The sequence below is a fragment of the Lathyrus oleraceus genome, chromosome 4 (assembly GCF_024323335.1).
Source record: "Lathyrus oleraceus cultivar Zhongwan6 chromosome 4, CAAS_Psat_ZW6_1.0, whole genome shotgun sequence".
In the NCBI taxonomy this organism is placed as follows: domain Eukaryota; kingdom Viridiplantae; phylum Streptophyta; class Magnoliopsida; order Fabales; family Fabaceae; genus Lathyrus; species Lathyrus oleraceus.
In genome coordinates this window covers 456,072,163-456,144,251 of record NC_066582.1, presented here as the reverse complement: position 1 = coordinate 456,144,251, position 72,089 = coordinate 456,072,163, and the positions used below count along the sequence as shown (strand labels likewise).

Genomic DNA, 72,089 nt, shown 5'->3' with positions numbered 1-72,089 from the left:
TTTGGGAAATACTTTACGTGAAACTGAGAAAAGTTGGAAATTGTCTACGAGCAACACTAAGGGAGAGCGTTAGGAAGAAAAAGTCAAAATTCACCAAAAGACTCTGCATTTTCAAGGTAAGGGGGAATTATCTATTATCTGTTTATGGGTGATTTAGGCATGCATGATAGTGAAGTTTTCTTACCCTTCTATCAGCGTCGTGGGGTTATATGATTTTTCTCTAATTTTTTATTTTCTTACCATCTATGTGAATTGACCAAATAAGGTTTGGGCAAAATCTTATTTGTGCGATTGAATGGAAATATTTTTGTATTTGATTGCTCTGAGATCCTAAAAAGGGATTTGGGATAGATCTTATATGGTCTCTCTAAGTGCTATTGTTTGTAGATTTATAACCTTGATGTTGATGAATATGATATTGTATGAATTGTTTTGTTAGTTTGGTTGATTGATGTTGTAGAATTGGGATTTTTCCTCAGAAATTTGATTAACTATATTTGTGTAGTTTGATTTTCCAAATGTGTGATGTTGAAAACTATGATCTGTTTCCCTATTGTTCTTTTTCTGAATCGATTAATTTTCTAAAAAAAATCTCAAAATATAGAAAAACCCTTAATTTTAATTTTTTTTATGAAAAATCAGGTTTTGGGCAGAAACTTAAAAAATTTGAAATCTCTTTTTGAAAAATCAAAAATAAAAAAATACAGAAAAATCGCAGGTACGCATAGAAGGAGAGTGATTGTCTTATTACATGCATAACTTGAGTTTCGTAAATCTTTTTGTAGCGCTGTTAGTTGTGTTGGAAAGCTAATGTGATCATCTTTCTTTTTAAGTAGATAAACCGGGTCTAGGTACGCTACATCAGTAGCAGTTCGCTAGTTTTTACACCAGATGTGTAGTCAATTTCAGTCATACGTTGGTCACCATGAGTTGAGATGTAGTTAAATGCATTTGAAAGAGGGTTTATAAAAATTTCAAACTAGAGAGTTTCATAATTTTATCATAAGTCTATAAAATTTGATGCTATGAACCTTTACCCTTAGACAAATTGGGTACTTTATAGTACTTTTAGGATACTCGAGAGTTATTTTTAAGAATTATGAGTTTTTAGTCATTTTGAGTTCCCTGGGTATTTTGATGAGTGGTGTTTTAGGGTGATAACATAACTTTACCCTTTTTGACGAAAAATGATTAAAATTATTTTTAAAATATATTTTGGATATAGTAATCTAAAGGGATTATAATGACGACCTTAATTGGCGATTTTGAGTATAGTAATACAGAGGGAGCCTTAATTGGAGATTTTGAGTATAGTAATCCAAAGGGTAGAGCTATCAAAACGGGTTACCTAAACTGACCTCAGGCTTTTTAGGGTCAGGACAAAAAAACATTGTTGTAATATGGGCTCAAAAATTGCTACCTGAGCCTGGTCCTATATGGGCTTCGGGCTACCCGACCATAAATGGGTTTTTTTAATTATTTTTTATACAAAAATTAAAATAAAAAACCCCATAATATTTACTATAAATACAATAAAAAATTATATTATTTTAAGCATAATACATTTTTAAGTACTATATTATTTTTCTATAAATATTATAATATAGTTTTAAATACAATAGAAATTTAAATTGTATATAATAATAATAATCAAATATTTAAAATAAGAGAAACTAATAGAATATAAGAAATTTGTGAATTAAACGCAAAGAATTGAATATTAATTTGGTTATATTAATGTATAATATCTAAAAGAGAAAGATTGAATAGAATAGAGATAAAATTTAGTTAGATGAGAAAAATCAATGTGCTATTTTAGAGTGAGACAACATAAATATTAACGTTTTTTTAATTTATAGTTATGCGGGTCTAATGGGCTACATGTGGCCCATACAGGATAGCCCTAATAGGTAACGGGCTTTTCAGGGCCAGACTAAAAAAAGCCCTGAAAATATGGGCTATAGTTTTTAAGGCTCAAGCCCTATGATTTTTCGGGATTGACGGATCGACCCATATGGGTTAGCCCATTTTGACAGCTCTACTAAATGGATTATATTTATGGAATGTAATTGGAAACATATAGGTTTAAGAGTGGAACCATTTTGGTGATGTTTGATGTTTGTGATTTTATGATGTTATGATATTGCATGTTTACATTATTCATGATCATACATGCATTTATTTCGGAGTTAGGTAGGACTTCGATCCAATGATGGTCTGGTTCAAAGAGGGACTATGGAGGTCTCACGTCTAGAGAGTAACATGGTTTAGAGAGGAAACAGATACACGTATGATTCCAGAGATTTGCTACCATATGTATTTTGATGAGGAGTTGGTGGCATTAACATTTGCATTTGCAATATTATTTATTTGATCGTGTTTTTGGGTGTGAATGATATATTTATGAACTCGTGATTACTATTATCTTGCTAAATTTCACTATTAACATTTGTAAGATGTATTCTCACCCCTTTTTTATTGTTGTGGCGTTTGTGATCCTCTAGAGTACTGACAGTTAGGTAGTCAGTAAGAGTAGTTGCTTCCGAGTTGGAAGATGGCCTTGGAGATTGTCTTCATTAACTTTTTATTTATTTATCACTTTTAGTTGGTATTTATCTGCTCTAATCTGTAACTCTAGGAACGGGCGCGTTATTTATTTTGGAGTTTTTGTTGAAGTTCTATTTTCATTATTTGGTGGTTTATTCGATTATTGATGCTTATGAGGATTAATTAATTTTCCGCTGTGAGTTTGAAACTATTTTTATGAAATGAATGGTTTGTGTGAAGTAACATTCCTAAACATATACTATTTTCTCTTTTATATTAAGTGTCGGGTTTAGGGTGTTGCACTAGTGATGAAGACTTATCTGATGTAGAGATAGTTGATTAGTTTAAACTTTTGATCACCATGTGGAAAGAAGCCTGCATTGAAATATGGAGTCAAAAGAAAACAATAAGTGTTATTCATCAAGATAAATAGAAACTTTGATACTACCATCATTGATCTGAAAGAGGAAATTTCAGTGTTAACATCCAATCATGAGGACACTACAAAAACTTGTGAGATATTGAATAAAGTATCTGACATGTTAAATGAAATTGTGGAAGATGGGAAGAATTTAAGGTTGAAGATTGGTGATAAATTTCTATAAGAGATCCATATAGAAGGAAAGAAGTCAAGAAATTCAGTAGCAATAGGGTTTCACTACAACCTTATGAAAAAGAAGGACCACATGTTCCAACATCGTGCTCGACATGTGCACCATCTTCATAAGAGTTACAAGAGCTCTAATAGAAGATATCATCATTGTGGTAAATATGGGAACATAAGGATAATTGTTACAAACTGTATGGATATCCTCAATCATATAGTCAACCAAGGCTCAAAAGGAAAGAAAAGAAAGTTAAAACAAATAAGGTGTGGAAAACCAAAATGGAAGTCACAAGTCTCATAACTCTTACCTTCCTTAGAGTGTCTTCCAGAGAGGATTGATACTTTGATAGTGGATGTTCCAAACATATGACAGGGGGAAAGTCTTACTTTGAAGAGCTAAAAATACTCAAATGGATATGTTACTTTTGGTGATGGTGTAAAAGATAGAATCAAGGGCATAGGCAAACTAGTGTATCATGGTATTCCTAGCCTTGAAAATATGTTGTTGGTATAAGGTTTGACTGCCAACTTGATCATTATAAGTCATCTATGTGATCAAGGTCTTAAAGTAAGCTATAACAAGTCAGAATATGTTGTCTCCGGACAAGGGCAATAAGTGGTTATGAAAGGCTTAAGGTATAAGGATAATTTATATTTGTGGATATCTCATAGCAAAGAAGATCCTTCAATATGTCTGATGACAAATGTTTATGAGACCAAACTATGACATCAAAAACTTGGTCACCACAATCTCAAGAGCATGAAGAAGATTGTTTCTGAAGAAGCTGTAAAAGGATTGCTTGAACTCAAGATTGAAGAAGGTAAATTTTGTGGAGAATGCCAAATAGACAAGCAAACTAAGATGCCCCCACAAGAAGCTCTAGCATCTTTCCACCACAAAGGTTCTTGAACTATTGCAAATGAACTTAATGGGCACTATTCAAGTATAAATTCTAGGAAGGAAAAGGGTATTTTTTTTGTATGTGTTTATGACAACTCAAGGTTCACTTGGGTAAAATTCAATAGAGAAAAATCTGAGACATTCAAGGTATTCAAAGAGATATGTCAACTTCTTCAAAGAGAAAAATGGATTGGGATAATGAAACTAAGAAGTGACCATGGGACAAAGTTTGAAAATTCTAACTTCTCTGTGTATTATGCTTCAGAAGGTATGGGTCATGAATTCTCGGCTCCTATCACTCCTCAGAAAAATGGGGTGGTGGAAAGGAAGAATATAACTCTTCAAGAGTCATCCAGAGTTATGTTACATACCAAGAAACTTTCTTACTATTTTTAGGGTGAAGTTGCGAACACAACCCGCCACAGTCATAATAGAGTGACCATTTGATCTGTGATAAAGAAAATCAATATGAGTTAAGAAAATGGAGAAAGCTAAATGTCAAGTACTTCCATGTCTTTGGGAGCAAGTGTTACATTATTGGCATATTGGGAACACAAAAGAAATATGGATCCTAAGAGTGATGAAGGAATCTTCATTGGATACTCTAAAACAAATTGAGCTTATAGATTGTGTAACAAGGGAACCAAGACTATGACGGAGTGAATAAATATGATCATTGATGACACTTCTGAACATAAGGAATAAGAATAAGATAAGGTTACTCCTCATCAAACTGATATCCCAAACAGTGTCCCACCCAAGGAGTCTGACATTGTGCCTGATATCAAAAATATTGATGATCTTCAAATCAATAAGGGACCGTCAATCAGAGTTCAGAAGGATCATCCTATAGAGAATATCAAAGGAAATATCAACAAAGAAGATATGAAAAGACTCGAGAAAGTATTTCGTACTCATGCTTTATCTCTATGATTGAGCCCAAAAATGTCGAGGAAGCATTGATGATGAATTCTGGATCAATGTTGCGTAAGAAGAACTTTGCCAATATGAGAGTTAGTTCCTAAACCTGAACATGTGAACGTCATTCGTACCAAGGGGATTTACAAGAACAAATCTTATGAAAGTGGTAATGTGACAAGGTATAAGGAAAGGTTAGTTGCTCAAGGGTATACTCAAATAAAAATATTGGACTTTGATGAAACATTTTCCCTAGTAGCCAGACTGGAATCCGTTAGACTATTGCTAGGAATTTCATGCATGCTGAAACTCAAACTATTTCAAATGCATGTTAAAAGTGCCTTTCTAAACATGTATCTTAATGAAGAGATCTATGTTGAGCAACCTAAGGGGTTCACTGATCCAAACTCTCCATATCATGTTTTCAAATTGAAGAAAGTTCTTTATGGCTTGAAACAAGTTCCAAGATATGAAAGATTAAATGAGTTCATGATCAATAACGGATAAAATAGAGGAGGAATAAAAAAATATATCTGTGAAGAATGATGGAGGGAAGCTTATGATAGTCCAAATCTATGTGGATGACATAGTTTTTGGTGGGATGTGTGACACGATGGTGCAACATATTATTCAACAAATGCAATCTGAGTTTGAGATGAGTCTTGTAGGAGAACTCGCTTACTTTCTTGGTCTTCAAGTGAAGCAAATGGAAGAGAATATTTGTGTGTCTCAAAGCAACTATGCTAAGAGCATAATGAAGAAGTTTTGTCTTGACAATGCAATCCATAAGAGAACTTCTACTATAAATCACTTGAAGCTTTCTGGAGATGAAAATGGAGTTGATGTTGATCAAAGTCTCTACAGAAGTATGATAGGAAGTTTTCTATATGTCACAACTAGCATACCTGATATCACATTTATTCTAGGTGTATGTAATCAAACTTATTTTCAGCCCTTGCACACCTTCAAAAATATATTCAAAACGAGTATGCTTTATCCTTATCCGACGTGAAACAAACAAAGACTTTTGTCTCCAAGAGTAAGCAACAAGTAAAGGTTTAGTCACTCGATATGTTTAACAGACCAATTCTTAAAAGAAATCAATCTAATAGTTCTTTTTTAGTAGAACCACGTAGCCTTGAGTTCTCCATAGCACCTGGAGATACGTAGGAACAGGATTGAGAAATCTTGTCAGACACCCCTTTAATAAAAAATGTCTTTCCTTTCTCTTTTCTAACTCAATAAGTAGAAGAAAATAATTAACATAGCTAACATTTCAATTGTAAATCTAACTAAGAGGTTTCCGTTGAGTACAACGGATATGAGGAGTGTTAATACATTCCCCTTGCATAATCGGCTCCCTAACCCAAATTTGGTTGCGACGACCATTTTATTTTTCTTTTAAAGGGTTTTATTGATATTTTCTCTTTCCTTCATTGAAACAAATAAAGCTTAGTGGCAACTCTGTTCGAATTTTTTTCCCGTGAGCGTGCGAACGCTTCGCGAAGGATCGCATTTTTTGAGATGCGACACTTTGGATGTTTGAAGCCATTAGCCTGACTGTTTATAAAAAAAAAATTGCTTTATATAGTATCCAATTAAGAAGGAATTAGTACTTTAAGTCTTAAATTACATACTTTGATATTTTGTTTGTTTTATTATCGAGTTTTTTTGTTAAGAATTTTGCTATGGAGTAAGAAATTTAAAATTTGATGTTAATTGGTGTTCTATTATATACATTTGTGTCATATATGACGCATTTACAATTTTATAAATATATGTGAGTGTCATATATGTGGTTAACTTATAAGTTTTTGAAAGTCATTTTTAATTTTTTATAAACTCGTACGAGTCTAAGAGTCGAGTCTACGGACCCTTTATAAGTCTGAGTAGACTTGTGAGATTGACAACCTTGGTCTACACTACATGTCGCACTCCTCTTGGACGATTTCAACGACTCCCACTATATAAGAGAGAAATGGGTTATTCTCAAAGATTAAAATCCTCACTCACCCACACATTACATATTATTCTCTTATTGTCTTAGACGCTTGAGTATTAACATTGTACGTCAGCCATCTCTTCACCACATCAAAAACTTAAGTTCACTGTAGCGAAGATCTATCGTCTCATCGATTATCTCTAGTTTTAAATAGAACAAATAAAAACACGATATTATATTGAATACTATGACGATATTTTATCCGTCTGATCGATTTTATTTAATAAGATAAAACATGATTGTTGTTGTTTTAGAATTCCAATACAACATATATTATTTTATTTATTAATATATTATCTTGTCATTAATTAAATACATAATTTTTAATATACATAGTGACAGCCAGCACGTGGAAAATAATTTGAGAATGGTGTTTTTAAGATAACAAAATCATTTAATTAAATACATAAATTTGAATTCAACTATATGGAAAGCAAAAGTGGTTGGTGGGTGATCAATTGAACTGACAAAAGGTTTGTTTGATTAGCACTTAGCGATGACCACCAGCCCATAAATTACAATCCTATCATCATATCATGTGTAAGACAAACTTTTTAGAACTATTTTAATTAAAAGAAAGAAAAAGAGCATATATCTTCTTTTTATTAAGAGCCATGGATAAGATATTCTAATTTTAGAAAAATAAACAAACTGATGCGTAGTGAAACAATACCGATCACGAGATAGCTTGGATTTTTGACTGGACGAAATATCTATATAGAATAAGACACTAAAAAATATCATAAATGTTATAATAACTTGTTTTATTAGAGAAGAAGTTGTTATGAAAAATCATATAATTCAAATTCTATAATCGATGAGTGCATTTTGGTAACTGAGTTACCAGTGCAGTGATAATTGTCTTTTAGAACAACTATAATCTTATATTATCTTTTGACAACCGATTGTTATTGTGTTGAGAATTAATTTTAAAATACTTGTAATCAACTTACAGGAAGCGGTAATCAGGTTTAAGAAAGACAATTTTAGTTTTTTTGATTTTTTTTTCTTCTGTTGTTTATATCTCAATCAATTATATTTGTGTATATATATACTTTTGAGGTATCAATGTAATGAAAATATTGAATACAAATATTTCTCTCTCACACACATTATTATGGAAAATTCTTCACACAACAGTTGGAAAATGGATACCATCACATCTGATCAACCTTTGTGAGGTAAAGGATGAATGTATGTATGATATTTTCCATCATGGGTGTCTGATTGTTGTGATAAATTAGGTAACGCGCTACCTATCACAACGTTATATTAAATAATTATTGTGTGATATATATAGGTCATGAATTCGAAACTCAGCAACAACAATTTGATTAAAGCGCGAATAAAATTAACATTTCACCACAGTATGTATATATATATATATATATATATATATATATATATATATATATATATATATATATATATATATATATATATATATATATATATATATATATATATATATATATATATATATATATATGAGTTTATCATAAAATATATTGATTTAAAAGATAATAATATGAAAAATTAAATTATTCTTGAAATGCAACTTAGACGCTCTACTGTTTTTCAAATTGCATGCACCTTGTAATTCATCTCCCGCTCTTTAACATATAGAATTTGGTTCAATGCCCAAATTTCTTCAAAGTAAAGTTCATTCGCTTATAGTTTATTTTACAAATCATCAATTTATTGACTAATTTCGAGTCATCGTCATAACTATCATCATCATTATTTTAATCGATGATTGTTATTATTATTATTATGACAATAATGAAGATGATTCAAAATTTCTCAACAAATTTGGGCAAGTGCCAGCTCCAAAAGAAGGAAGAAGGAATAGATTTAGAGAGAAAAAAAAGAATTTCTTATCATTCAACATAACCCAAAAAGGTTCACCAGTACAGCTTATATGACCTCATGCAATCTAACCAACTTCAGTAAACCTAGCAAAAGAAAATAACAGAATTAATAAACAATTAAATGATTAATCCATTCTCCTATGGGTCCCTTGGTAGCAAGCATAATCTTTCATCCACATAGGTGGATTGATTTTGCGTTTAGCTGGCGCTGTAGCTGGTATCTCACTTGGGCCTTCCATTTCCTTGTTGGGTTCAGTGAGTATTGGGCCTATGTCCATTTGTGTTGTATCATTCCCTCCCCCTTCGAACATCACCTTGTCCTCAAGGTGGAAATCCGGGTAGCAAGTAGTGAAAGTGGAAAGATCTTCCCATGATGCCTCTTCCACTGGAGTGTTACGCCACTGAACAAGAAGTTGGGTGTGGTTGGCGTCGTTCCTAAGTAACGTCTGACGGTCTAGGATAGCCTCTGGTTCATCCACGTGCTGGTTGTGGAAACTCTCCAAGGGTAAGTCTTGAGGTGGGGGGCATTCGGTAGCGCGAAATGGTTTAAGAACCGAAACATGGAAGACCGGATGGGTGCGGCTCTCAGGTGGTAGTTGAAGTTTATATGCCACAGAACCGATGCGTTCAATGACCGGAAAAGGACCATAAAATCGTTTGGAGAGTTTATGCTGACGGTGATTACGGACTGAAGTTTGACGGTATGGTCGCAGGCGAACAAGAACCATATCCCTAACAGCAAAAGAAAGGTCACGATGGTGCACATTTGCCTTATGTGTCATCCGGTGCTGAGCAGTCAATAAGTTGTCTTTAAGAACCCGCAAGAGCTCATCGCGGGCGGTGATAGCCTCATCCAGGACTTGAATGGATGTCGAACCCCTGTTTTAACCGAGAATAGTGGGAGTTTTGCGGCCATACAATGCTTCAAAGGGTGACATTTGGATGCTGCTACAAAAACTAGTGTTATAGTGGAACTCTGCCCAATAGTTCAGAAGGGTCCATAATGAAAGCACCAATGATACGCCGTAGTACGACGGAGTATCAGAATACACACTCTTCGAGCGAGTGTCATCTCCAAAAGAAGGAAGAAGGAATAAATTTAGAGAGAAAAAAAGAATTTCTTATCATTCAACATAACCCAAAAAGGTTCACCAGTACAACTTATATGACCTCATGCAATCTAACCAACTTCAGTAAACCTAGCAAAAGAAAATAACAGAATTAATAAACAATTAAATGATTAATCCATTCTCCTATGGGTCCCTTGGTAGCAAGCATAATCTTTCATCCACATAGGTGGGTTGATTTTGCGTTTAGCTGGCGCTGTAGCTGGTATCTCACTTGGGCCTTCCATTTCCTTGTTGGGTTCAGTGAGTATTGGGCCTATGTCCATTTGTGTTGGGCCTATGTCCATTTGTGTTGTATCATGCAATTCGAAAAACATTGATTCCTCTATGTTGGTTTTCAAATATAACCTAATTTTTAGATTATCATTTTCTAAATCAATTTTAAAGAATGAATGTTTAGTGTGTGATGAGTGAAACAAGCAATCTACATATGATATAATAAACTCAACTGGAATTAAAAAACAAGGCAAACATTTTAAACAACAACAACATATCAACTCATAAAATATTTTACAAACGGATCTTATATTGAAAAAATTGGTGGCGAATGAAGACGAAGAAATGATCTACTTGTCTCAGAATGAAATCCACAATGGAAGGATGATAAGCTAAAGTGAGAGCGAAAAACTTGTGCCCATGATTTAGGTCTTTCACACAAGTATGTCGCTTTCACATTAGTTTCGTCCTCCTTGTATTTTTTCTTCATTGCAACACAAATAATTTGTGAACCACACCTATAGGTCAAAATGTATATTATCATGTTAACCTGATTTGGAAACATAAACTAGCATGAGATTGTAATTCTACAAACAACATGATAACCTGATTTGGAAACATAAACAAGCATGACATTAATAACATGTTAACATAAACGGAAATCCAAGTAATGTCTAATACACTGATGTCTCTATTGAACAAAGATTTTTATATTTTTAAGAAGAACTAGTGTCATACATGAAATAGATATGGTAATTGAGATCCATTTCAATAACAGAGATTCAAGTAGAGATAACCTAAAAAATCAGAAAATCATGCCAAATGAAAACCTTAAACCCTAAAATCCTAAGTCTTATGCCAAATGAAAACACGAAAAATCATGTCAAATGAAAGAGTATGAAAAACAGAGAAAAATGGAAGAACCTATACAAAAAAATGGAAGAAAGCGTATGAATAACATGGAAGAAAGCTTATGAAGATGAAGAAGAATGATAAATCATATGAACTTGAGTACCTTTTAGTATGAAGAAGCTTATGAGGATGATTTTGTTGCATGTGGAAGAGATAGATGTTAGGGTTTTATTTTAAGAGAGAGAGATGTTAAGATTTTATTTTAAGAGTGACGACTATTTTGTGTGAAAGCTTGATAACTTTGCTTATATATATATATATATATATATATATATATATATATATATATATATATATATATATATATATATATATATGTGTGTGGTGTGTGGTGTGTGTGTGTGTGTGTGTGTGTGTGTGTGTGTGTGTGCGCGTGCGTGTGCGTGTGTGTATGTGTGTGTGTGTGTGTGCGTGTGTATGTGTGTGCGTGTGTGTGTGTGTGTGTGTAAAACTTATCACCATAGTTGTTAACAAAACCCGTAGTAAAATATAAGTACTATTCACAACGGTTTCTTGTAATAACCATGTTAATATGTATTTTAATATTAATATATTTCAATAAAATATAAAATAATAAAATGTCTTTCATAACAGTTGTTTTAAAGAACCGCGATGAAATTTATTTCAATAAAATAAAATAAAAAATTTAGGTGGTTGTTATCAAGCCCTTAGTATCTTAGCACATGCACAATCAAAACTACCATTAGATATGTTATTGTACATATGTTCAATGAGTCTATCGAGCCTTTATAAACATAAATAAAATATGCCCAAATACAAGGGTCATAAAATTGAAAGAAAAACTTAAATCATCAGGATCAGAAGCTCCTTTTATCAATGAAGCCTTCGGACTTTATGCCCAATTGAATCTAAGAAGTTATCCCAGTCTTCATCTGACTCGGAGTCACTTTATTTATTATTTTTTATCTTCTCAAGATTCAAATTGGTGATCATTATGTTATTAGTGCTAGGTGTCCCACTAGAAGGTTCAACAATGGTAATGTTATTCCTAACATCTCTGACTTCCTTGGCCTTATTTAACAAAGACTCAATCATATCACCAACATTCTTAGGAACCTAAATGAAGGTGTTGTTTGGCTACCAAGATGCTCTTGAAGTGATCAAGAGCAATGTAAATTCTCATGTTGAAGGTGCAACAGATGCACACCGAGCATCACATAAGGAAGAAAAGAAGAAAGATTTCAAGGCACTATTTTTTTATCCATCAACGTGTGGATATGGATAACTTTGAGAAAGTTGGTGATTGCAAATCATCGAAGCAAACATGGGAAATCTTAGATAAGGCATACTCAGGGGCTGACAAGGAGAAGGTTGTGAAGTTACAAACTTACAAAAAACAACTTGATTTGATTCAGATGGAGGAGAAGGAGACCATAAATGAATTATCGATGAGAATTACTCGGTTTGTAAATCAAGTAAAGACATGTGTAGAAACTGTTACGGAATAATATGTTGTTGCAAAAATCTTGTGTTCTTTAACGACAACATTCAATAACATTATTATAACAATTGAGAAATTGAAGGATCTTATGACACTGAGTGTAGAGGAGTTGGAAAGCTCTCTTGAGTCACACGAGCAGAGAATGGAGGAAAAGAATGTTGATAAGGCAAAGGTGGATAGCGCTTTGCAAGCTCGTTTCAACGAGAGAGACAAGAAGGCGAAGGGAAAGTGTCCTGTGAGCAAAGATAGAGGGAATTTTTAGAATTTTGGTGGAAGAGAGTCCCAAAACTCCAAGAATTCAACATTCCAAATGGGTGAAAACAGTGGTAGTAGGGCTTCTGGATCAAACAAATTTAGAGTAGGAAATCTAAGAGGTAGAGGTGGAATAATAATGGTTGGCAATAGCCGCATGCAGTGCTTTAATTGTCAAAAGTATGGCCATTTTGCAAGACAGAGAAATTCCAACAAGAAGTAACCTTAAGAAGACGAAGCTATAGTTGCAAGGCATGAGTTTGATAATGAGAACACACTCTTGGTGATGATCACAAAGGGGGGAGTGCAACAGCAACAGACTACAGGACAACAACATCAGCAGTTTGAAAAACACTGCGTAACCATGTTGTAACGATTATATAAATGGTGTAATCGGTTACATGTTGAAGAAAACATAATGATGACTTTGAAAGAAGCAGTGAAGTGCAGCGATTAATGGTATTTGGACTTCGGATGTTCAACACATATGACGAGGATGAAATATTGGTTTGTTACAATCAATCGTGCCATGAAGAACAAAGTGAAGTCCGCGGATGATACCACTCTAGCGACGGAAGGGATCGGTGATGTATCGATCGAGATAAGGGATGGTGGAAATTATTTGATAAAGGATGCATTGTATATTCCCATAATCATGTGTAACCTTCTAAGTATTGGCCAATTACTTGAGAAGGGTTACAAGATTCATATGGAGAATAAAGCGCTACGCGTTATGGATGCAAATGGGGTTTTGGTCCCAAAGGATCCTATGGCTCCCAATAGAACTTTCAAGTTTAAGTTGAAGGTTATGGAACATAGATGTCTTGCTACAACCATTGGCCGAGAATAATGGATATGGAACTATAGGCTTGGGCATCTCAATTTCCGAGATCACAATGTTTTGCAAAGGAATAGAATAATGACGAGAATGCCATTGATCAACATATCGATTGAAATTTGTGAAGAATAACTACTATGAAAAACACATATAATGACGGTTGCGAAACATATCTAATGATGGTTTCACATCCGCTATCAGGGAGGGTGTGATTGTATGTATGCTAGTTTCCACAACGGGAGATAGATTGTGGTTATAAGTTAGGTAGCACGCTACTTATAATAATGGTTTAGTCAAACAACTGTTGTGAAATAATTTATAAGTCCTTGGTTCGAATCAAAATCTTTCCATTCTCGACTTGTTTTTTTCCCACATTCCTTATTGATGTTCTTCATATGAAGTAGGCACTTGTGTTGCTTAAGAACAAGAATCTACATGCAGAAGATAAAAAAGAGATAAGAGTGAATATGAGTAAAAATAGAAATAAAATATTCACGAAATCTCAATGGCTGAAGAAAAAGGTAAGTGATTGTCCATAATATTTAAGATATTCAAAGTATTATGAAAGACAAAGCTTCCCAAGATTCATAGTCTTCAAGACATATTATACGTTATTCAAGATTTCTTCTTATAAAAGCAGACGTTTGTATAACCATCCAGATCACATTACTCTTCAGCTAAAATGGGTAAACCAAAGCAGTATAAGGCTCAAAAGAGGGATTTTGAGAAGGAGATTAGGAAGCTGATGAAGAAAAAAGCAAAGGAAGAGAAGCCGAAGTACGAGGAAGCTTCAATGGTTCAGAAGTCTGAGGAAGTCTCAAAAGGAGTATGCACAACTGTTGGGTCCCAAAGTGGGAAGAATAGAGACAACAATGATAAAGCCTAAGAGAAAGGGGGATCTAATGGAATAAGAGTGGGATGAAGAATAAAATTATCTAATATCTTTAGGATAAAAAATGTAACTCCTTCTTAATGAATAAAAGAGTTCCCTTCTCTTAGTGTTTGTTGCCATTTACTTCCTTTAACAACCCAAAACCATGACTACAATCAACAATCCAATAATTAGTTTGTAACATGAACAAAGTTATAGTCACAAAACATGAACAAAGTTATAGTTACAAAACATGAGCAGTGAAACATGAACAAAGTTATAGTCACAAAACATGAAGAGTGAAACATGAACAATACACATCACAATTTCATTATGTTAAAAAATATACCAAGAAACGAAATGTAACCCTAGCGAAGAACATAAACCTTTAGAGAGCAGTATCATTACCATAATATGTGTGTGTGTGTGTGTGTGTGAGAGAGAGAGAGAGAGAGAGAGAGCAACAAGCACATATTGGTAATGTACCATAGTCGAAGAGGATAAGGATTTCATTTCCATAAATGATATTCGTTTCTAGAAATGCCTTCGCTATCGATGTTGGCTCGTTAGCTAGGACACCCTTGTATGTTATGAACGAAATGAAGTACCTGTTATGTCTTAATTTTGTGGGAAATAATTTCACAACGGTTACAAGCTTCAACCATAGTGAAATATGGAATATATAACCACGGTTGAATCAAACAATTGTAGCTATTATACTTTTAATTTTAAAATAACAATAAATATGAAGGGGCCCGTGCTTATTTTTATTGAAAAAATGGAAAAATGTTGAAGATGGGATTCGAAGTTTCTCATCCAAGTTCTACGACCACGGTTATTTTCAGGAACCGTGGTAAAACGTTTCTTAATAAAATTTAAAAAAAACATGGGCGTAAAAAATGTAATATATCTACGGTGGAAAAATGACCATTGTAATATTGTGTCACCTTAGGTATATTTTCTAGTAGTGAATGTCTACAAGCAAAGCAACACAAGGGAAATACAACAAGGATGCGGGTTGTAGAATCAAGCATCATCTCGAGGTGGTGTATTCAGATGTGTGTTGATTGATGCAAGTTAATTTGATTGGTGGCAATAGATATTTTGTCACATTCATTGATCATCATAGTAGAAAGATATGGACATGCCTAATCAAGACAAAGGATGAGGTATTCGAAATGTTTAAGAAGTTCAAGTCCATGGTTGAAAGGCAAAACAATCATAAGCTTAAAGTTCTCAAAATGGATGATGGAGACAAATATGTCTCAAATGACTTTGGGAGATTTTGTGATCTAGAGGGAATAGTACATGATATAGTACCACCTTATACACCATAAAAAATGGTGTTGTCAAAAGGAATAATTGATCAATTATGAACATGGTGAGAAGGATGTTGAAAGGGAAGAACTTTTCGAAAGAGTTATGGGGAGAAACGGTGTCCACAATTGCATATTTGTTGAATAGGTGTCCAATAAAGAAACTTGAGAAGATAAAACTGGAGGAAGCATGGTCTGGATTTTTAAAAAAATTGAATCATTTAAGAGTTTTCAGTTCGGTAGCATATCGGCATGTGCTGGGATAGCTTAGAAAGAAGCTGAATGATTAGGGAAAATTGGAGATACTTGTAGGGCATCATTCTACTGTAGTTACAAGTTATATGATGCAACGAATAAAAGTATTGTGATCAACCGAGACATTGTTTTCGATTAAAACATGCAGTTGCACCTGCCTGTAACCGGTTACCAGAAAGTCGTAATCCAGTACAACAATGAGAAAATAGTTCTTGTAGTGTTTGATAGTGCATAAGCAACCCTCGTTGAAGCTCGAATTGAAGAGAATGTAACAAGATCAACAAGGAAAAGAGTTTTATCTCCAAGAATCCAAGATTGTGAGTAGTTCCAAGATAACTAACTCAATAATGATGGTTATTTCGTCCATTTTTCACTCATGGCCGAATTCGGACCCATTAAAATGGAAGAAGCCTTGAGTGATCCAAAATTGATTTGTGTTATGAAGGAGGAGATGGAATCGATTGAGAAGAATAAGACTTGGGAGTTAGTTGATCTACCATAAGGAAATAAGTCAATTGATGTAAGATGGATGTGCAAAGTGAAGGAAAATCCCAAGGGTGAAATAATTAAGCATAAGGCTCGATTAATTGCACATAAATTCTTGTAAAGAGAAGGCATAAACTTTAAAGAGGTATTTGCGTCGGTGACTAGAATTGAAACCATTAGACTAGTTGTTGGTATTTCAAATAACAAAAATTGGTCCATCTACCAAATGAAATTCAAATCTGCTCTTTTTGAAGAGGGGATATATGCGGAACAACCCCTTGATTTTGTTGTGAAAAAAATAAGAGTCAAAGTTCTACAAATCTAAGAAAGCGTTGTACGGTTTGAAACAAGATCCAAGAACTTTGAGTAAGAGGATAAAAGGTTTCTTAAAAGGAGATTGGCTTCAAGAAGTGTGTATCTGAACATGGTGTGTATGTGAACAAGGTTACAAATGAAGGGGTGATAATCCTTTGTCTATACATAAACAATTTGTTGATTACGGACAACGACGAATAGTGCATTTGTAAGTTCAAGAGTGAACTTATGAAGGATTTTGAGAAGACTGACCTTGGCCTCATGACATAATTCCTTGGCATTGAGTTCTACTAGTCCAAAAAGGGACTGCTCATGCACCAAAGTAGGTATGCACTTGAGATTTTGAAGAAGTTTGAAATGGAGCATTGTAATATTACTAGTACTCCGACTGAACTAAGGTTGTAGTTGTCGAATAATGGTGATGAGCAAGATGTTAATCCAACTCAATATATGATATTGATTAGATCCTTGTGTTATTTGTGCAATACATGGACGAATTTGGCGTTTAGTGTCGGTATTGTGAGTAGATTCATGGAGAGACCGAAGGTGTCTCACTTGATAGAAGTTGATGACAATTCGTCATTGCATGAATTTGGATGAAGAAACGGATCAAAACAAGTTAAAGAGGAGCAAATATGAAGAAGAAAGACCAAATAATGAGTACAAAATAGCTAAGTGTGAAGAAATTGGACTTAGTGAAAAATCAGGTGAAAATGGAGCAAAAGCGTGCAACCACTGAAATAATCACGTGCAGCATCGGGCACACGATAAAGACATAAAGGTTGAATTGCGCGATACAAGTCATCACGCGTATGATAGCTCATTTTTCTGGGATTTTCTGGCACATTCTGGTCCATTCTAAAGACTATTAGAGGGTATTTTATGTACTTTCTCAAGGGTTAAAATTTTTGGCATGAGACTACGATTTTGCAACTTCATAAGTGTTTTTTTAGAGCATTTGGAGTCATTAGAGGCCAATCATTCAACGGATCTTGTATGCAATTTTCGTCTATTGTTTTTGGTATTTTATTTTGAATTATGAGTAGCTAAACTCCTCTAGGTTAGGTTGTGTTTTGATGAACCTATTTCAATATTGTTGGGCAATATGTTGATTTGACTTTGCATGAATGCTTTGATCTATAATTTTATTCAATTATTTGTTGTTCGTAATGCTTTTTAAGTGAGATACTCTTTCAATTTGATTTTGGACACATAAGGAATACTAACCATTAGTCCATGTGTTGGACCTAGGGTAATTGTCATGCTTACGTTGGTTAACTAGAGATTAGAAACCTCGATTAGTGGCTAGGGAATTAACGCTCTGTTGCATCGTCTAATCCTACTTACGCTAGTGGACCAGGGATAGGAAGCCCCGAGTAGTGATTAGTGAGCTATATCGCAAGGGATTGGTTATAGAGGTTTTGTTAATTCGTCATGGAATTATAGTGATGAAACTATTCATGTATGGCATCAAACATCAACAATAGAGAAATAGGGGATTCTATACACAACCTGACCGCTTCCACGGTTCTATTTGAACTCTTTGTTTATTTTCGCTTTGAAATCTACCCCCCCTCCCCCCTCCATTTACTATTTTTTACGCATTACACACTTTTTATCTTGTTAAAAAGAAGTCATTGTGGACTCAATATTTTATTACTGTTACACTATCAGTACACTTGTAGAGAAGTCATCAGTAGTCAAGAGGATTCTAAGATATGTTAAATGATCTATTGGTTGTGGAATTCTTTTCCCCGTAATGGACACGGGCATAAAAACCAATTTGCTCGATTTTATCGATTCCTATTGGTGCAGAGATAAATATGATATAAAGTCTACAACTGGATACATCTTTATGTTCGGTGAAACACTAGTCTCATGATGTTTGAAGAAGGAACCGATAGTAACACTCTCTTCTTATAAGGAGGAGTAAATTTTTGTTTCGTTGTGTGCGTGCCAAGTCGTGTGGTTAATGAATTTGTTGAAGGAGTTGGGCAACGAATAGGGTGACGATGTAACGCTCATGGTTGATGACGTTTTCGTTATAAACCTTGCAAGCATATTGAGACGAGGTTTAACTACTTGAGAGAACTTGTTAATGAAGAAAGGTTTAGATTGGGATATTATAGAAGTGAAGACCAAGTGATCGATTTGCTGACAAAATGAGTATTGAGTGAAGTCTTCAAAAGGTCGAAGAAGCATATGGGCGTGAGAGACTTGGAGCACTTGAATTAAGGTGGTGTGTTGTGAAAATCACATACTTCAAGTGTTGTAACTGGTTACTGCGTTTTAGTAACCGAGTTACCACTGCATTGAAAATTATCTTTTAGAACAATTATAATTGGATATTATTATGTAACCGATTACCACTGGGTTAAGAATTAATTTTAGAATACCTGTAACCAGGTTACAGAAAACGGTAATCAAGTTACAGGCATACAATTTCAAATTATTTTTTTTTGTTAATTGATTGTATATCAATCAATTATAGTTGTGTATATATATCTTTAAGAGATCAATGTAGTGAGAATGCTAAATACAAATATTTTTAACCCTTAATTAATCTCTCTAATTCTCTTTGTGAACCTCTCCACACTCAATTACTCAATTTTTAAATTATAACAAAAATAATAATAACAAATATGCTAGTACATTGAAAAAAAAAGCTACATATACATAGTCCACATTAATTTGCGGTTAAACCTATGTAAGTAAGGATTTATGATTTACAGGTTCAATTGAGATTAGATTCAAGTTCAACCGGTAGCAAAAAAAACTTTTGGACGGAACCGGTAGTAATTTAATAATAATTTTATTATTTATTGTACACATAAAATATAAATTAAGTTAAATTTTAATAATTTTATAATATTAAAAACTTAAAAAGAACTCAATTAAAATTCAATAATTATTACATTAAGTTTAAATAACTCATCATTCGGTCAAAGAAAAAGCATCACCATTAGTACTACTAGTAATTATCAAAGCAAATATAAAAAATTCAAAATAAAAAATACACCATATTTGCTAGTATAGGTTAGGCATGATCATAGTGCTCTCACATTTTTCAAATAAATTATACACACAGCTCAACATTGAACTTTTTAATTAATAATCTTGACCACTGTCAATTAAAACACCAAATTTCCACTCACTAGATTTATTTTTTTATGCAAATTAGTAAACTCCTCAAAGAAATATACATATATATTATATATTATATATATATATATATATATATATATATATATATATATATATATATATATATATATATATATATATATTGATAATTTGTGTTTGAAAAAAAATTTGTCTAAGAGTGAACAGAAATTCTTGGTTTTTTCCAATTCTATTTTATATATTTTATCATGTTTTATGATTACTTTTTACATCAATAGAGTATAAGAAAAGTCATCTCGTACAATCACTCATTTTTAAACAAATCAAACGCAACCAGTAACCCCATAAATTCCAATCATATTCTCATATCATGCATAAGACAATCCTTTTAGAACTAATTAAATTAAAAAGAGAGAAAAAATCATATATCTTCTTTTTAATAATAATATTGTCATCGATAAATAATTCCAATTTTTGGAAAACAAACAAACTAATGCGTACCGGAATAATATCGATCACAAGATTGTTATTAATGGCTCAAGCGTAGCCAACTCCATGCTTAGGTTTAAAGCAAGGGTTATGGATGTGATTAGCCCTCCGATACAAATAGGACCTCCAGTCCGAACACAGATGGACTGGAAGTGTGCGAGTAGGAATGATGTCAGGTTAACTTTCGTTCCAAACAATGCACAATAAATAAGAAAAAGATCTTTAGAGTTCACGTTGTCGATATTCTCTTGACCAAAAATAGTACTGGCTAAAATACGGTGCAAATACCGAATGGTCGGGTTTTGGATAGCTGTAGCTTTTAGGCCTTCCCAGTTAGTGGTGGTTTCGCAAGTCAATTGCTGCCAAAAGTCGAGAGCACTGGATTCCCAATCGCTCTCTAGAGGGTGTTGGCATGCAAAATCGTCCCCATGAGGGAACGAAAGTAAGTCGGCCAGTTGGTCTTGGTTAATAGCGTATGTTTTGTAGAACATTCTAAAATGTGCAACGTCGGTTGTTCGTGAACCTCCGATAGGAGTGATGTACTGAAAGAAGCTCAAAAACTCGTAGGTAAGTCGGATAAATGTAGGACTGGTTAAAGTAAGAAAATGAGACAAACCTAAGTTGTTAAGCATCCAATGGACACTATCGGATAAGCCTAAGTCGCGAAGAGCAGCATTGTCGGGGTACTCTGTTGCTAAGACGTCCCTCTTAAAGAGCTTGTGGTATCTGCTCCTCTAATTCTCGCCCATCAATTCTCTCGGCAAAAACGATCCCCATGTAATCCACATCTCCTCTTGGTCGAACAGCTCTTGGAGGCATTTTGAATGAATGAAAAAGGAATGGGAAGAGAAGATTATGGTTTTGAGAAGAAAAGAGTGAATGGAAGGGATAGTGAAGTAAGAAAGTGAGTGATTGTGAATTTATAATGAATGGGAGGAAGTGGAGTGGTTGGAAGTTGGAAAGTTTGAGTTAATAGTGTATAGAATAGGAAGTTGGAGGGTTTTAATTGAAAGGGGTTTGAAAAACGCATAGGAGGGAGAAGAAAAAGGGGGAAAACATTTTGTTTTCCTGATATGGCGATTGCCATTAGGCATATGGCGAACGCCATCTTCCTAAAATACTAGGATTTTCAAATTCGAAATGAATGGCAAATGCTATTAGCTTAATGGCGAACACCATTAACCTAAAATTCACTATTTCGGCAATATCTAAGGATTTAAAGATGGTACATTCTATTAAGGCTATAAAGCAGTAAATTAAAATTAATAGCTATAATTTAGAAAGCATGAAATTTATAATAATGAACATAACAAGCGATTAGATAAGATAGTTGACTGAATTGCGAAGTACATCAATTAAACGTAGGAGTAACACATGTTCGAGTCGACATGTCGACTTTAAATTCAACACAAACTTAACATTAAGAACAAAGGAAAAAAACAACAATGACAATTAAAATACTAGAATAGGGAATACGCAAACTCTAGTACTAATAATATTAATAGTAATAATAATAATAGAAAAGAGAAAGAAATTAAAAACAAACATAGAGTGAAAATAATAAAAATGAAAACCACTAAAAAAAAAGAAAAAGATTAAAGATCGTGGATTGTCTTCCACTTAGCGCTTCGTTTAATGTTGGGAGCTCGACTACCGAACTTGTAAATTAGTTTTCCAAGGCCACTTATCGAGCCATCTTTCATATCCCTCACTTTTCCTTTTCTTTTTCATTATAGAGAGGTTCATACCTTAGGTAAGGTGAGGGTTATTTCGGCTTTTTTTAGGAATTGGTTGTTCTAACTTATCATTGGTTTTTCTCTTCGACCCAGGATCCTCAAACACAGGCACATTGGTGTGGATATTTTCCAATAGCTCCTCATACCCTTCGGATTTGGACTCTACCTTAACTTCCACAGACCTTCACGGGAAAAGAATCAGTGATTTATAAGGAGGAGGAACAACACATATTGCTTCCTTCTCTACCTCGTCGACAACCTCCCTTTCGGGTGGTGTCGATGGATCTTTCTCAATCGCTACTCTTTTCTCACTTGAACCCTCCTCACTATCACTCTCCTTAAGATTTTTGATAGACTTTTCGCTGGTGGTTATTATAACATCCGCATGTCTCTCAAGGAAGGGTCCTAGAGGTGTCTGTGCAAGCAGGGAGATTTGAGTCTCCAATGCCTCATTGTGAGTGGCGAGGGACTCAACCACAATGTTCAACTGCCTAAGGGTTTCATTGATATAGAGACTTTGGTTTCTAAACTCTTCATTTTAAAGAGTTTATGTAGCCACAAAGCGTTCCATCATAGATTCTATCCTAGAGGAAGTTTTCATCTCAATGAAATCCTCAATTAATATTTCGAGGTCGAATTTATGGAAATCTTGCGGTTCCTCAAAATACTGGGAGTGGTAATCATAGAGAAAATTTGGGTGATACATAGTAATGGAGAAGAGAGTGCCTTAGTTTATACGGTGCAACAACGAGATCACAATACTGACTAAATTAGTCCCCGACAACGACGCCAAAAACTTGATGAGCGACAGGCGTGTCTGTCGGACTATAACTGCAAGCGCACAACCTATCGTGTAGTTTTAAAAGATTATCGAACCCACATGGACTAATGGTAAAACTAATGTTATCTATTATTGCAGTGCAAAGCTAAGGCTAAAAATTATAAAGTTACGAACGGAAACGAAAATACTAATTTCTAACAGTTTAAAATTTATAATAACAAACGAGTCTGAAATATGGATTCTGCGTACCTAAGGGATTAAGTAGAATTGGACACTAAGTATGATTCTATTGCGTTATGTAAAAAATACCGACTTAAAGGTCCCGTCTCACACTCTCGTGCTATTGACAAAGATCACACCTCCTAACCATGGGATTTTGCTCTCGCTCGCCCGTTCTAATTAGAAAGCGTATTTTGAAAGTAAATGAGATCCTAAACAATGCCTAAAGCGCTCTCGCTATTTTTAGGATCGATGCCTAGTTTCCACTATCTGGTTCCTTCCTTACACTCTCACGTTATCGGATTGAACCTTAACTTATCTCACACTCTTGTGCTAAAATAGTAAAATATACAATTGGAAACTAAAGCCATAACATAGTTAAATCATAAATTCACACCTATTATTTCTATCGAGTCCCGTCGGTAACGACTGTCCTCATACGCCAGACTCAGAATAACTTAGCAAGACATGTTATTATTTGGGAACATCATAATCAATACATTAAAAATTAAGGACAACATGGCATACAAGTAATTGAAGCAGTAAAAAGAACCTGGAATTTCTTAAAATAAAACTGGATGTAACTTGAACTTGAACTTGAATTAACTTGAAAATAAAATAACGGCAGACTTGTTCTTCGATCCAAGAGTACAATGAAGATGCAGACAAAATAAAAATAGAACAGGTGTGCCAATCCCTCGATGTAGTGATTGTCACTTTTACAGGTAATTTATGCCTAATTCTAAAACGCGATTTCAACAGCGCTCCCCCACTACTTGGATACCTCATAAAGTCCACCATAATCCTATTTATAGAGGTTTTGGAACCTGGTAACTCCCATGGATCGTGCATGAGAAGTGGAGGGAAAATAGTGGATAAAAAACTATTCAGAACTGCCCACTAGCGCAGTTCTGTTACTGCGCGATAATGGCGAACACCATTCTTTCCATATTTTAAATGACGTGGCAACAGAGCAAATGGCGAACGCCGTCTGGACAAAATGCATAAAACTTGCTCTTTTTCTCATTTTTAGCTCCTATTTTGCTCCTTTTTGCGCGAGACTTCCAAAACTTCAATGATATCGGATAATAACTGCGAAACACATCAAATAGAAGTAAAAGATGATAAAATGCAATAAAATAAAGACAGATAAAATGTGAAATGAGCCTAAAAACACGATACGATTTCTCGTTATCAATAGCCAGACCCAACCTTCGACAATTGGATCATGTCGAAGATTTCCATTTCTTTCCATGTTTGAGCTTTCTGGTTTTCTATTTTTGCAAGCCAAGACAGGTAGTTTTCAGGATCTTTCGATAAAGGGCAAGAGCGAAACACTCTAAGAGTGTTGCTCATGTAATCTAAGTTGATATGTTTTTCTATAGGCTTAATCGAAGGCTTTGCATGAGTATCGACTATAATATTTGGCTCAGCGTTCACAGTCTCATCACTAGTTTTCGATTTCTTCCTACTAGCTACTGGTTTGGTTCGATGATAAGTTGGAAAGTACTTTTTGAGTCTTTCAGGGTTAGCATTAATATTTGGTAAAGGGACTGCAATTGCATGCGTTTTACTAGAGACTGATTAGGAGTTAATACCAGTGACTGATAAATGCGTCGTTTGTCTTCCTCAAGAGGGGGCTCCGGAATGTATTGTTGATTTCCCACGACTTTAGGACCTAAGATCTTGTGAATATGAGGAATTCATGTTTGTTTCTTAGAATCTTTGGAGTTTCTGGTTTTTGACGCCATTGATGATGGAAAAATTGGAGGAAATCTATTATGTTTGGAGTTTTATTGAGAGAAGAGGAAAAGTTTTTCTTGTGATAATGGAGAAAAGTTCAGAAGAATGTAAGAAAGAAGGTGAAGTAAGGTACTTATAGTGGGATGGAAAAACGTTGACAGCTGTTGAAGATCGTGGGACCCATGTTGGTCAAAGGAAAGATGATCGAACATAGTAGTTGGCATGACCCACGATCTCCTAGGAAATAAGAGTGTAATGATTAATTGAGATTTTTTGTGCATCTCGATGATACGCTTAAAGAAAGATGGTCATGATGACCATGATGTCATAGCAGTAAAGACACTATTGCGTCGAAATATTTCAAAAAATGCCCTGTTCTCCATATACTCGAAAATGACATTTTTGGGGGGCAATTTGTTAGCTGGAATTTCGATGTTGGAGAAGAATATATTGTTTTTCGACGAAGAAGTTGAGAAGGCGTAGTCGAAGCTATCATTTTGTCGAAGAAGGTTTGGTCTGGGACTTAGAAATATTCTTGGATTCAAATTCACTTTTTCAAACGAAGGTGTCTGTTTGGAGTTGCGTTCGACGAGCGTGATTCAAATTAATGCTCTTAACCATTTTTTGGCCTTATCGTTTCTTAAGAAGACGCGTGGAAGACATTAAGTGGCGAAGTCCATGCAAGCAAGAACGTGTCATCTTTTGGAGAAGTGACGGTTTGTTACCGTTATTTTCGATTTATTATAAATAAGGATCTTAGTGATTAGGATTGAGGTGTTCCATTTTGTACAAAAACTCCTATGTTACTCAAAGTATCTGTATTATTGAGAAACGAATTCTTGAGTGCAATGTACGTGTGATCATCATTTTACTTTTCTGCGTTTACATTTCTTTGTAAATTTACTTTGAAATTATTTACATTTACATTTACATTTTTGCGTTTCTTTACAAACATTAACATTATTTGCAATAAAAAGAGCATTGTCGAAATGTTCATAAGTGATAAAACTTGAAGAGAATTAAAGCACATGTTCTATGATCAATCTAGTCGATCGTACGAGTAACCAAAAGTATAGAATTTGGAAGGCTAACGCTTGTTTACTAATTTCGACGGTAAATAAATTGGCACGCCCAATGGGAAGATGCTTAAATCTCTGAAGGATTCAAAAGTTCTTCATTTATAGTTTCTCTAACTTCGTTGCATGAGATTAAGAAGTGGTAAAGTAGCCACAAGTAACGAAGCAATACTAAAAAGGAGATACATAAGAAGGATCGCGAATCCGCCAAATAACAATGGAGAGACTACGGCCGCAGTATCTATGTCTAAAGCAATTCCATCCATGACGAGTACGACGACCATACCGTCGAGTACTCATAGTGGACCAATTTTATCTCCTGTGAGGACATAGGGTCAAACGGTGACCCCTAATCCAGTAAGAACTAATGCATTTAGGCCCTATGTGTCTGGATTTACAATGCATTTGAACGGTCGCGAACAACCATATGACATGCCCAACTTCGATGATGACAAATTTACACAATACGACATTAACATTTACTGATCCATTGATGAACACATTCTAGCCTTTACAAGGATTTGGGTCGACTGTTAATAATATGGATCGAGTCAACCAATCTCTAGGGATGAAATTATTTGCCCAATAAATACTCAATTTTTATTTCGGTATTCACTATTATATCATCCTTTTATATCGAGGAGAACACCTTAAATTTTCTTATACATTTGTACCTCGTTATCGAGTTTTTTTCCTATTATTTAAGATGTGAATTTTATTTTCCCTATTATTTGAGTATTTGGACCTCAAAAGTAAATAGTGAAAATAGAATGAAAAATACCTGCAATGATAACCTTCTAATTAACGTCAAACGATCATTATTTAAGTTTGTTGTTTTTGGAGTTATAAAAATCTCTTATTGTTGATCATCAGATCAAAATCTAATAGATACTCCTTCCGTTCCTTTTTAAGTGTCTACTTTTTATAAAAAAATTATTTCTTTTTAATTGTCACTTGCAAAGTTCAAAGTAGTATTAATTGCAATTTTGTCAAAATTACCCCTAAGTAATTATTACTCCAAAGGAGTATATAGAGAGAAAAAGTAAAATTAATATAATAAATAAATAGGGGTATTGTCATACCCCAAAATTTGTCTGTTAATTTTTATGATAAATTGATTCATGCATGACATTCATTTCACATTTGCATTCATTCATTAGCATACATTCTCATATAAATTATAAATTTTAATTTATTTATTATGTGATACAGATATAAAAAATAAGAGATTAATTAAAATACACTGTCAGTGTAAGAGGGTTTTACACCATCACTTAATTATAGACGTTGGATATTAAAAGAAGTTTGACTTTTATTTTAAAAATATATAAAGTAATACAAACGGGTGATGGTGATGAACCGACGGTGTAAAACTTTTTACACTGACAGTGTATACTAATTAATCTCAACAAATAATAATGATTTTGGTTATCTGTATGATATAAATAAATTATATATATATATATATATATATATATATATATATATATATATATATATATATATATGTATATATATATATATATATATAATAGTTTTAATTTAATGATAAATAAAAATAGATTTGAATTTTAATTGTATAATTAAAATTTTAAATTAATTTTATTTGTTAAAGCTCATTAAATTATAATAACCATTTTTTATAATTTAGTGACTCATGTTCCATTTATTCATTATTTATAAATAGTATTTATTTAGTAATTCACGTTTTTTACTTAATAAAATTTATTTATAAGAGTAACATTTTTTAAAATCCCATAAATTATAAAATAATTTTGGTTGATATAAGTAAGAATAATTTTGTTTTTTTTAAACGATGAAAGTAAAAATAGAAATAGGTTTAAATTTTAATTCAATTATGTAACTAAAATTTAAATTAATTTTTATTTGTTAAAAGTCATTTAAATTATTCATTATTTATAATAATATTTGTACTTAATAAATATTTAGCAAGGTTAAACCCTAACTCTCCTAAAGTATAGGAAGGGATTCAAATATTTAGCAAGGTTAAACCCTAAAGTATAGGAAGGGATCCAAATATTTAGCAAGGTTAAACCCTATCTCTCCTAAAGTATAGGAAGAGATCCAAATATTTAGCAAGGTTAAACCCTAAAGTATAGGAAGGGATCCAAAAATTTAGCAAGGTTAAACCCTAATCCACACCATTATAAATACTTCATATGGCTGCAGCAAGAAGGAGGGAGACGAAAAAGAGGAGAGATACAGCAGAAGAAGATACACAAGGCAAGGCAGAAGCAAGAAGATTCACGGGCAGGGGAAAAAGAAGCAACCATAAAACACGCATAGCCTGAATAAGAACAACACACATACAGTGAGCAAGCTAGAGGAATCAAATCTCCAGTAAGTGTTTATTATGGAATTTGCATCCAGCATGATTACCTCGCAATACTCCTTAATTCATGCATGAATAATATTGGTTTAATATATATATTGAGATGATGTATTCATGGTTTGGTGGATGTTGATATTGCTTTATTCAAGTATGCATCTGTTCATGATATGTCATAGCATGTTGGAGAAATTCTGTTTGTATGATTAAAGAATTATATCTGCCATTTAATTATTATTATATGAGTGTGGTTTCTAGCATGATTATGTTTATTTCACATGCTGTTATTACATAATAATGATGAAGATGATATAATGGTGATAATATAAATCCTTGGTTGTCTTTAACATGTATGTGTAAGGTTTGTTTTATCATTATCACTTGCAGTAAAGAGAACTAATACATGAGTAAAATAATATAAGCTTCTTGATTTGTGCATGGCTATTTTTATTATTGCATGATGATTACATATGATCTTATTTTATGTGTGTGGTTTGATATAAGATGAAGTTACAGGTTTGTTGTATTCACATGAAAGAAACAGCACGACAAAAAATAAAGTAGCTTGCCGTAAGAGAGAAAGTTGTAACATGCATGGTGTTGTGTCAAAATGGAAAAATCCATGTAGAATTAATATATATTTTAATGAAGGCGAATAAATAACGAATGGACCAACATGGCTCGTTGGTAGCTCCCCCCTCATTGCAACGTAGAGGTCCTGGGTCCTGGGTATACTAATAGGATTGCATGGAAAGCTAAATAATCGAATTTAGATAAATTAATTCAAGATAATATATCCGAATCCAATCATTTCCACACTTACACCTCTAGGGTAACCCTCTCTTTGTTGCCTTACGATATTACGGTCATGTCCCGCGAATGTGGGGATACCCTTAGCAAAGACCCTTTCGATTAAATCATCATCATCCATAAACAGATAAGTCATAGTCCCTTCGATCAAAAGGTCAAGGTCCCTACAAGATAAATCATAGTCCCTCGAACGTTGCCTTCGAATATATGACTTTGTCCCTCGATGACCCTTCGTTGTAGCCTACGATTAAGTGATGATCGTCCCTTCGAATGCTAAGGTATCCTTACAAATGTTGCCTTCAATGGCCAATCGACGACCCCACGATGTCCCTTTACATCCAAAGGATAAGACACTACAACAAACAAGACCTTAGACAGCGCTTTTTTTAGCCTTAGACAGCGCTTTAAAGCGCTGTCTAAACCTCCGCTGCTAAAGGTTTAGACAGCGCTTTTTTAAATCTTAAAAGCGCTGTCTAAGCCCCCCCTTAGACAGCGCTTTGGCCAAAAGCGCTTTATAAGACCCTCTTATTTTAAATTTTTTAGGTATACCTTAGACAGCGCTTTTGAAAAGCGCTGTCTAAGCCCCACCCCCTTAGACAGCGCTTTGGCCAAAAGCGCTTTCTAAGACCTTCCTATTTTAATTTTTTTAGGTATACCTTAGACAGCGCTTTTCAAAAAGCGCTGTCTAAGCCCCCCCCTTAGACAGCGCTTTTTACAAAAGCGCTGTCTAAGGTATACGAAATTTTTTGAAGCTTTTGTTTTAAACCACATTTTTTCCAGGTTTATAAACCAGAATTTCTACCTGTTTTCAACCAGATTTTGACAGACAATTATCACATTTTATATATGCCATTTTGGCCTTTTTTCTACCAATTTTTGGCTAACAAATATAAAAGCGTGTGGTGGAAGTCAGAAAGATCAATAAGTCACGTAAATGTGTCAATTAAAATGAAATTGTGGGAGTAGATTTTAATGCAAAACTCATTAAACTCTATGACAATTGTTACACAAATTTCTATTAAAAAAATTATTTTACAATAATCTAAATAAGTTAATCAAAACCAAATCACTAAAATACAGCCTAATAGCCTAATTATAGAATGTATCATAAACAATAGAGATTCAAAGCAATTCTTAATAGGATAACTTCAGCTCAAATCTTTGATTGAATTTACTACGATGACTTCAGGTTGAACCTTAAACCACAGGTTACAGGGAGGAGAATCAGACTCAGAATGCAAACTTCAGGTCAAAACTTCGGTTGAACTCACTAACAAGTCCAAAATGCTACCTTTTAGCAAGAAGAATTGGGAATCAATTGCCTCAATGTAAGTAGCCATATCCCATCCTGAAACCAAGTCATGACTCATGAGCCAGCAGCAAGTAAGTGAATATCTACAAGACACAGCCATTTTGTTTTCTCGTCATTTCAGTAAAATTTGCAGTTTTAGATTTTAGAATTCAATTAAAAATGTAAATATCACTAAAACAAAAGGAGGAAAAAGAAAGGAATTCAATACAGCAGTAACCTAGGAGAACAATTGTTGAGTAAAGGTAAACCAAGATTGCTATTCATTTGATTTGATTCCATTTCTATCTTTCTTTCACTTCAAGCTTATCTCAACATCAAAACTAGGCTTTAACAACAGTTAACCCCATATCCGACGTAGTTTCAAATGTGAAGATTGAAAGAGGAGATTGTATGAAATATACAGACGCTAGAAATAATATTGGAACAGTATGTACAAAATAGGGTAACTTACATTGCAATTCAGCATGCCGGGAACTCTTCTCAATTAGAAGGAAGTGTGATAGATCTACATCCTGCTGTGTTCCTGTCAAGTTGGAAGTGACAGCAGCATCATTTTCCATGCCTTGTGACCTAGTATTAGTCATCAGTGTTTTCTAACAGCTTTGGGATTATAAGGTATGTCAGATGCTTCAGAGGCTTGATGCTGACAAATTATCTCCACCATTGCTGCCATCACATGTTTGGATGCCAGTTCCTGCAAAGGAGCAGCTGTCCTGACTGTTTAACGAACTTGAGAATGCAACAAGTACCATATGTGCCTTTGTTTCAACCTATGTCCAAGAATGACATACAAAAAGGTAAGTGCAATGAATGAAACATGCCAACAATGCAGTTTACTAGTATTTACCTTATGTACGACAACAATGTATCTTATGAACTCAGTTTTTACAAACTCAGTTTTCAAACTAAACATAGTTAAATATATTAATAAAAGAAGTGTTAAAGACTGTTATAAAGGCCATAGAATATGAATACGGTAGAGTATACAATGTTGTAATATAAATTTTGAAGAATGTTTAGTTAAATATATTAATAAAACGGTCGGTGACAAAGAAAAACGAATCTGTACTATATTTTGTGTTTGCTTACCCCTGTCTCTTCCTTCACTTCTCTAATTACAGCATCACAAATATCTTCACCCTGCAAATAGAATTAAAACATGTCAAAACTCAAAAGATTGAATTTCCATTTTCATAATTTGATCAATAATCATTTCGACGTATACTTCATTCACAACTCCTGTAGGCATCTTCCATACACCTGTGCCTCCAAATCTACCACTGGTTTCCTGAACCACAAGCACCTATCAAATGAAACAAAACCAATCAAACAGTATTACAAACAAGAAACAGTATAATAACCACAGAATGATGTGTGAAAGATCACCTCTCTCTTGTTATTGACAACAAAAGCACCAACGCCGACATGGTGTGACGCGTTTGCAGGAATGCTATCAGGGGTATCAGGGATCCAATATACATTTTCAGAAGCTATTCCATTCATATTATCCATTTTTCTCGCTTCTTTGCTCTTACCCCATAATAACATGTATAATCCGCAAACAATCAACGCGGCTCCTGTTAGACTGCACAATATGATTTATAACAAACGGTCGAATCAGTAACCGACTGTCACATGTTTACTGCAATGAATATGTTTCTGAAACCCGATTGCTTAATTTACCTTCCGACTGTAATGTACTCGTTCAATACGAACGAAGAAATGAAGGCCACAAGAACAAGCATTAGAGGGTTAAAAGCAGACACATACAAGGGTCCTTTCATGCCCACACACCAAGCCAACAGAACAAAACACACTCCAGAGGCCAATATACCCTACAAAACAAACCAATTAATATCACATAAGTTTCACGGTGAATTTATCAGAAACACTATGATTCTGTTAAATCTACTGTCATACCAAACAAGTACTAATGTATGATATGGTATGAATTTTCGTACCGCGGAAGCTGCTGTCAAAAGTCTCAAATTCCAATCAAGCTTCCACTGGCTCCAATCTCTCTCAGTACAAATAGCATATATAAAAGATTGAATTGCACCCATTATAGAGGTTAACGCCGCAATTGAATAATGCCACGGAAAATTCTGACTCATCTTCGACTGCGTTTATCCATATTCATAATGTTATAAACAAGAAAACAGTGTTTTCAACATTTTTGTATAGTAAAATTTAAGTTAGAAATTGTAACTACCTGTGTTATAAACCATAATGAGAAACTGAGAGCAGTGCCTAAAGCTAGCATGAGTCCCCAAACATGAGAACCAGCAGGGGAATGATGTGTTGTTGATGTAGCATTTTGCAGCAAGTCAATGTGCAATGATAAGTTAAATAATCTTTTGCCTTCATATAAAGTTAGGATCATTGCACCACCAATTCCACTTAATGTTCCCATCAACTTCGCTTTCCCAAACCTTCAACTACCATTTCCGAAGTCTGCCCGAATAAGTTAGGGATTATCCTGTATATATATTCCCAATTCACTCTTCAATTGAAAAAAATGATTCCTTTCACAAAAAATCACTGAAAATCATTCTCTCTGAATTCTCAATTCTCTATGAGTTCTCTCTCCTCTTTAACATATCCACACTCACTCTTACGTGTTCAGAACAACAAGGACAACACAAAGCATTTGCAAGCAATGCTGATGTGGCTGGAGCAATTTCTGATGGTTTTAAGACGACAGCATTACCGGCTGCAATAGCTCCAATAACTGGATCAAGTGACAGCACTGAAAAAACAGAGATAATGCAATATAACATTAGTGCTTATCATATAAACAGTTGTGTACTAACTACTATTATAATAACAGATAAAGTCACTATTTTCAAAAATGCTATGCCATCTTCATAAGCTGTCATGGAGAACATATAAAAACAAGTTGAAAATAGCCTATGAACATATAAAAACAAGTTGAAAACAGCCTATGAACATCCCAAACAATTTCACAAATGTCTATGTCAGTACATAAGTTTAAATAAGTCAATACAAACAAATAAAAGATAAACATTTTAACATACAAAATGGATAGTTCCATGCAGAAATGACCAACACAACTCCGAGTGGTTCAGACACTATTTCAGCTGAAGCAGGAAATGTAGTGAGGGATGTTTGGACCTGCATTAAAGGGTGAATTCCTGTGATTAATGAAAAGAATAATGACAAAATAATGTCAGTGTAACAACTTCACTTAAAACATTACCTTTTCCGGAGTCATCCAATGCTTCAATTCCTTGATTGCAGTTTTACACGAGTTTTTCAACATAGCAATCTACATTACAACAACAACAGGTATGAGACGAACTATATTCAGGACATCAGCTACATGTCCACTGTTGCGCAATTAAGCCTAATCTCCTTGCTAATCTCTACTAAACATTTCTGTATCTTGGCTAAAATAGTTTCACATGTATTCATAATTGTTTACTATCAAAAGAAACACGTGTGTTATAAGGTCTTATCCAAGGGCCAAAATAACTCTAAGACTATCTAAGCAATAAATACAACAACCAATTCACACTTGCTGGGGTATAATAATTGAATGCCCATCAGAGACCTCCTATCCATACACAGATTACCATTGTTCTTGAAAATTTGTTGAAATTAACACAGCTTAAACAAGTGTTATCACATTGAGTGTGACACTGATTTTGTAAAATATATCCTTAAAAAGAATCACTTATTATAAATTCAAAGTACCAAACCTATCATAAATAAAGTTATATAATAATTTGTCAAGACTACATCACATTTAATGTGTGACTCTGAAAGAGAAGAAAAAAACTTAAAAAGAAGAAAAGCCATTGAGCATAAGATTGGTCCATTTCAAAAAAGTAATAGTTCCTCATTAATGCTCACGCCAGACCTTAGAAACTCATGCGGCAACGTTTCAACCACCGAATCGTAAACACATTAAAAAAATAAGAAGAATGTACAACAAGAACCAGCGCTATCACCAATTCAATTTACTACCCTAAATAACAATAAATGAAATATAACTTCCTTTTATTTATTTAGCAAAGTTAACAACCAATAGATTAAAAAATAAATTTAAATTTAAAAATTATAACCTATCGCATAAGCGCTTATATATAAACTAATTTTATAACAACAACAACAGTAAGTGCTTATAGTATAAAACTTATCGCATAAGCGCTTATATATAAACTAATTTTATAACAACAACAATAAAAAAGCCTTATCCCATTAAGTGGGGTCGCCTACGGATCAACTTCAGCCATAATATTCTACTGTATATACAAGTTGTTTTTATATAAGCAATTCTGCAGAGCTTCTAGAAATAAGCTGAAGATAATTTATGGACACGTCAAAATTGTTTCTATAAGCTCTTCCAAACAGTTTCACCCGTGTTTGTGCCAAGTAAATAAACTTAAATAAGTCAACCAAAGAGGCTTTTACTAAAGTTAGCTTCTACATCTCACTTTCAAATGCACTTTTACTTAGCTTCTCTATAAACTTCAACAGGCTCAGAAGAACTTATCTCTATGCAAAAAACCATAAAACTTATTTTGATTGAGAAAATTCTATAAGCTAAAAACTAATCCAAACGGGTACCAAAGTAGCATCAACAAACACAAGTAAAAAACTCATTAACAAACAATTAATGCAGATTATAAATAACCCTTACAGCATCCAAGATGTCTTTAAGCGGTGGATAATCATCCCATGAATATGCATGTGGCTGGTATCCACTGTAACTCAACTCAGTCAATCCTGAAGATGCAACATAACAAGTGTCTCGAGGCTGCATATAATTACATAACAACAAAATTTACAAATTGGGATTAATAATTAGGAGCATTGATTTGAAAGGTGAATGAAGAGAAAGATGAAATTTTGTAGGGAACCCAGAATTTGGGGAGGGTTGAAATGAAGAGAGGGAAACCTGGAGGAACGATTTACCGAAGACGCGAATGGTGGGTCTGGTCCATGGGATGTGGTTGTCGAGGTAATGGAACCATTTCCATGATTGTTCGGAAGGTATTAACCTCTGAATGAAAACGACGTCGCTTCCGTTTCCGAGATCCACCGTCTCAGCCTTCTTCGCGGCGTCGTTAGGGTTTGCTTCTGACACCGTCTTTAGCTTCAAGGCGCTCATTGATGATGACGACGACGAGGACATTGCAAAATATTCATCACTGTTAAAAAAAAATCAGCCTTAAGGTACTCTTTGAAAAATAATCTATCAATATAATATTTTTAGATTAATATTTGGAAAAGCGCTTTCTATACCCCTTAGACAGCGCTTTTGGTTTTAATTTTTTTTTTAATTTAAAGACTTTAGACAGCGCTTTATCAAAAGCGCTGACTAAGGTCTATATTTAAAAGCGCTTTCTAAAAGCGCTGTCTAAGGGGGTGTCTTAGACAGCGCTTTTAGAAAGCGCTGTCTAAGACCCCCCTTAGACAGCGCTTTTATTATTTTTTTGGAACATTTTCTGTGTTTTATTTTAATTTTAACCTTAGACAGCGCTTTCTTTTAAAAGCGCTGTCTAAGATGCGCTGTTAAAAGTCATTTTTGGCGTAGTGAGACTACTTACTTTTCAATAGTAAGCACAGTTTTACCCTCATAAGGATATGAAATACCTATAAAGACCTTGGTTAGGTATAACTCTTAAATGCTTGCTCACAACTTAAAATACTTTTCACACCTCACACTTTTCATAACATCTTTTAGAAAATCACCACTTGGTATACATTCGCACCAGAATCATCGCCGAGTTATATTTTTCTAAACATCTTTCAAAATCAAACGAGATAAACACTTTGTATATATTCGTACGAGAATCATTACAAAGTTAAACTCTCATTTCAAAATATTTTCTAAACACACCACATTTCTCAAACACTTTCTCAAATAAGGAAAACATAAGTGAGTTAAACAATTAAGAGCCCATGGATAACCATGGATACAAAGGGTGCTAACACCTTCCCTTTGTATAATGTACCTCCCGAACTCAAAATCTAATCAAGGTCTTTCCTGTTCTTTTCCGCCTTTCCTTATTGGATAAAAGAAAAGTCGGTGGCGACTCTTGCTATCCGCAATATTGCTTTTCAAAGCAAAAACACAAAGTCAGTTCACCGTATCACATGTATTATAGGTAAAACAAGAATTATTATTTGAAAAATAACAATAATGATTATCTTCCTATGTAAAAAAAAAATGACACTTTAGAATCATTACACGAAGACAATAACAATTTATTCAAATTCATGATATTCACAAAACTAAATAGAATGGAATAGTACTAACTAATTGAAGAAAGAAAAAGAAAAAAAGAGTTTTTAAAAAAGTGTCTTTTTAGAAGAAAAATCTAAAGGCATATCAAAAATTGGGAATGGGGAGCAGCATAGCATGGAAGCAGCTTCTTCTCAATGCTCTGGAATCCAACACTCATCTCAAACACTCTTCTTACATGCAACTCGTAACTCTATGCTTCTTCTTCATCTTCATCTTCTTATTCATTTTCAATTAATTTTATTTATTCATTTATTTTATCTTTGTCGTTTATCTGTCTTTCAGGCAACCATAGGAACCAACGGAAAACCTTCGAATCGCACTGTCGTTTTCAGGTTCCGTTCTTCTCTTTGTCGTTCCACTCTTTCGTTTAACCCAAACTCACCACATGCCATTCATTGTTTTGAATTTTCAGAGGTTTCCAAGACAACACCGATAACATCCTGGTTAACACTGATACCCGAACTCGCAAGGTGTTTTTTTTTATCAAATTCTGTAACAGAAATTCAATGTTGGAAATAAAAACTGGGTTTTCGTTTGTTTCTAATTTTGTTCCCGAAAGTTTTGAAATTTGGTGCATGGGTGAGATTTTTCATTGAAAAGTTAATTGCTTATTGTTTTGTTTGTAGTACAGATTGAAGAGCTCAAGATTTGTTCCTCTGCTGAGGTGATTATTCTCTGAGGTGCTTTGTTTTGATAACAATGGAAAAACTGAGGGCTTAGGTTTTGAGACTGAGTGTGGTTTTTGTGGTTAGATATGTTGGTATTTCACAGATTCGTGGGAGCAGTTTCGGATAAATGGTCATGTAGATATTATCGATGCTACGAATCCTGACCCGCTTAAACTTCAGGTTTGATTAGAGGTTTTCAGTTATATGATTGAATCACATTCTGTTTAGTGTTTATCATCGATTAGAGCAATTCCCTCTGTTTATCAATTCATAATGCAGCAAAGAGAAAAGTCTTGGTTTGCCGGTTCTGTGAGATCACGGGCGCAATATTTATGGCCCAACCCAGGGCTTCCGTGTCTAAATGAACAATCACGAACAGAAATATTGTTGGATCCTTCTATAGGTCCGGTTGATGCTTTTTGTCTTCTGATTCTAGAACCAGATGAGGTACTGATGCCTCTCTTACTTTAAATCCACGCCTTTTCTGTTTCACGTATTCACTATGGTTTCAACCATTTACAGGTTGATTACTTGAATCTAAAGAGTAACCAGAGATTAACATTCAGATCAAGTTTGAACGCGGAAGCAAAGAAAAACTGGATTGTCGAGAGGGTAAACCCGTGATTTCTTATCTATCGTATGTCGATTTCACTGCAATCAACTAATTGCGTGTTTAGAGTATCGGAGAGAGAATTGACGGGAGTGTGCTGGTAAGATTTTTAATTTAATGAGTCACTGTGTCAGCTTTCGGTCCGCATAACTTTCTGAGCAATTGAATGCAGTTCAATGTAAATCTATGACATCTTAATAAATGGACATCTTACTGGAATCCTATTTTATCACTTTGATTTCAAGTAATATCAATACGTTTTAGTTTAGTTTAGAACTTCGATGAATTAGTACACAAAAATTAAACTAAAGGAAAAGAGATTCGACTATGTAGGTAGGTCCAATCCAATTGTTAAGGATTCAGGTCAGAAATTCAGATCCCACAAGAGTTTTCGCTACCGATATGTGGACCTCATTGTGGATAATATGAAAGTACCTCTGTCAGTGCTTTCTGAGTCTTGAAGCTTTCCATGACCTTAGAGAGCTCCCGAGACAGAACTCACCTAAACTTCTACCGTACCGCAAAAGCAAGGAAAAAGAGATTTGCATTCATCTATTCATTTTGCTTCTTTACATCCATAGGTTTTTCTTTTACAAGAAATGCACTAGTGCCACATTTTACAGCTACAGACTCGGATCTAAAGAATGCTCAAACTCGGAAAAAGGTCACACAATTATCTGTTAGCACTATTTGTTTCGATCTGTTGGTAGTCTTTAACATAGTGGCAGGTCTGATGGGGGGTGTGGTAGGGACTCTAGATCTCCTTTTCCATCCTTCACTATAAACACCATTCCAAGTCCCCATGATTGATGTATATCAATGTGGCAGTGCATGTACCACACACCTGCAAAACGGAGTTCAAATGACCTTTAGTGTTAATTTATTAAAATTTAGAGAAAAATATCGAAAACATAAATGTTCGTTTAAGCGTATACCTGGATTATCAGCTACAAAACGGACAGCTGCCCATCCACCCACCGGAACACCGATTGTATTCATGTACGGGGGATCCACTAAATTGAATTTTGCCGTTAGTGGATTATAGTTGCCTGCGCCATACCCTACAACATAAAAGCTGTAGCCATGGATGTGAATTGGGTGATTTTCAACGTTGACTGTCCCCGTGTTCTGCAAAATGAGTTGCACCTTGGTACCGTATTCCAGGACCTTAGTTCTAGTCCCATTCAACGACTCCGTGTTGTATGGAATGTTATTTGGGGCACCATTAACGAAATCGTAGAACTTAGAGGGTGCGTCGGGGAAATCTTCAGTATATGATCCATTTACTTTATTATAATAAGCTTCCAGGATTGATATACGAGGATGAACGAAACTTATGTTGTTCATGGAAGCTGTCAGCACGCCATTATTCATGGCTTGACAGTTTCGCTTTGGTGTCTTTGAGTGACATTTTTGAACATTCAATCCAACGGTGATGAATATGTTTTTATCGATTTCTTTGAAAACATTCACTTGATTTAGGCTCCTTAATCCATCCATGACTGTCTTAACAGCTAGCTTATCATCAAGCTTAGGTAATTTAGCCGGTAAATATGAACCGTCAGATTTGGCCCCTTTATAGTTGAAGTAGGCAATCGCCGAAACGTTTTGATATTTGACAATCCTACCAGACCTGTAAGGTGCCACTTCCATGGAGTATTTTCCTACTGGTTGATCAGCCGAGACTAGGACATTCAGTGTTTGGCCCGGTCCAAGCATCACCGTGTCTGTGGTGAATGGCTTTGTGTATTCACCATCAGCTTCCACGATCTTTAGTTTGTGATTAGCAATGGCAAAGAAGTTCTCGGTGTTTAAACCCGCATTAATCAGTCTTAACAAGTAGGTCCTTCCCGGAATCACATTAAGTTGGTACACATCTGAAAAGACGAGAAATGAAACATATCAATGAAATCAGTGTTTTCACTATTATTTGTTAGTTGTTATCTTCTTTTATCTAAAAAATACCGTTAATGGAGCAGTTATAGTTGGGGCCTGGATGACTGTTAATGGTATATGCATCCGCTGGAGGTGGAGCTCCTCCACTCATTAGAGTGGTATGCTCAACTTGTTGGAGATCCTGCAGCCAGTATTCCCCTGCCATAATTCGAATCCGCTCGCAACATCAGCATTATACGAAGAAAACATAAAACATGAAGCAGTGAATTCAAACCAAAGAAGCCATCTTGTAAGTTAGTTACCTAGTATGATTATTTGCTCTTGATAAGGATTCTTAAATGGGAAAGGCACCCTATTCTTTGGATAAACAATCATAGCTCCATGAACTGTTCCTCTTAGCCAAGAAACATGAGCATGCCAGAAGAAAGTTCCCTTCTGATTCACCACTGTAAAATTATAGGTGAAACTCTGGCCTGCTTGAATCGGACATTGTGTAATAAAGGATGGTCCATCATACCAGCACGATAGCTTTTGCCGGATACCATGCCTTGAAATTTGAAACTCAAGCTTGTTAGTTAAAAAAATTTGCTAGTTAAATTAGTTTATGAATCTGTGGTTGAGATTACCAGTGAATCGTAACATTGAAAGGCGTCTTATTGGTAACCTTGACTATGATTCTATCATCTTCTTCTGCATAAACTACAGGTCCTGGATACATACCATTGACGGTAACAATTTCTTTCGAGTTGCAAAGTTTGGTAACTCTTTTAGTTTGAACCTGTACAATATAGAGAAAGATAGCTATTAAACATAGACTTTGAAACGGACACGGGACACTGACACCGATTATGTCAAAAACATAGCACACCGATACTGCTACATATATGACAGTATTTAACACAACATACCTTAAAGTCATAGAACCTAGTTGTTTCTCCCATTACAATTCCTTGTGCCATAAGTTTCACATTGGAGATAGTATACATCAAACACAACCCAAGCATAAACAATGTGGTGATGGTGACAAAGTTGGCCATTTTTAGGAGAAGTGAGCATAGATTGTGGCACAAAGTAGAATATAAGAGAAGCCCTTTTAAAAGAATGAAACTATCTTTGGTAAGTTTTTTTCTCTCAATAAAGGAAATTCAGAAAAAGTGTATTGATGCAGGTTGTATTCTCTTTGTCAGCTTTCATGATACCTCTAGCGTGAATTTGTGATAATAAGGTGTTGGGATGTGATTATTCAACATCACCACAATGGTAGGGAAGGTTTCAACATACTCTCCTTTTTCTTCTAATCTTATCTGTCTTTACTCATCTTTCTTGTCAACATTTTCTGTTACAAATCATACCATTGACTCAGAATAGAGGACACACATGCTATCTATCAAACCCCACCACAATCACCTACTTTTCTTTCTGTTATACTTGTTTTTTTTTGTTGCATAAATTTGAATGTTGTTATTACTTTTTTTAGTAAGATGTTTTATTCAAGTTCATTATTACTAGTATTTTAAGTTATATGGTAGTGGAACTCAAACTACATAGCAGCATCATCCCTTCAGCTATCACTAGTTGATGTATTTTAACGAGGGAATGTAATATTTTGAATAAATTTAAAATTATTTGTTTAAAATTTATTGTTTGGATAAAAAGTAGGAAGAATTGTTAAAAGTGATAGAAATCTATGAAGTATTTTTTCTAAGTTGAATTTAATGATTTTGAAATGACACTTAAAATCAAAGAATTTGAAATTTCTCTCAAATTCTATAAAATGTGAATGTTAAATTGAATATTATTATTTCAAAATTTGCAAGCTGGTTTTCATATTTTTCAAAATTTAAAAATCAACCCTTAAAATTTTTCAAAATTTACAAATTAGTTAATATTTTTCAAAATTTTCAAATTGGTCTTTTAAATTTATAAATATTGCAACCTAGTCCCTATTTTTTAAATTTTAAATTTGGCCCTATAATTTTTAAGTTTATAAAAATAACCTCAAAAATTTAATAATTAATAATTTTAATACTCTATTCAATCAAAAGAACTTAAAAATGAATAATTTCAATTGAATTATTTAAGTTCTTTAGAATTTTAATTAGTATTATTATTTTAAATTTCAATTGTGTTTGGATAAGGCATTTTAATAAGAGAAGGTAATGTTTTGAGAAAATTTTAAATGATTTGAACAAAACTTACTTTACAAAGTAATTTTGTCTAAATTAAATTAGAGATTTTGAAATGACATCTAATATTAAAGAATTTTGAAATTTCTCTTAAAATGGATATTATTGTCATTTAAAATTTTGGAAGATGGTCTTTAGAATGTTTTAAAAATCGGATCGAATCGGCCGATTCAATCGGTTGGATAGGGAATCGGAGATAAATCCGGTTGAGTCAACCTTTTAAAACCGCTAGTGGGTCAAAACCGGAGTAAAATTGGAAAAACCGGTTTGAATCGTCGAAAACCATTGAAACCAAAGAACCGCAATCGGTTTTATAAAACCGTCCGGTTCAAAAAAAATCATCAAATTGACCATTTTTAAATTTTTTTTTTATAAATTTTAATATGTCAATATCAAAACTTAACATATATTCTCAATCACAAAAAAATCCGTATTTTTTTACAACCATACAAACTTCTAAATTTTGTCCCTCCATTATAGTTTTTCTTTCAACCACACTTCATCATCACGCCGCCTCTTTCAAACATAGTCACGATATCCAACTCAATAATTATTGTCGTTCAAGTCAATATTATTTGTTGTTTTCAATTAAGATTTATTTGTCGTAGTTCAATTCAAATTCGTTTTTTGTTGTTGTTTAATGAAGTATATTATATTATTTATTTTTGTTATTCTATCTTATTTAATTTAGTTATTCTTAATTATGTTGAATTTTATTTTAGTTATTATATTCAATTATTTTAATTTTGGTTTGAATTAGTTTAACTTAGTTAATTGTAATTCTTTAATTTGGTCAAATTGTTCTTAAATGAATGTTGAAATGAAGTGTAGAACTATGTTATCTTATTATATGTATTATCGATATTATTGTATTAAATTTATAATGAATTTTTGAAATATTTATTTTATTAAGTTCTGAACATATGATGATTTATGACATATTTATGAAATTTGTTTTTATATTATTAGTTTATTTAATAAACGGTTCAACCGGTTGAACCAATTGAATCTTAAATCGTAAGTTTTACCGGTTCGATCTCCGATCCGGTTTTTAAAACATTGGGTCTTTATATTTTTCAAAGTTTTCAAATCGAGGTCTTCAAATTTTTAAAAACTATAAATTGATTTTTAATAATTAAAATTTTACAAATTAGTCATTTAAATTTTTTAAAAATTACAATTTGATCTCTATTTTAAAATTTTTAAATTTGATCCATTTTTTTTAATAATAAATATTTTTAATATTTTATCCAAAGAAAAGAATTTTTAAAAAATAAATATTAATGAAATCATTTAAATTACTTTATATTTAAAATTTATAAAATTTTTAAACGTATCCGATTCCAAACACACTCTTAGTATATACTCAATCTTTCTCATAAAAAGTGCTATATTTGAGCAATGCGCGACTCTTAAAAAAATAATTAGATGTATTGGTTTCTAATATCATTTGTTAGGAGTGTTCGGCTTTATAGTGCAGTTTGAACGGTTTTGACGTTAAAAGTCATTCGAATTATAAGAGAAACAAAATGCGGTTCAATTTGACTCAACTGATTTTTAGAAATAAAATCGAACAAAACCAAACCAAACCAATGCGGTTTGAGTTGATTCGATTTTTACAAGATATTTATTGAGCTATAGATACACATTTAGAGAACAAAATAACTTTGTGATAATCATTCATACATTAACAAATAACAACAAAACTCATCATATTTGGACAATAACTTCCCATTAACTATATAAAAATCAAATTAGACAAAAGTTGATACAAAATATAAAATATTAGTATAAAACAATATCAAAAACATTATAATGAAATAGAAAAAATATAGGAGATTGGAGAAGATGAAAAAGAAAGAACAGAAGAGATGCGAGACTAGAGAAGAAATGAACGATAAAAATGTAATTGAAAGAGAGAACAATAACACAAAAATGAGAAGATGAAAAAGAAAGAACATAAAAGAAAAGAGATTAAAGTAGATAGAAGATGAGAGATGTACATGACAAAGAAAATGAGAAGAATGCGTGAAATTCTAAGTGTGAGTAAGAAAAAAATAGTTTCTAATCCTAAGGCTAAGGCATCATAAATTTGGACTTTGAGTTGGATGTGAGATAAGTAAAGTTTGAGTTGTAGCATAAAACCGTTTGCTTTGATTTGAATTGATTTGTAAAATAAAAATTGCAAACCAAATCGAATTGCCTAATTTTGTTAAAAAATGACTCAATCATATCCAAAACAAATGTGATTTTTTGCAATTTTTATTTATTTTAATATAATTTACAATTTTTTATTGGATCGATTCGATTTTAAACACCCCTATCATTTACCAGAATATTTTTATTAATTATAATTAAAATTATAGAATAGTTAAATAAAATAAAAATTAATAATAAAAAAAAATATTAAAGTAAAAATCCAAATGAAACACTTTTATCTAACTTTCTATATAGTCAACCAATGAGAAATCATGTGTTAGAAATCATTTTACCCTTGAATAAATGTTTACCCTGAAAAGATAGATTTAGACAGCTCAAACTTTCATTATTACTTTGTAAATGGGGAAAGAAGTGAGTAAAAGATGGGTCACTTTGTTTAGCTTTAATTGGACATGTTCGTCTTCTCATTCATAACCAAACTTGATGCGTCTTCTTCACACACTCTACACCATCATTATTCACATAAATCATACTACCACAACAACCTACCTTACACTTTATAATATATATATATATATATCTTTCTCGTTGATTTTTGTTTGGATCAATTAAAGTGTTTCAGAATTGTTCATTGATAGGACGTTTCATCTCTAGTGATTATGCCTGAAATGCATGTTTTGCATGGTACCTTTTCCATGAGATTCCTTTGCGAAAAAACATTTCAACGCTGATTTTGACACTCCTCATGAAACTAAGTGCAAATCATGTGTTCAGTTAAACTATTGGTTATCTCAAATAGATCTAATTTATCAACTAATGACCTCAATTATTGGAAAAGTAACTAGGTTTTCTATCATCATTTCAAATTACTTGTTTGATTAAAAGGTTTAGGTAATTGTTGGTTTGTTTAAGTCATACAAAATGTATTGATATTAAAGATGCTTGCTTGAGAGATTGTTCAAAAGCTATTACTACCTCAAAAGCTCAATATGAGAAGCAAAAGTAGGTTTTGCTCTAAGCTATGTTTGAGGAACATACTTGGCGCTAGCAAACTAGTGGTGAATGGTTCTAGGCGGAGGATTGAAAATGGGAAGAAAGTGAAAATTCGGCATTTACTAAATATGTGTTGGTTAACGACCTCATTGACCATGATATGTGTTGTTGAAAAAGACATCTCATCAATTTTTGTTTCGATCCTACGTAAGCGTCTCAAATTGATCGCATTTCTCTCTCTAGAGAAGGTCAAAGGATAAATTAATATGGTGTTGGAACAAGACACTACAAGTTTGGTGAACAATGGTGAAGAAATTTGAGAGAGAGAGAGAGAGAGAGAGAGCATTAATCTAGAATGAGAATGCATCTTATACATTTATACATGAGTTATAATGTGATTGGAAAACAAAATGACCAAGTAAGGTAACAGAAAAAGAAATTTTCTTAAGTGGTAACTGGTTAACGCAATAGGTTAACCGGTTACAACAACGAAATAAGCTATTTTCTACTACTTGGAAGTGCTTCTGACCTTACTGTAACCGGTTACCACCCCGTGATGACCAATTACAACACTTGAATTACTTGAATAACTTTCAATGCACCACCTTAATTTAAGTGATGCAAGTCTTCCATGCTCATGCTCATCTTCAACCTCTTGAACACATCACTTGTGACTTCCTTAGTCAATAAATCAGCAACTTGGTCTTCACTTCTACAATATCCCAATCGTAACCTTCCTTCACTAACAAGTTCTCTCAAGTAGTGAAACCTCATCTGAATATGCTTGCTCCTCCCATATGCAAATGGTTTCTTAGCAAGGTTAATCGCGGAAACATTGTCAACTAGGAGTGTGATAACCTCACCCTTATTGCTGTCCAACTCCTCCAATAGATTCATAAACCATACGACTTGACACACACATAACGAAGCGGAAATATACTCAGCCTCACAAGATGAGAGTGCAACTATCGATTTCTTCTTCGAACACCATGAGACTGGTGTTGCACCGAACATAAAGATGTATCTAGCTGTAGACTTTCGATAATCTTTATCTCCACACCAATTGGAATCGGTAAGGCCGAGCAAATTGCATTTTCTTCCCGTGTTCGCTGCGGAAAAGAGAACTCCGTAGCCAACAGAACCTTTGACGTATCATAGGATCCTCTTGACTACTGCTAAGTGAGACACCTTCGTGTTAGACGATAATACCGATCTAGAAGAGGGGTTGAATAGACCAATTTTGAAATTTAGCGCTTTTTAAAATTGTTTTCAACGGTTGCGGAAGCACCCTAGATTATAATCGTCTAAACGATCCGTTAATGGAAAGATCAGATATGCGTGAAACCGAATGGAATTACTTAAGATAGATATTATCAACCACTATCTAAATCAATCTATTAACCACTATAATCCTTGATATCGTTACCTCTAATAATGCTTAAGCACAATAAGAGATCAAGTACAATATTACTAAGTTTGTGTGAGATTAATTTTCTTGAACACTTGGTGTGCACTCCACACCAAGTTTCAATTTCACTCAAATTGAATGTGCAAAATTTTACTCAGTTGCAATCAAAGTGATTGCAACGATTTGTCAAACAGTTACTATACACAACAATCAAACTATATTGATTTTATCTCAAGGCCACAAGGAATTGTGGGAGGCCTAAACACCTTAAAGATTATATGGTCCCCAAATAAGAAAGGGAATAGAAATAACTAAGTGTTTTATAAGATGTTTTCACCAAGTATTTCAAAGACTCATGAGTATCTACTAGGTAGTGAGTCACCAAGAGTTTGTTAAAAACTCTTGGATTCTAGCTAAAAGAAAATATTATATATGTACTAGTTGTATGATGAATGAAGGCAATCAATAATTAAATGAAATATTATATTCTTATTAGATTTCTCCTGTTATACACTTACCTTTCAAGTTTATACATAACAAATTGGTGCTCTCATTGATCATGACTCACCCTTCACCACCACCACCACCATCTTCACTTTCACCACCTACCATCGCAGAACTCACCGCCACACTCAACTAGCTCCTCCACATCCAAAAGTCATTCCAAGCTAGTGTTTCGGTCAACATCAACTCACTAGTATCTTATTTTCAGGACCTGTGCGCTTGCGTTCCACTGCATGGTTTCTCTTCTTCGATGCCCTCCACTTGCTCCAATATTCATTCATCTCAACCACAACCATGAAACTTAATATATCACATTTTAATGGCCATATCCTCTAAGTTGGATCTTTAATATCAACTAATTCTTTGACTATCACATGACTCTGAAGGACTAACGACTTTGCATTGCCTCATTCTACATGGAGGGCGAAGCTTTGGCTTGGTTTTAGTGGATGGATTCTGTCGCTCCCCAGGATTTCCCGAATCCAGGTACAAACGCGAAAAAGAGTGGCGAGGAAAAAAGAGTAGAGTCGCCAGCTATGTACTTTTATCCCAAGAGGAGGGAAAGGTAGTACTGCATAACCAAGAGGGAACAGATAAAACAAAGTCTCGAACCAAAGAAAACTGAGTAAGGGGGCCGGTTACGTGAAGGGAAGGTTATCGCACCCCTTCACGTCTGTGGTACTCCACAGGATCCACGTTTGCTATTTATGTCTAAAGTGTGTATAAAAAGTCCTACATGCGATGCGAAAGAGAGAAAATCAAAGTAGGGAAAATAAAGAATTATTGCTCGCACAGGCCCTACCCTGCTGCATACGTATCTCAAGAAGGATTGAGAATCAGAGCACCGTAGCTCGGCTAACCTATTTCTGTTTGTTTTGTGTTTTTTAGATGAACGTCGTTACTACGCAATCTACCGGATGCTCGACCTTTTGGAGACTTACTCACCTGTAGTAGAAGGAGTTAACGTGTCCTTAAGAAAAGATAATCAAAGAGTTTGTTTGTGTTTTAGGAATGCTCATGCAAAAAGGAAGTCCTAGACGAAGGAACCGTGCTACCTTAATTGACATGCAAACGAGAGACTATACGAAGTCTAGCAATCCTATGGGGAGACAATCACACCACACAAAAGCATATAGCATAGAATAAACACACCAACAAGGGGGCTCAAACATACAAGGGTAAGGCTTTAGTCAAGAGGGGTCATATCAACCTCGACAAACAAGCCAAACTGTACAAAGGTGGTTTGTAGCTCTTAACCACTAACATTGAGAGTTAGGGTGAAGCTGATCAAAGATGGAAATGAGGATGAGACCTCATGCTCTTAACCCTGGCCTAGGTGAGCTTAATGACAAAGAAAGCGTGGGGATCCAGAAAGAGGGACCCTATTCCACTTGACAAACACTGGACAAATGATCTTGGGTTCATGTTCAAGAGCATCAGCACGTAGTGCGAGCATAATGAACGACTCACTGAATAACAGGGGATTGATTGCTAATCCCTTCTATCTGTCAATTGCCTCTTCACTTAGGAGGACTTATCAAGTAACATGCCTCACTTGGAGGTCTTTGGCACAAATGTAAACAATCACAATCAGAGCCTCTTAAGGAGGACTTCAGCCAAATGCCTCCCAAAAAGGTGGCAGGACTTCCAGACTACATGGAGAAAAAGAATAGCTACCTAAGTGGTGTATTAACCATACTCCAAAGCAAAGCTCAAGCAAGAGCTAGCAACTAATGTACCTGTACAAAAGCCAAACAGTTAATGTTGTATTCAGAAAACCCAACAGACAACAGTGGAACTTTCCAATATCTACACAATCCAAGTCACAAGTGCAAGTACTCAAATGAGTTCATCACATCAAAGAACCTACAACACAACAAGAGTTAGTGATCAAAGAAATTGGCATCTCAAATAATGAGACCACACCCACCATCAAGGCTAAATGCTCAAACCTGAAACACAAAGCCCTATTAGTATGTGTACAAACCACTAGTACAAAGACTAGGTTCAAAAGCAAGTCAAATGACCAAAACAGAAGTCAATATTTCACATGAAGCACATTCAATCATGTCACAAGATGTCCTCAAAAGGACTAAGACCAATTCATAAGGCAAAGGCATCAAATGATCAAGGTAAAGCAAAGGCAAGCAATGTGATCAAAGTTGGACATTAAAAATAGAAAATCCAAATCAAAACAGAAATGCAACCAATGATCATGAAATTTTTTATGTGAGTTTATCATGTTATCAACAAGCATCATACCAAAAATTAAATCCAGAAGAGCTCAAATGGTGTATGAATGAAAATGCACAAATGCAAGGCACAAAATGTTGCACCAAATGTCACACTACATGTCCATGCGTCCAAAACAGTGATGGCATATGATAAAAGTTCCAAACCAAAGCTCAAAAATCAAATCACATGTGAGGATCAAGCATGCCAAATTTCAGATCAATTGGATTAACCATGAGCATTTCACAAAGCATTTAATGTAGCATATCAATTTGGCATAAAGTGCAATAAAAAATTACAAGATAAAAATCCAGAAACACACAAATCATGAAAATAATATCAAAAAATACTAGACATCAAAACAAGAATGTGGAAAAAAAATGGGATCAATTTGAAGCATTCTACTATTTTTTATGATTTTTTAAAGATGTATGAAATAATATGGAATATTAAAATGAAATGGAGGAAAAACAAAATTTGAAAACAATTCAGAAAAATGCACCAGCCAGGACTCGAACACACGCTAGCAAGGATGACAAAAGCGCTCAAAATAAAAATCAGAAACATGCAAACGCCAAGAATCGAACCCACGCTAGCAAGGTCTAGAAGAAAACAAATTAAATCCACAAAAATACAACACGCCAGGATCGAACTCATGCGTGCTTCCAAGGAAAAGGAGAAAATCGAACGAAATTCAGAAACATGCGTTAGCGAAGGATCGGACGCACGCCCTAAGGGATCCAAAAGCGCTCGAAACGCAACGCATCATTAAATTGCGTGGCATACACATAAGCGAAGTCAACAACAGCGTGGCAAGTCAAACGCTTCCTGGCCAATGATTCACGCACGTAGGCGGCACACTCAGCATCCACGGTGGCCAAACCCTAGGAACACGCAGAGACGCCGAAACAGTGGTTCCGGTCGTCTTCCCCGGTGGAATTCCGGCGGAGGCTCATGAAATTTTTCCAGAAATCAAAGAAATGCACACGGTTCGAAAGATCTTTCCACGTAGAATCCGAATATCATGTTCATTCAACCTAAATCTCACTAACACGCACGGATCGAAGGGAAACATTATTGACATAAAAAATTCCAGTTCATATATCAGGCTCAATACTCATCCATTTCAAGATCTAAACATATCAGCATGCTCAGGGGAACTAGATCTACACAATCATGGCAAGAAATTGGCAAAATAAGAGGATCGAATTCAACCTACTTGAAATTGAAGTGATCTAAACTCGTGTCCTCAGGCTTCCAAAGTCTCCAGATCTCTTCCTATGCTTGTATCTTGAAGCTTTATGCACAAAGAATCACTTGAATCTGCTCGAATCCAGCTCAATTTCAGAAATCCATCTTCATCTTCATGCACTCGATCTGCTTGAAAACTAGCTCAATTGTCCAATCCAATGGTTGAATCTTGCTCAGAATTCCACAAGGATCATGAATATGCAAAGAGATTGATGAATCATGTGAACAAAAATGAATTTCGGAGAGAGAGAAAATTGGAGGGAAATGTGAATTTTCAGATCTGAATTTGTATTCTTAGCAAAAATAATTATGATTTGGCTTTTATATGATGTGCTAATCATGCTGCTAATCACAATTAGGCTTGGTTAATCTTGATTAAGGAAATGTGAGGTGGAATACAAAAAATGCAAAATGGTTATGCATGGCTAATCCACACGTGAGCAGTACATGCAATGGCTATAATTGATAACATGAAATAATATCACATTTTTGGACTCGATTTAATTAAATTATATTATTATTTGTTTCGATTTATTTCATATCATTCGATATTACTTGGTATTTTCCTTCTATTTATTTCAGGTAACATTATTTGAAGCATACGTGAAAAAGAAAGAAAAGGAGGTGCAAAAAGAGGATAAAAAGCAATCCACTAAAGCCCAGCCCACAACTACAAGGAGAGGCGCTGTGATGCTGTGACGACCGCCACACAAGGTGTGACGAGCGTCACGCCCCCTGCTAAGTGTTACGATCGTAACACACGGTGTGACGGGCGTCACACCCCCATTCCTATATTTTTGGCTTTGACGCGTAACAGAAGCACGTTCACCTTTTTCTTCGCTTGAACAGTTGACGCGTGACAAAACCTACTGAAGGACTTTGGAAGAAACGGTCACTTGATGGATGGATATAAATAGGACCAATTATGGAACCCTGCAGCTGTCTCAATTTTTTCCAGTTTTCGGCACCGTGCATTATTTTTTACTGCTGTTTAATTTTCCAGCACTCTACTTTCCTAGCAATTTTTATTTCCTTTTCTTTTCCAGTCAATTTTCAAAGCATTCAATTTATTTTCTCACAATAGTTTCTACACCGGAAACTATTGTGTAACTTTTACTGGATCTAACCTTACGTTAGGTCATAGTATTTTATTCCTTCGCCTTTATTTTACTGTCTGATCGAAGATTGTGAAGAACAAATCCAACCGGCTTGTGGTGGAGTGTTCAAGCATCGAAGCTAGGAACAATCAAGATTTCTATTAATTTTACAGGTTCATTAATTTATTGTTTTAATTTATATATGCTCTGTACTGCTGTTTATCTATACTGTCTGTCTGATATGGCTGTATTTAAGTATAATTATTGTTTAGGCTTGTTTAGCATGTCCGGCTAAATAAACTTAGATATCGGTATGTAAAGTAAGCGGAATGAAGGAATCAAAACTAAGTTGGTTTAAATTTATTTAAAAATATAATCACTCTTTTTATGGTCTCAATTTACAGAGTTAATACCAAAGTTTTTGTACGAGAGTAAAAAGCATAAAGAAGTTAAAATCAATAGAACGACGGTTTGAGCTTTTAACTGGACAGTGTAAATTGGACACTAACTTTAAATCAGGGCGAAAACAATTTTTAAAGTTAATTAAATTCTAATCATTTTCAAAAAGTATTTTTAAAGGTTAAATGTGAGGACGAGAGTTAAGCATTTAAGTTAATCATATAATCTAAGTCAATAGAGCGAGAGTTTGAGACAAGGGTGTTTAAATGGTTAGCATTTTCTTAAAAAGAGTTTCTACAGATTCTATTGTTTTCAAAAAGTGGTTTTGGACTTAACTAAATAGTGAGAGCGTACGTTAATATAAAGTCATAGTTTGATTCAACAGAGCGAGAGTTTGAGAAAAGACTTTTAATCAATAGTGTCTGCTGAAAAGATTTATTTTAAAACTAAGAAACCAACAAAGATTTGATTCCCTAATTACGACGAACTACATACCGATATCCGCGTTATTTGATGTTTAATCTAGATCTTATTTTAGTTTTACTTTCCCCCCTAATCATCAAAGGATCATCCGCCTTAGCTTTACGAAGTAACCCTAGAAAAACGGTATATCGATTCATTAAGTCCCTGTGGGATCGATATCTTTTATTACTATGCGATTAGACTGTGCACTTGCAGTTAATACCCCAATAGACTCATAAAGTCGCGATCAAGTTTTTGGCGCCGTTGTCGGGGACTTTTATTTAGTCGATATCGTAACTCTTCTGTTACGCTGTAGAGACTAAGGCAATTTTTACTTTTTTTTCCTTTGTTTTTCGTTGATTTGTATGCCACATACTCGCTCACAAGGCGAACCGTACTACTTACGAATCAACGACGTTGAACGATATCTCCGAGTCTTACGACGAATTCGAGAGTATCGTGCAACAAACAATATTCCTCCAATCGAAATTCCTGATCTCAAAAATCTTCTTCCTTCGCCGATACCCGAGATGGCAGAACCAGCTCGTGCCCTTCGAGATTACGCCGCTCTATCGCAAGATGAGCCGCATTCGAGTATTGCTCCACCCGTAATCGAAGCAAACAACTTCGAACTTAAACCTTCGCTGTTACAAGCAGTGCAACAGAATCAATTCTCTGGAAATCCTACCGAGGATCCAAACCTTCATTTATCTGTATTTGTCTAATACGCTGATACTGTTAAAGCTAATGGTGTCACTTCAGAGGCAATTCGACTTTGTCTCTTTCCTTTCTCGTTAAGGGATAAAGCTAGAAGATGGCTTCAGTCTCTTCCTTCCAACTCAGTCACCACATGGAATGAGTTGAAGAAAGTCTTTCTTGCCCGATATTTTCTTCCAAGCAAAACAGCTATGTTGAGAGCCCAGATAAATGGATTTAAACAGAAAGATAACGAGTCTCTTTTCGAAGCCTGGGAAAGATACAAAGACATGATGAGACTTTGTCCACACCATGGTTTAGAGGACTGGTTAGTAATTCATACCTTCTATAATGGTCTCTTATACAACACAAGATTAACGATAGACGCCGCCGCAGGTGGTGCGCTTATGGATAAACCTTACGCTGACGCTTATCAACTTATCGAAAGCATGGCCCAAAACCACTATCAGTGGGGAAGCGACAGGACAATGGTAGAAAAACCTCAAACGAAAACTGGCATGTACGAGATAAGTAGCCTTGATCATGTTAATGCAAAAGTGGATGCTCTTGCCCAGAAAATTGAAAGTTTAAATGTATCACCTCCAGCCACCGTGATTGCCGTAACTCAAAATTGCGAAGTCTGTGGAATCCAAGGTCACACTTCTACAGATTGTCAACTCCTAACAGGAATCCAAGCAGAGCAAGTGAACTATGCTCAAGGAAATCCTTACTCGCATACCTATAACTCAAATTGGAAGAACCATCCTAATTTTTCATATAAGAGTAATAATGCTTTATACGCACCAGGACAGGCTCCCAGTCAAGCCCCAGCTATACCTCCTGGATATCAAAAGCCGACCCCATCTACGCCTAACAATAACGTTCCTAGGAAATCCAACTTGGAAATCATGATGGAGAACTTCATAGCTTCTCAACAGCAAACCAATAAAGATTTCTTAAACCAGAATGTACACACTAACGAACAAATTAAACAACTAGCAAGTAAAGTAGATGCCCTGACTACCCATAACAAAATGCTGGAAACACAAATCTCACAAGTAGCTCAATAACAAGCGCCTACTGCTGCCCCAACTGGTACATTTCCTGGACAACCCCAACCTAACCCGAAAAGCCACGCTCATGCAATTATATTGAGAAGTGGAACAGAGGTAGAAGGACCATCTGATCCAAGAATTGAAAACCAAAACTCTAAAAAGTCAACTGAGGAAGAAAATAAACCTAAGGAAAAGGAAGAGAGTAATAAGGAAACCGTAGAAAAGAAGGAACCTTATGTACCTCCATCGCCTTATAAACCACCTATCCCTTATCCTCAGAGGCTAATTAAAACCAAAGACGCGGGCCAATTTAAAAAGTTTGTTGACCTACTGAAACAATTAAACGTCACCATTCCTTTTACAGAAGCTATTACACAGATGCCCTCATATACTAAGTTCTTAAAAGAAATTATATCTAATAAAAGGAAACTTGAAGAGAGCGAAACCGTTACACTCACTGCTGAGTGTAGCGCAATAATCCAGAATATGCCTCCTAAACTTAAGGACCCTGGTAGTTTCTCTATACCCTGTCATATAGGAAAATTTGTCATAGACAAAGCTTTATGCGATTTAGGAGCCGGTATCAGTGTTATGCCCTTGTCCATATGCAAGAAACTGGAAATGGGAGAATTAAGACCAACTAAAATGTCTGTGCAATTAGCAGATCGTTCCGTTAGATATCCCGTAGGAATTCTTGAAAACGTTCCCGTGCGCATAGGTCAATTCTACATTCCCACCGACTTTATAATTATGGACATAAGAGAAGATGAAGTTACCCCCATTATACTGGGAAGACCATTCTTAGCAACCGCCGATGCTATCATAGACGTAAAACGAGGACGACTCACTTTCGAAGTAGGAGAAGAGAAAATTGAGTTCATTCTTTCCAAATTTTTGAAAGCACCTGCAATAGATGACACATGTTACTTCATGGATATCATCGACGAATGCATAAAAGAAACAGAGTTAGAAAATGACAAATTGTCTGACTATCGCGCAGAAGACAGACTAAACCAATGTTTAGCAATAACACCGGATACTACGCAATGCCTTAAGAAACCAACCCTCGACCTGAAAACACTTCCCAAAAATCTGAGATATGAATTCCTAGACTCAGAACTTGAACGACCAGTGATAGTTAATGCAGACCTAGGAAAACTCGAAACCGAAAAACTCCTACAAATCTTAAGAAAATATCCAACCGCACTAGGATACAACATCGCCGATCTCAAAGGGATAAGTCCTTCTATTTGTATGCATCACATCATGCTAGAAGAAGACTGTAAAACTTCTAGGGAACATCAGAGGAGATTAAACCCGATCCTGAGTGAGGTAGTGAAGAAGGAGGTAACGAAGTTATTAGAGGCAGGTATCATATATCCTATATCCGATAGCAAATGGGTTAGTCCTGTACACGTAGTACCAAAGAAAGGAGGTATAACAGTTATCGAAAATGAAAAAGGAGAAACTATAACCAAACGAATCGAATCGGGATGGAGAATGTGCATTGACTATAGGAAACTAAACAAAGCAACCCGAAAAGATCATTTTCCTTTACCATTCATAGACCAGATGTTAGAACGACTAGTAAAGCATTCTCATTTCTGCTATCTGGACGGTTACTCAGGCTTCTTTCAAATACCAATTCATCCTGATGACCAAGAAAAGACAACGTTCACATGTCCTTTTGGTACCTTCGCTTATCGACGAATGCCGTTTGGCTTGTGCAATGCTCCTGCAACCTTCCAAAGGTGCATGATGGCAATATTCGCCGATTTTCTCGAAAACATCATGGAAGTCTTTATGGATGACTTTTCCGTATGCGGGCAAAGTTTCGAAGAATGTCTTGAAAACCTAGAAAGAGTTCTAGAACGATGTGTAAAAGTAAACCTAGTACTTAATTGGGAAAAATGTCACTTTATGGTACAAGAAGGAATTGTTTTAGGACACATCATATCAAATAGAGGAATTGAAGTAGACAAAGCCAAAATAGAAGTAATCGAAAACCTTCAACCTCCGAAAACTGTGAGAGAAGTACGAAGCTTCTTAGGACATGCCGGTTTTTATCGACGATTTATTAAAGATTTCTCTAAAATAACTAAACCTTTAACCGGATTATTAATGAAAGATGCTGAATTCATCTTCGACAATAAATGTTTAGAAGCATTTCAAACGCTTAAACAAGCATTGATCTCCGCGCCCATAATGCAGACCCCGGATTGGAATGAACCATTCAAAATAATGTGTGATGCAAGTGACTACGCCGTAGGCGCTGTTTTAGGACAACGAAAGGATAAAAAACTTCACGTCATATATTATGCGAGTAGAACTCTAGATGAAGCGCAAATGAATTACGCCACGACCGAGAAAGAACTTTTAGCAGTAGTATTTGCACTAGATAAATTTCGTTCCTACTTGGTCGGAGCTAAAATAATTGTTTACACTGACCACACTGCCATTAAGTACCTCTTAACAAAAAAGGATGCTAAACCTAGACTCCTAAGGTGGATCTTGTTGTTACAAGAATTTGATTTGGAAATCAAAGATAAAAAAGGAACTGAAAACGTAGTAGCAGATCACCTTTCTAGACTTGAAAATCTGGAACCAGAAAGAACATCAATCAATGATGACTTCTCGTACGATAAACTTATAGCTAATTTGGAAGAAAATAGAGCTGATGAACAGGTAGAGACCACCTTGGCTGTATGCGTTACACCATGGTACGCCGACTTTGTCAATTATTTAGCCGCCGGAATAGTTCCACTTGATTTATCCTACCAGCAAAAGAAACGATTCTTCCATGAAATGAAACATTATTATTGGGACGACCCTTTACTTTTCAAAAGAGGCCCCGATGGTATTTTCCGTCGGTGTATACCTGAAGAAGAGATAGAAAGTATAATCCAACATTGTCATTCCGCTCCTTATGGTGGACACGCAAGTACATCCAAGACCTGCTCTAAAATCCTACAAGCCGGTCTTTATTGGCCAAACATATGGAAGGATGTGCATGCTGCTGTCAAGAAATGTGATAGATGTCAACGCACAGGAAACATATCTAGACGTGACGAGATGCCACAAAAGGGCATTTTGGAAGTAGAGATTTTCGATGTATGGGGAATAGATTTCATGGGACCTTTTCCACCTTCTTTCGGTAACAAGTACATACTCGTAGCGGTTGACTACGTATCAAAATGGATTGAAGCTATAACTTCTCCAACAAACGACACACGAGTAGTAACTAGACTCTTTAAGAATATAATCTTTTCAAGATTTGGTGTCCCAAGAATAGTAGTCAGTGATGGTGGATCGCATTTCATATCTAGGATACTCGAAAAATTATTGTTTAAGTATGGCATAAAACATCGAGTGGCGACACCTTACCATCCTCAAACCAGTGGACAAGTGGAAGTGTCTAACAGAGAAATTAAACAGATATTGGAAAAAATAGTCGCCACCTTAAGGAAAGACTGGTCATCAAAATTACCCGAAGCTTTATGGGCATATCGAACCGCTTACAAAACTCCCATAGGAACAACCCCATTTAGGCTTATTTATGGTAAATCTTGCCACCTCCCGGTAGAGTTAGAACATAAGGCCTATTGGGCTATTAAAATTTTAAATTTAAACTATAAGGCCGCCGGTGAAAAGCGAATTCTTGACATAAACGAATTAGAGGAACTTAGACAAGACGCCTACGAAAATGCCAGAATCTATAAGGAAAGAACGAAAAAATGGCATGATAAACGTATATCAAGAAAAACCTTCAAACAAGGCGATGTAGTCCTTTTATTCAACTCTAGACTTAAGTTATTCTTAGGAAAACTAAGCTCTAGATGGTCAGGCCCTTTCCAAGTCACTAATGTTTTCCCTAGTGGAGCTGTGGAAATTAAGGGAAAATCTATGGAAACATTTATCGTAAACGGGCAGCGTCTGAAACATTATCACTATGATGAAAACAATGAAGACTCGCAAGTCCTGAAATTAGACGTATTGTCTCCTAAATCTATAGATTAACATTTACTAGTTTTATGTCGAGCTTGCGACATTAAACAAAGCGCTTCGTGGGAGACAACCCACAAATTTTTTTATTTTTATTTCTTCTTTGATTATTCTCTTTTTAATTTTATTTAGTTTTCATTCTCCGTATTCTTTATTTTAATTAAATTTTTCTTCTTTTCTTCTTTCGGCATTTGGCCAAATCCTGACTAAATTCTTGTTTTTCTTTTCTTTAGTTAACACTAACCTGATGGGACAAATTGATCGTATGGGTATCAAATTCAGAGGGAAAGCTCAAAGACAAAAATTCGAAGAACTAGCAGAGAGAGAGATGCACCCAAGTTTCTATGCTGATGATTGGGCAATGACTGCCCTTGGACTAAGAGAGAGTGTCCTGTATCTGTTGAGTCAAATAGGGTGGGAAACCACACCTATTCGAAGATAATTTGTTACTTACCGGAGGCTATGTAACACCCCGATAAAAATAAGATAATTATTTAATTTAAGTTAATATTATATTTATTAATTTAATTAAACAATTGGAATTATTGGATTATTATTATTATTATTATTGGAATAATAATTATTGGAAAATATATATAAGTTGGAAATAAGAAAAAGAGTCCCATTTGGTAAAGAAAGGGTTTCACGTGAAAAGCAGAGAAGCGGCTGAAAAGAGGAAAAGGGCAAAGAGACAGAGCAAGAGGAAGAAGGTTGGAGAAGAGAAAAGCTTGAAGCTTAAAGATTCGCCGGATTAACTCAGGTAAGGGGGGTTTATCGTCGTTTAATGGGTATTATGGGTTAACATGTAATGGGTAGTGATAAGCCGTTGATTTGACCCTAATTGGGATGTTGAATGCTGAAAAATTGTGTTGGATAAGTTGTGTTAAAACTGAAATTGAATCCGTAATTGGATGGGTAGTGATTTTCCGAAAACGTAGCTTCTTACGGAATTGGAATCGGAGGTCCGGAAGTCCTCCAACGGCGGAAAATGCGGAGAATTCTGCATTCTGCTTCGTGTTAGCGCAGGAACAACTCTCTGTCTTGCGTTAACCGGTTAACCCAGGGTGTTAACCGGTTAACACTGTTATGAATTGTGAAAAATTGCTGTTTTGTCTGCGTTAACCGGTTAACCCAGGGTGTTAACCGGTTAACACTGTTGTGGTTTCTGAGAAATTGCTGTTCTGTCTGCGTTAACCGGTTAACCCAGGGCGTTAACCGGTTAACACTGTTAAAATTGGCCAGGAAGCGTGTTCTGTCCTGCGTTAACCGGTTAACCCAGGGCGTTAACCGGTTAACACTGTTGGAAAAGTGAAAAAATGATATTTAATTGTTGTGTACAATTGGGGATTGGCCTATATTGGTGTATGATATAGGAAGGATCATTTCCCGTTGTTTTGAGCAGTGTAGGTATTAGTAGAGTGTGCTAATACTGTGATTGATTATGTGGCATGACATAATATGATTCTGTGATAATTGTATTGATGATGTATGATGGTGTGCATAATGTTGTGAATATATCTATTATGTATGCTATTGTGAATGGACTGTTTATGGCTTAGAGTGTGAGCATATGTCCATTGTGGATCGTTGTTGATGTTGCATGCTAGGTGATTTAGCGTGCATAATATGGCCTTTATGGTGGTAGCTAATTCCCATGGTGAGGAATTAGTGATGAGTTATTGTGGATTGTTGTTGATGTTTGCATGCTAGGTGATTTAGCGTGCATAGCATAGCCCTTGGGGTGGTAGCTAATTCCCATGGTGAGGAATTAGTGATGTGAGTCACTAGGTCTCAAATGAGTGGGACTAGTGAGCTTGGTAGCCGTACCTGGATTTGGTCGGTGAAGTTGAACTATATGTTCACGAATAGTCGGTACCGCATTCATGGAGTCTCATTGCATAATGTATGTATGGCGTATAATATGAATGGATGTATTCCAATATTATACGTGTGTTTTGTGTTGGTGTTGAGTATGAATTGAGATTATACGTGTGCTTTATGTTGGTGTTGAGTATGAATTGAGATTATACGTGTGCTTTATGTTGGTGTTGAGTATGATGTTTGAGTTGATGTGCCGTTACTGAATGTGTTATGATTAGGGTGATGAAATGTGTTAAATTACTTAACATTGCATGATATTTTATAATGCTTATTATATCGATTGAGGAACTCACCCTTACAACTATTTTTCAGGTAACGAGCAGTGATTGAGTAGGAGCTAGTGCTTGAAGTCTAGTGTAGTTCCTTAGTGGGTCATGCTCTGGTAGATGTAACATCGGGATGGGATGTTTTAAATGTTTTATTGTTGGTTGTGAACCAGTTTATATGTAATATGCTACATGTTTTGCATGATTGATTTAATCTCTATCCGCTGCGTATTGTGCAAATGCTTTATGTTTTGAATTAATAAAAGAGCATGACAGTTATCATGGTGAATGGTGTGAAGTAATTGTGTGACACCCTTAATTGCATATTTACTCTGATTGATATATGTTGTTATTTTAATTAAACTTTTGGGGTATTTTAGAAGGGTGTTACATTAGTGGTATCAGAGCATAGTCGGTCGAGTCGAGTCGTAATTATTCTGTTTCCCTGTACGTGATAAGTGTTGTGTAACCCTATTAGTACTTATTGTTTTAGCTTGTTGGGTTTTCAGAATAGAGATGGCTGGAAGAGGTAGAGATGATGCTGCGATTGCTGAGGCTCTGGGTATGCTAGCTGGAGTACTTGGAGGAAATCCGAATGTTGTGGGACTGGGAGCTGCTCGTCAACTGAGTGAGTTCCAGAAGAACAATCCTCCAATGTTCAAGGGAGCATACGATCCAGATGGTGCTCAGAAGTGGTTGAAGGAGATCGAGAGGATCTTCCGAGTGACTGAGTGTGCCGATAACCAGAAGGTCAGGTTCGATACGCATATGCTGTCAGAGGAAGCAGATGATTGGTGGGTTGCTACCCGCACTGAGTTGGAAGCTGCTGGGAGTGCTGAGATCACTTGGGCGGTGTTCAGAGAGAGATTCCTGAGGAAGTACTTTCCAGAGGATGTCAGAGGAAAGAAAGAGATAGAGTTCTTAGAATTGAAGCAGGGCAACCGGTCTGTTACTGAGTATGCTGCTAAGTTCACAGAGCTGTCGAAGTATTACACTCCCTATGATGAGGCTACTGGGGAATTTTCAAAATGTGTGAAGTTTGAGAACGGGTTACGTCCCGAGATCAAGCAGGCTATTGGGTATCAGCGGATTAGAGTGTTTTCTGACTTGGTTGACTGTTGCAGGATTTTTGAACAGGATACCAAGGCCAGAGCGGAGAGCTATCAGCAGAGGGTTGATAGGAAAGGCAAGAATCAGAATGATCGTGGGAAACCGTATGCAGCTGGAAAAGGTTTCCAGAGACAGAGTGGGATGAAGAGACCTAGTGGGGGAGACTCCAGTGCCCCCGCTAAGTGTTACAGATGTGGTCAGGCTGGACATCGTTTCCATGAGTGTACCAGTGCTGAGAAGAAGTGTTTCAAGTGTGGAAAAGGTTGTCACTTGGCTGCAGAGTGCCGGTTGAAGACTGTGACTTGTTTCAACTGTGGAGAAGTGGGTCATATCAGTCCACAGTGTCCTAAGCTGAAGAAAGAGAACCAGTCGGGAGGCAAGGTTTTTGCTTTATCGGGTTTGGAGACTTCTGTAGATGATCGTTTGATCCGAGGTACGTGTTATATTAATGGCTTTCCTCTTGTAGCTATTATTGACACAGGTGCGACTCATTCCTTTATATCTTTGGATTGTGCTGTGAAACTTAAATTAGAGATATCTGAGATGCATGGTAGTATGGTGATTGATACTCCTGCGAAGGGTTCAGTGACTACTACTTCCGTTTGTTTGAATTGTCCTTTGAGTATTTTTGGTAGAGACTTTGGGATAGACCTCGTGTGTCTTCCACTAGTGCAGATTGATGTTATCCTGGGTATGAACTGGTTGGTGGTTAACCGAGTTTATATCAACTGTTTTGATAAGACTGTGATTTTTCCTGAGATTGAGGAAGGAAAGAGTTTGTTTCTATCAGCAAGGCAGGTGAATGAGGCAGTAGCAGATGGGGCAGAGTTGTTTATGCTGTTAGCGACTTTGGAGGCTAAAGATAAACTGGTGATTTGCGATCTAGCCGTGGTGTGTGATTTTCCTGATGTGTTTCCTGAAGAAGTGAATGAATTACCGCCAGAGCGTGAAGTTGAGTTCTCGATTGATTTGGTACCTGGTACTCGGCCGGTGTCGATGGCTCCGTACCGTATGTCTGCTGTTGAGTTAACTGAATTGAAAAGTCAGTTGGAAGATCTGTTGGATAAGAAATTTATTCGTCCGAGTGTGTCACCGTGGGGTGCACCAGTGTTATTGGTTAAGAAGAAAGAAGGTACTATGAGGTTGTGTGTGGACTACAGGCAACTGAATAAAGTGACGATCAAGAATCGGTATCCTTTGCCGAGGATTGATGATTTGATGGATCAGTTGGTTGGTGCGAGTGTGTTCAGCAAAATAGATTTGAGATCGGGGTATCATCAGATACGTGTGAAAACTGAGGATATTCAGAAGACTGCTTTCAGAACAAGGTATGGACACTATGAGTATTCTGTAATGCCTTTTGGTGTGACTAATGCGCCTGGGGTATTTATGGAGTATATGAATAGGATTTTCCATCCGTACCTAGACAAGTTTGTTGTGGTGTTTATTGACGATATTTTGGTGTATTCGAAATCTGAAGAAGAGCATGCTGAACATTTGAGAGTGGTTTTAGAAGTTCTACGAGAAAAGAAGTTATTTGCTAAACTGTCTAAGTGTGAATTTTGGTTAGAAGAGGTTAGTTTTCTTGGTCATGTGATTTCAAGAGGTGGTATTGCTGTTGATCCTTCTAAGATAGAAGCGGTATCTAAGTGGGAAGCTCCGAAGTCAGTTTCTGAGATAAGGAGTTTTCTTGGACTTGCAGGTTATTATAGGAAATTCATTGAGGGATTTTCTAAGTTGGCATTACCGTTGACGATGTTGACTAGAAAGGGGCAAGCTTTTGTTTGGGACTCAAAATGTGAAGAAGGTTTCCAAGAGTTAAAGAGAAGGTTAACTACTGCTCCTATTCTGATATTACCAAGTCCGTCAGAACCATTTGAGGTTTACTGTGATGCTTCATTGTTGGGTTTGGGTGGTGTTTTGATGCAGAATAAGCAGGTTGTAGCTTATGCTTCGAGACAACTGAAGGTTCATGAGAGGAACTATCCGACACACGATTTAGAGTTGGCAGCTGTGGTATTTGTTCTGAAGTTATGGAGGCATTACTTGTACGGGTCAAGATTTGAGGTTTTCAGTGACCATAAAAGTTTAAAGTATTTGTTTGATCAGAAAGAGCTGAATATGAGACAGAGGAGATGGTTAGAGTTTCTGAAGGATTATGACTTTGGTTTGAATTACCATCCGGGTAAAGCAAACGTAGTGGCTGATGCATTGAGTCGGAAATCATTGCATATGTCTATGTTAATGGTTAAGGAATTGGATTTAATTGAGCAGTTTAGAGACTTGAGTTTGGTGTGTGAGAGTACTCACAATAGTGTTAAATTGGGAATGTTGAAGTTAACGAGTGGTATTCTGGATGAGATTAGAGAGGGTCAGAAATCCGATGTGCTTTTGGTTGATAAGTTGACTCTAGTGAATCAAGGTCAAGGTGGTGAATTCAGAGTTGATGAGAATGGTGTTTTGAAATTTGGTAATCGGGTGTGTATTCCGGATGTTACCGAACTTAAGAAGAGTATTCTTGAGGAAGGACATCGTAGTGGCCTGAGTATTCATCCTGGGGCTACGAAGATGTATCATGATTTGAAAAGGTTATTTTGGTGGCCGGGAATGAAAAAAGAAATTGCGAGTTTTGTTTATTCTTGTTTGACTTGTCAGAAGTCAAAGATTGAGCATCAGAAGCCGTCTGGACTAATGCAACCGTTGGCTATTCCAGAGTGGAAGTGGGATAGTATCAGTATGGATTTTGTTTCTGGTTTACCGAGGACAAGTAAGAATTTTGAAGCCATTTGGGTGATTGTTGACAGATTGACAAAATCGGCTCATTTCATCCCGATCAGAATGGATTATCCGTTAGAGAGATTAGCTGAGTTGTATATTGAGAAAATCGTAAGTTTACATGGTATTCCGTCGAGTATTGTTTCGGACAGAGATCCTAGATTTACATCGAAGTTCTGGGAAGGTTTGCAGAGGGCTTTGGGAACTAAGCTGAGATTGAGTTCTGCATATCATCCGCAGACTGATGGTCAGACTGAGAGGACGATTCAGTCACTGGAGGATCTTTTGAGGGCTTGTGTTTTGGAAAAGGGAGGTGCTTGGGATTGTTATTTACCTTTGATTCAGTTTACCTACAACAATAGTTTTCATTCGAGCATTGGTATGGCACCGTTTGAAGCTTTGTATGGTAGGAGATGTCAGACACCTTTATGTTGGTATGAGTCCGGTGAGAGTGCTGTGGTTGGACCGGAGATTGTTCAACAAACTATGGAAAAGATTAAGATGATTCAGGAGAAGATGAGGATTGCTCAGAGTCGTCAGAAGAGTTATCACGACAAGAGGAGGAAGTCACTTGAGTTTCAAGAGGGAGATCATGTGTTTCTTCGTGTTACTCCGATAACTGGGGTTGGTCGAGCTTTGAAGTCGAAGAAGTTGACACCTCGATTTATTGGTCCTTATCAGATTTTGGAGAGGATAGGGGAGGTAGCCTATCGTATCGCTTTACCGCCGTCACTTGCGAATTTGCATGAGGTTTTTCATGTGTCTCAGTTGAGGAGGTACATTCCTGATCCGTCACATGTAGTCCAAGTAGATGATGTACAGGTGAGAGATAACCTGACTGTTGAAACATCACCTATGAGGATCGAGGATCGAAGCAGTTGCGGGGTAAAGAGATTGCTTTGGTAAAGGTAGCTTGGGGAGGACCAGCAGGTGGCAATGTGACTTGGGAACTTGAGAGTCAGATGAAGGAGTCTTATCCTGAGTTATTCACTTGAGATATGTTTTCGAGGACGAAAACTCTTTTAGTGGGGGAGAGTTGTAACACCCCGATAAAAATAAGATAATTATTTAATTTAAGTTAATATTATATTTATTAATTTAATTAAATAATTGGAATTATTGGATTATTATTATTATTATTATTGGAATAATAATTATTGGAAAATATATATAAGTTGGAAATAAGAAAAAGAGTCCCATTTGGTAAAGAAAGGGTTTCACGTGAAAAGCAGAGAAGCGGCTGAAAAGAGGAAAAGGGCAAAGAGACAGAGCAAGAGGAAGAAGGTTGGAGAAGAGAAAAGCTTGAAGCTTAAAGATTCGCCGGATTAACTCAGGTAAGGGGGGTTTATCGTCATTTAATGGGTATTATGGGTTAACATGTAATGGGTAGTGATAAGCCGTTGATTTGACCCTAATTGGGATGTTGAATGCTGAAAAATTGTGTTGGATAAGTTGTGTTAAAACTGAAATTGAATCCGTAATTGGATGGGTAGTGATTTTCCGAAAACGTAGCTTCTTACGGAATTGGAATCGGAGGTCCGGAAGTCCTCCAACGGCGGAAAATGCGGAGAATTCTGCATTCTGCTTCGTGTTAGCGCAGGAACAACTCTCTGTCTTGCGTTAACCGGTTAACCCAGGGTGTTAACCGGTTAACACTGTTATGAATTGTGAAAAATTGCTGTTTTGTCTGCGTTAACCGGTTAACCCAGGGTGTTAACCGGTTAACACTGTTGTGGTTTATGAGAAATTGCTGTTCTGTCTGCGTTAACCGTTAACCCAGGGCGTTAACCGGTTAACACTGTTAAAATTGGCCAGGAAGCGTGTTCTGTCCTGCGTTAACCGGTTAACCCAGGGCGTTAACCGGTTAACACTGTTGGAAAAGTGAAAAAATGATATTTAATTGTTGTGTACAATTGGGGATTGGCCTATATTGGTGTATGATATAGGAAGGATCATTTCCCGTTGTTTTGAGCAGTGTAGGTATTAGTAGAGTGTGCTAATACTGTGATTGATTATGTGGCATGACATAATATGATTCTGTGATAATTGTATTGATGATGTATGATGGTGTGCATAATGTTGTGAATATATCTATTATGTATGCTATTGTGAATGGACTGTTTATGGCTTAGAGTGTGAGCATATGTCCATTGTGGATCGTTGTTGATGTTGCATGCTAGGTGATTTAGCGTGCATAATATGGCCTTTATGGTGGTAGCTAATTCCCATGGTGAGGAATTAGTGATGAGTTATTGTGGATTGTTGTTGATGTTTGCATGCTAGGTGATTTAGCGTGCATAGCATAGCCCTTGGGGTGGTAGCTAATTCCCATGGTGAGGAATTAGTGATGTGAGTCACTAGGTCTCAAATGAGTGGGACTAGTGAGCTTGGTAGCCGTACCTGGATTTGGTCGGTGAAGTTGAACTATATGTTCACGAATAGTCGGTACCGCATTCATGGAGTCTCATTGCATAATGTATGTATGGCGTATAATATGAATGGATGTATTCCATATTATACGTGTGTTTTGTGTTGGTGTTGAGTATGAATTGAGATTATACGTGTGCTTTATGTTGGTGTTGAGTATGAATTGAGATTATACGTGTGCTTTATGTTGGTGTTGAGTATGATGTTTGAGTTGATGTGCCGTTACTGAATGTGTGTTATGATTAGGGTGATGAAATGTGTTAAATTACTTAACATTGCATGATATTTTATAATGCTTATTATATCGATTGAGGAACTCACCCTTACAACTATTTTTCAGGTAACGAGCAGTGATTGAGTAGGAGCTAGTGCTTGAAGTCTAGTGTAGTTCCTTAGTGGGTCATGCTCTGGTAGATGTAACATCGGGATGGGATGTTTTAAATGTTTTATTGTTGGTTGTGAACCAGTTTATATGTAATATGCTACATGTTTTGCATGATTGATTTAATCTCTATCCGCTGCGTATTGTGCAAATGCTTTATGTTTTGAATTAATAAAAGAGCATGACAGTTATCATGGTGAATGGTGTGAAGTAATTGTGTGACACCCTTAATTGCATATTTACTCTGATTGATATATGTTGTTATTTTAATTAAACTTTTGGGGTATTTTAGAAGGGTGTTACAGGCTAACTCTAGAATTCCTTAGCTCCCTGATCTATCTACCAAACCATGGAAAAGGAATAAGCCGAGGTTTCATTCAGTTCAGGATGTTCAATATGGAGTATCAATTTAACATTCAAGACTTTACTAACCTTTTAGGGTTCCCTACCTCTTTTGATACATTCACCATGAGCCAAGAAGACCTTTTTGAATATAGAGAGCTTGAACATTTTTGAGGAAGTTTGACGGGTAATGACGACCCTGAGGAACATGAGTTTCTTTCTGGAAACATACATAACCCAACTTTTCGTTATTTCCACAAGATCCTAGCACACACTCTTTTTGGGAAGAAATCAAACATCACCACAATATCACGTGATGAACTCTTCATAATATTTTGTGCTTCTCAGAACCGTCCAGTGAATGGTTCCACCTATATGTTGGCGAGCTTCGACCGCCTTATTCAAGCTGACCGTGCACCGATCCTAATAGGAGGACTGATAACCATGATTGCTAATGCTATTGGATTGCGCCAACCCATGCTTGATTTGAACCCTTTCTGTGGCATTGAGCCTATGAATATACCTTTCCTCTTCAACACTATGTTTATAGGAAACCTTGGACCTGGAGAGTTTGAACTAATAATTAATAACCAAGCTTTCTACCTATTCACCATGCCTAGTCCGATGACTAGTGTCCATAACCGAAACAATTGGCTCTACAACCTGAATGGAATACCTTCCCCTGTTAGATCTATTAAATCCATCCAAGACTATGAGATTTGTGACGACCAGATTCCTTATGCTGAGTCTGATCCACAGACACCTACAGGTTACCATGATGTTGCCTCTCCACCTCATCCTATCCCGACCGCAGAATCGGCAATACCTGATCTTAGACATCATATGCCCGGAACTGATTACAACACCGCCATTCAAGCCTTGATATCAGAACAAGATGCCATCAGAAAAGAGTTAACTAATATGGGACATGAATTTCTGGGATACATGAGTAGTATGACAAATCAATTTCATGAGTTGCTACACCGTGTCAATTCCTTTGCCCCTCCGGCCAGAGATCCTGCAAGTGGCTAGAAGTTTTTAGTTAATTAATTTTAGTTTTAGGGAATCTATAGTTTCGTTTAACATTGTTTTAATCTTAGTATTTGTTTTTCCATTTTTTCTTTTACCTTCAAATGTTACATTATGTTTATTTTATGAAGCTATTGCATTATTGGTTAAATTTTATTTTATTTTGATTTATACCGTGTCAATTCCTTTGCCCCTCCGGCCAGAGATCCTGCAAGTGGCTAGAAGTTTTTAGTTAATTAATTTTAGTTTTAGGGAATCTATAGTTTCGTTTAACATTGTTTTAATCTTAGTATTTGTTTTTCCATTTTTTCTTTTACCTTCAAATGTTACATTATGTTTATTTTATGAAGCTATTGCATTATTGGTTAAATTTTATTTTATTTTGATTTATGCAATATCTACAATTATCAATAATGATATTTACTGTATGCTGCTTACATAGCCTATTAGAGAAAAAAAATATATTTATACACTATAGTGTGTAGTAGAGTAGCATGCATGGCAGTTCAAAAATATAACAATAGCAAAATATAATAAACATAAACAACAACAAAATAAAAACAATAAAATAATAATAACAAATTATGAAGCACCCACGTAAGTGACCGTTGCAAGCTGACTGGTGTGACGAGCGTCACACAAGCCATCACGGTCGTCACGCAAGCGCCCATGACGCCCGTAACACCTTCTATCACGAGCGTGACAACTCCAGAATAGGTGAACGTTAGTAACCGTTGGGGACACGACCGTTGCTCCCCCGCCTTTTTATTTTCCCCATTAACCCACCTCTTTACACCATTCCACTAACATTCCTCCACATTTATTTTTCTCTCACCCACTCCTCTTCCAACTTCCAAAAACTTTTCCTATAAATACCTACACTTCATTTCTCCCTAAACCACATCATTCCAACAAACCACTCTATACAAATACATTTGCATCCTCTTTCCTTCTTTCAACCCACCTATCAATATGGCGGAAAACCAACAGTTCAGAAATATTATCTTCCGATCCGAAGATGATAATTATCAACGGGAGCAGTTCGATCGGTTTCAACAACGAGGTGTCGTCTCTACCAGGTATCCTGATTTAAATTGTTTACAAGAATTAGGATTACTTCAAGGTGTGCAATGGATGCTTCAGCTTGCTGATTTAACCTTTCTTTGCACACACAATCAACCTACCTACCCATCACTCACCTTAGAATTTTTAAGTTCCTATTCATACACCACTCCAACCGGTGAAGACGAGTACTTAACCGGTACCGCAAATTTCCGCATGTTCAACACCGAGTACTCACTATCCCAGGATCAATTGAGTGCCATGCTACACTTCCCTGTAGGAGGCCAAGTCCACCCAAGAATCCCTCCGAACTCACAGTGGCACATAAACGCCTTCGACCTCTTTAGAAAAATATCTGGTGTGGAAACAAACAACTGGGATGTACTACTTGCTTCACACATACATAACCCAACCATCCGGTATTCTATCCGCATCCTGCAAAACACCATTTTTGGTCGACCCAACAACAGCAAAGTCAACGCGAAGGAATTATTCTTCCTCCACTGCGTCTTTGAAATGGATACAAAGGTAAACGCCGCCTCTTTCTTATTTCACCATATCCGCACCCTATGTGCTAGAGGCCGCCAACCTTTTGTGATTGGAGGATTGATAACCTCCATAGCACTTGGTCTGAATCTAGGGGACCGACTTCAAAATTTACAATCTCTACCACCCCTATTTATGGATATAAGCTATTGTCGCTCCAGCCGCTTAATCAAAAATAGGGTAGGCGGAAGGTATTATCTTATGGTGAATAACCAAGAAGTCCCAAGCGTTGTTTTGCCCAACATTGCCCTCACAGATGTCACAAACCCCGACCGATTCATCTACGATCTGAATGCTCCCGAACCTACCGAGCCTACACAAGCAAACCCGCCCCCGGACGAGTTTGAGGAAATGGAGCAAGGTGATCACGGTCCTGAACAACAGTCAGCCCCGCTTAACCCTTCCGATAATGCAACTGGTCCATCCTCCCGACATCGTCGAAGAAGAAGGCCAACAACTAATGATGACATCATGGATGCTATTGATGCTGTACAGGAGCAAAATCTTGAAGTGATGCAACTGATGCGCCAGATGCAACATCAACAGGAAGCGAGGAATGCAATAACCGACCAGCGGTTCACTGACTTGCTCAACAGGTTTGATGACTTGGAAGTACGTCAACGCTCACCGGGTCCGAGAACAAGAGGACGCAGGCAGAATTGAGCATATTTATTTAATTTTCCTTTCTTTTCGCTTTTCTTTAAAACATTGGGGACAATGTTTTATTTAAGTGTGGGGGGGAAAACTTTGTTTCAGTTATGATTACTTCTCTTTCAACATTCCTTTTTCAAGTATGCTATTTCCCTTTCATTGTTATTTCCCTTTCTTTTATATCATTAATTTCCCTTTTATAAAAAAAAACAAAAAAAAAACAAAAAAAAAAACAAAAAAACAAAAAAATAAATATAATATATTTATTTTAAGTCGAGTCCCTAGTATGAAAATTTTGCATTATCTATTCCCCTAAATTTTCTTGAGCCATAACAAAAAAAAATTTAACACTTAACACACTCGATAAGTATAAAGGTTGCTCATTTTATAAAACTTGAGTGAAATCAAGACAAAATTATTACCACCTCAACGCTCTAAAAACCTCAACATGTTAGATCGGGATAAGTACCTATTATATCAATTCCTTGTACTTTTAGTCTTATAGTAACCCCGAGTAGTTTATACGAGAAGTCGGCACCATCTTAATAGCAAACTACGTGGAGAGCCGATGAATATAAGTGAATGATTCCCAAAACAACATAAAAAAAATATATATAAGGAAATGCACTAATTAAGTTAGGTGATCCTTACCAGATCATTTAATCCAAAGGTTGCGGACCCTACAAAAGCACAATATGAAAGATCCATTATGAGTTGGTTCAGCAGGTATCTGATGCTGAACTTGGTAGGGCGGACTACGGTGCGATCCCCCGCAATTTGCAATGGACTAAATAACGAAGTTATCCAACTTATGTACCAGAACTTCCAGCTAAAAAGGGAATCAGAATCGCTAACCGGTTACTCCACTATGTGCGCGAAAAGATAAAGAGCTTAATGTGATTTCGCTAGAATGAAAACAGGTGAAACAAGAGTAAAAGAACTAGGCTAGCTATAATAGCATGACTCGAACTGGTTTGCATAAGGTGGGGTTAACTGAGGTTGTAACGGTAGTTGTTGATGTTAAGATTAAGCTCAAGTTATTTATTAAACAGATTTACTTGCGACCTATTACGAATCTATGTGTGTTTGGAAATTTCATCTGGCTAGTATTTTAAACCGATTTCTACATTGATCTTGCTTGAGGACAAGCAAAAGTCTAAGTATGGGGGAGTTTGATAACATGAAAT

At 35.6% G+C, this 72,089-nt stretch overlaps 4 protein-coding genes, 1 long non-coding RNA gene and 1 other non-coding gene across 6 annotated transcripts; 1 reads left to right on the top strand and 5 right to left on the bottom strand.

Moving 5' to 3' along the window:
* Positions 1 to 30,207: 30,207 nt before the first annotated feature.
* Positions 30,208 to 31,093, bottom strand: LOC127076098 (uncharacterized). Its single transcript, XR_007786756.1, has 2 exons — positions 30,987 to 31,093; positions 30,208 to 30,571 (listed from the first exon to the last, which is right to left on the bottom strand). It is a non-coding gene; the product is annotated as an uncharacterized LOC127076098 (long non-coding RNA).
* A 716-nt stretch (positions 31,094 to 31,809) lies between these two features.
* LOC127137953 (WAT1-related protein At1g68170) lies at positions 31,810 to 33,087 on the bottom strand. Its single transcript, XM_051064357.1, has 6 exons — positions 33,068 to 33,087; positions 32,748 to 32,967; positions 32,497 to 32,655; positions 32,219 to 32,370; positions 31,951 to 32,120; positions 31,810 to 31,838 (listed from the first exon to the last, which is right to left on the bottom strand). The coding sequence occupies exons 1-6, from the start codon at positions 33,085 to 33,087 to the stop codon at positions 31,810 to 31,812; spliced, it is 750 nt and encodes a 249-aa protein (XP_050920314.1).
* LOC127076097 (uncharacterized) lies at positions 32,961 to 35,727 on the bottom strand. Its single transcript, XM_051017659.1, has 5 exons — positions 35,460 to 35,727; positions 35,202 to 35,318; positions 33,756 to 33,824; positions 33,574 to 33,670; positions 32,961 to 33,284 (listed from the first exon to the last, which is right to left on the bottom strand). The coding sequence occupies exons 1-5, from the start codon at positions 35,694 to 35,696 to the stop codon at positions 33,109 to 33,111; spliced, it is 696 nt and encodes a 231-aa protein (XP_050873616.1). The 5' UTR covers positions 35,697 to 35,727; the 3' UTR covers positions 32,961 to 33,108.
* Positions 35,728 to 36,818: 1,091 nt separating this feature from the next.
* On the top strand, positions 36,819 to 38,322 carry LOC127076096 (pyridoxine/pyridoxamine 5'-phosphate oxidase 2). Its single transcript, XM_051017658.1, has 7 exons — positions 36,819 to 36,996; positions 37,095 to 37,144; positions 37,225 to 37,282; positions 37,444 to 37,476; positions 37,565 to 37,660; positions 37,760 to 37,927; positions 38,003 to 38,322. The coding sequence occupies exons 1-7, from the start codon at positions 36,910 to 36,912 to the stop codon at positions 38,102 to 38,104; spliced, it is 594 nt and encodes a 197-aa protein (XP_050873615.1). The 5' UTR covers positions 36,819 to 36,909; the 3' UTR covers positions 38,105 to 38,322.
* Positions 38,323 to 38,348: 26 nt separating this feature from the next.
* LOC127076095 (laccase-6) lies at positions 38,349 to 41,592 on the bottom strand. Its single transcript, XM_051017657.1, has 6 exons — positions 40,895 to 41,592; positions 40,613 to 40,764; positions 40,289 to 40,533; positions 40,056 to 40,184; positions 39,026 to 39,967; positions 38,349 to 38,934 (listed from the first exon to the last, which is right to left on the bottom strand). The coding sequence occupies exons 1-6, from the start codon at positions 41,021 to 41,023 to the stop codon at positions 38,804 to 38,806; spliced, it is 1,728 nt and encodes a 575-aa protein (XP_050873614.1). The 5' UTR covers positions 41,024 to 41,592; the 3' UTR covers positions 38,349 to 38,803.
* An 11,994-nt stretch (positions 41,593 to 53,586) lies between these two features.
* Positions 53,587 to 53,693, bottom strand: LOC127077050 (small nucleolar RNA R71). Its single transcript, XR_007787037.1, has one exon. It is a non-coding gene; the product is annotated as a small nucleolar RNA R71 (small nucleolar RNA).
* Between the last annotated feature and the right edge of the window lie 18,396 nt (positions 53,694 to 72,089).

Bases quoted from the DNA above. Each gene is read 5' to 3' on its own strand.
- LOC127076096 (XM_051017658.1), top strand. From the start codon at position 36,910: ATGGGGAGCAGCATAGCATGGAAGCAGCTTCTTCTCAATGCTCTGGAA. The intron at 37,283-37,443 runs GTGTTTTTTTTT...TTTGTAGTACAG, and splicing joins CTGATACCCGAACTCGCAAG to ATTGAAGAGCTCAAGATTTG. The intron at 37,477-37,564 runs GTGATTATTCTC...TTTTGTGGTTAG, and splicing joins AGATTTGTTCCTCTGCTGAG to ATATGTTGGTATTTCACAGA.
- LOC127076095 (XM_051017657.1), bottom strand. From the start codon at position 41,023: ATGGCCAACTTTGTCACCATCACCACATTGTTTATGCTTGGGTTGTGT. The intron at 40,765-40,894 runs GTATGTTGTGTT...TATATTGTACAG, and splicing joins CTAGGTTCTATGACTTTAAG to GTTCAAACTAAAAGAGTTAC. The intron at 40,185-40,288 runs GTAACTAACTTA...GAATTATGGCAG, and splicing joins AGAGCAAATAATCATACTAG to GGGAATACTGGCTGCAGGAT.
- LOC127076097 (XM_051017659.1), bottom strand. From the start codon at position 35,696: ATGTCCTCGTCGTCGTCATCATCAATGAGCGCCTTGAAGCTAAAGACG. The intron at 35,319-35,459 runs GTTTCCCTCTCT...AATTATATGCAG, and splicing joins TCGGTAAATCGTTCCTCCAG to CCTCGAGACACTTGTTATGT. The intron at 33,671-33,755 runs GTAATGTTTTAA...CCTTTAATGCAG, and splicing joins ATTGGATGACTCCGGAAAAG to GTCCAAACATCCCTCACTAC.
- LOC127137953 (XM_051064357.1), bottom strand. From the start codon at position 33,087: ATGATTTTCAGTGATTTTTT. The intron at 32,371-32,496 runs GTACGAAAATTC...TTTGTTTTGTAG, and splicing joins TTTTGACAGCAGCTTCCGCG to GGTATATTGGCCTCTGGAGT. The intron at 31,839-31,950 runs GTGCTTTTGTTG...TTCATTTGATAG, and splicing joins GTCACACCATGTCGGCGTTG to GTGCTTGTGGTTCAGGAAAC.